This window comes from Bufo bufo, chromosome 3 (assembly GCF_905171765.1).
Source record: "Bufo bufo chromosome 3, aBufBuf1.1, whole genome shotgun sequence".
NCBI lineage: Eukaryota > Metazoa > Chordata > Amphibia > Anura > Bufonidae > Bufo > Bufo bufo.
In genome coordinates this window covers 644078879-644131046 of record NC_053391.1, presented here as the reverse complement: position 1 = coordinate 644131046, position 52168 = coordinate 644078879, and the positions used below count along the sequence as shown (strand labels likewise).

Sequence of the window (52168 nt, the reverse complement as noted above, 5' to 3'; positions counted from 1 at the left end):
ACTCCGGTCCGGTATTTGACCTCACCTGGCTGGAAACCAGCCCAGCCGCACATGCTGGGAGGAAAATACCTGGCTTGCCAGACACAACCCCTCACTGTGTCACATTCTCCCCCCCCCCCCTTTGTTCAACCCTGAGGGGGTGGATGCACGCCAGACAATGCACCCGGGACAGGGCATCCGTGTTTTCCTGCAACCAGCCTGCTCTGTGTTCTACCGAGAACTTAAAGTTCTGCAGAAACAAAAAACATCTGGTGACCCAGGCATTCCTGTCTTTGGCCTGGCTCATCCACTTGAGAGGGGAGTGGTCGGTCACCAGGCAGAACTTTCTCCCCAACAAATAGTAGCGGAGAGACTGGAGTGCCCACTTGTTAGCCAGGCACTCTCTCTCACTATACTGTACCTGGTTTCGGCTGGGGTGAGCTTGCGGCTTAGGAAGACAACGGGATGCTCCTCCCCGTTGACTTCCTGAGACAGTACAGCACCGAGGCCTACTTCGGAGGCATCAGTTTGTACCACGAACTCCCTCTTGAAGTCGGGCGTCACCAAAACTGGTGACCCACACAGGGCCAACTTCAAAGTAGCAAAAGCCTCTTCCACCCGATTATCCCAGTGAACCATCACAGATTTTCGTCCCTTCAAGAGCCCTGTCAAGGGCGCGACTAGAGTAGCAAAGTGGTGAACAAACTCATGTAATAGCCCACCATCCCAGGAATTACTTTATTTGCCAAGTGGTGACAGGTCGGGGGCCAATTCCGTATAGCCTCTATTTTGTTCACTTGGGGTTTGATGACTCCGCGCCCAATGACATACCCCAGGTACTAAGTCCTTCTAACCCTATTGCTCATTTTTTTGGGGTTAGCGGTTAGGCTTTTCGAAGGGAGTCCACTACAGCCTGCACTTTGGGTAGGTGACTTTCCCCAGTCGGTACTGTGGATGACAATATCATCCAGGTAAGCTGAAGCGTACCGACGATGTGGACGAAGCACAATGTCATTAGTCGCTGAAAAGTGGCGGGGGCGCCATGCAGACCAAAGGGTAAGACCTTATATTGATACAGCCCCTTCAGCGTGATGAAGGCAGTTTTCTCTTTGGCAGCCTCCGTTAAGGCCACCTGCCCTGTACCCTTTCGTGAGGCTGTCCTAACCTCTCGATGAGCTCATCCACCTGGGGCATGGGATATGCATCGAATTTGGAAACCTCGTCAAGCTTTCGAAAGTCCGTTACAAACCGCAACGTCCGGTCTGGCTTGGGTATCAATACTATAGGACTTGCCCACTCACTTTTTGACTCCTCAATGATGTCTAGCTGCAACATTAGCTGCACCTCCTCCGATATGGCTTGTTACCGAGCCTCGGGCACCCGGTATAGTTTTAACCAGACATTTGCCTGAGGCTCAGTGACAATGTCATGCTGGATTATGGAAGTGTGTCCAGGGAGGTCCGAGAACACATCCTGTTTAGAGGAGAGGCTGTCAGCAATTTTTACTGTGGCAGCAGCCTCTCTTGCATCAGACAGAGGGGCCCCGGACCTCTTCTCCTAGAAAACCCCGGCCGCGGGCTGTCTTCTGTACAGGTTTCCCTATCTTTCCACGGTTTTGAGTAAATTCACATGGTAAACCTGCTCCGGCTTTCGCCGCCCTGGCTAGTGTACCTTGTACTTTACATCTCCAATTTTCTCGAGTACCTCGTAGGGCCCCTGCCACCTAGCCAGGAACTTACTGTCCACGGTCGGCACCAGAACCTAAAACCCGATCACACCGGGTTTAAAGATCCGGACCCGAGTCTGCCGATTTATATACCCAACTCTGGGCTCGCTGAGCTCGTCTATATGCTCCCTGACAAGAGGCAACACTGTTTATTATCCGATCTTGCTGGGTAACGTACTCAATGACACTTTTATGCGGAGTGGGTTGTTGTCCCCATCGCCTCTTTGGCAACGTCAAAGAGACCGCGAGGGTGTCTGCCATATAGCAGTTTGAAGGGCGAGAACCCAGTAGAGGCCTGGGGTACCTCTCGCACTGCGAACATGAGATGGGGCAAAAAGGAGGTCCCAGCCTTCCCATCTTTAGACAACTACCTTTTTCAACGTATTTTTTAATGTTTGGTTAAAAAACCGTTTCTACCAAACCGTCCGTTTGTGGATGGTAAACGGACGTCCGATAGCTGTTTTATGTGCAGCAACTTACAGAGTTCCCTCATCACCTTGGACATAAAAGGGGTCCCTTGGTCGGTCAGAACCTCTTTAGGGTAGTCCTACTAGGGAAAACATCTCCATTAACTCCTTAGCTAGGAGTTTGACCGAGGGTATGTTGCAGTGGCACCCGCCTCCGGGTACTGAGTGGTGTAGTCTAGAATCACTAAGATGTGTTGATGCCCTCTGGCGGACTTCAGTACTGGGCGTATGAGGTCCATAGCTATTCGTCAAACGGTACTTCGATAATCGGGAGAGGTACTAGGGGACTACGGAAATGTGGCTGGGGGGCTAGTTATCTGGCAGGTCGGGCAAGACTTACAAAACACTTCCACTTCTTTGAATATGCTGGGCCTGTAAATACCGCTGTAGAATACGATCCTTAGTTTTCTGCAGCCCAGGTGACCCCGAGAACGTGTTGGTGGGCTAGATCTAACACAAGCTTGTGATAAGCCTTGGGGACCACCAACTGTTCAATAGGCTCACCCCCGTAGTTGGTTTACCCGATACAACATATCCTGATGAACCACAAAACGGGGAAACACTGACTCTGCCCCAGGTTGTGGTTCACCATCTACTATTAAAGAGGACCTTTCACCAGGATACATGTATTGAAATAGTTCTATTACCTTACAGGGCGGCCCCCAGTGATGTCTTTCCGCTTTTTTCGTCCGCTGTGGTCCCCGTTTGTTTTGGCGCCTCATATGCTAATGAGGCGATTCAGTTCAACTAGACGGGGGATTTGAATTTGTCCTGGGCGCGTTATCTTCTCCCTGACTGCGAGCGCATCCAATCAGAGCGCCCCACTCTTAGCCAGGGAGAAGGAGCTCAAGTTCTCGCAAGAATCGCAGCTCCTTCTCCCGCGAGAACTTTGAGCTCCTTCTCCCTGGCTAAGAGCGGGGTGGCTCTGATTGGATGCGCTCGCAGCCAGGGAGAAAATTAACCGCGCTCAGGACTAATTCAAGGGGGTCCTTTTGAAAAAAAATCCGGAAAGCCATCACTGGGAGCCGCACTGTTAGGTAATATAACTATTTTAATTACATGTTTCCTGGTGAAAGGTCCTCTTTAACAAATTTTCCCATGCACGGCATAGAGTTGGGTCCCACCGTTAGGCGGGGTACCAAAATTATCCCCGGAGACATTGAGGTCTGCCAATTCAGGACCCGGCGGCAAGTCCTCCACGTCTCCCACAATCACACTTAGCGGGGTTGTCTCCCCCTATTCCACCGAAGTGGCGGTCACCCCTACCCCTGGCCCTTCGGTCTCAGGTTCCCAGGGTTCTGGTCTCCCCCCTGGGCCACTCTGCTAGGGTTACCCCTGTCTCATGGGTATCAGTCACTCTCATAGTAGGCCACAGTGCCGCGAAGTTTCTCCCTATTATAAGTTCGTAGTGTAAATTTGGGGTAACTGCCACTTCGTGAGTCCATCTGCCAGCCCCTGTGGTTAAAGACACCAGGGCGGTGGGATAGTCCTTTAAGTCTCCATGGATGTATATGACCCTGACTTTCCGGCCAGTATACTCCGCTGACTATACCAGGGGAGCCCTTACTAGGGACACCAGACTCCCTGAGTCCAGCAGAGCCTCCGCTGGAGTGTCTCCTACCTCCACCTGGCACAGGTGGTTTAAAGTTTTTGGGGTACCTGCTGCACACAGCTTCCTGGCATATAGCGACTGACGGTAGCCATAGTTAGTATCCATGGGTTCCACCTGATGGGGACAGTCAGCTCTTACATCGCCCGGTTCCTGACACCGCCAGCAGACTATCGGAGCCAGGTCCGTAGAGGGTACACCCGGGGTGGGTTTGATTGGTACAAGCCGGGTCTGGGATGGAGATTTACAGGGTTTGACTGCCCCCCTCCCAAAAGAACCCCCTGTAACAGTAGTAGTAGTAGTAGTAGTAGCCTCGTAGCCCTCCACCAGGTCCACCATTTCTACGGTGTTGCCAGGTTGCAAGTGGAAATACACCCGCTGGGAATCGGATGCCAGGAATGGAGCGACGACTTCAGCCCACTGGTCACGGGGTAGCTTTTCTCTGATGGCCACTTTCTCGTACATCGCAAGGTAGGTTTCGATGTCGTCTGTGAGGGTCATCTTAGGAATCGCGGCACAGACTGCTTTTCGGGCATCGTGGACGCTCGGGGTTGCTCCTGTCTGCAAAGCCATCACGTGTTGTAGCAGCAACTGGTTAGTCTCCTGCTGCTGTTTATTAGCCTCGCGTTGCTGCAGGTTTGTCTCTCGCTGCTGCAGATTAGCCTCCATGAGGGCCTTCACAACAGCCTCCATTTTGTCGTGGGACACTGGTTGTAATACAGCTGGTTTAATGTACGACATACAACCATGCCTCACTGCTTTTTGCCCGCATCCTCCACCAATTGTGGGTTTCGCTCTGGTAGATAGGGTAAGCAGGCGCAATACAGAGGCAAAATACAAGTTCTTAACTCAAATGTCAGTGTTTATTCACACTTGAGGCAATTGCACAAAACAGCACGTAACTTTGCGGTCTTGGTGTTAATTCACACACAATGGAAAGTTCATATAACAGAAGTCACCTTGCTGGCATTTCTGCCTCCATTAGTCCACTGCGTGCGGCTCTCAGCCCTCCAGCATGGCACAAAGCCTCAAATCCCCAAAACAGAGACCTCTCTGCTGAACCCAGCTGCCTATTTAAGGACAGCCAGATGCTGCCAAAACCCAGACCGTCCCCTCAACTTTAGTCCGGTATTTGACCTCACCTGGCTGGAAACCAGCCCAGCCGCACATGCTGGGAGGAAAATACCTGCCTTGTCAGACACAACCCCTCACTGTGTCACAAATATATATAGAGAGAGAGAGGTTTTTATACAGTTTATATTAAATGTATTTATGGAGTGAAAGACAGTTGCTGATTTTATGGTACAATTGATCATATCATAGAGGTAGAAACACCTGTTCATGGTAGAGGCATTCAATGTTTGGGGTGGGGAGGGGTTCATAAATGTAAGAAGATAAAAAGCATTAACAGAATGGAAGTCTGCGTATGTGAAATACTCACACTTTCCATAGTCCATCCATGGAGGGAGACAGTAGACCCACTTGTAATCAGTCCAGTTTTCTAGGCAGTTGTAAGGGGAATGCTCATATTTCCATCAGCTCATGTATGATGTAATGATTTATGGAAGTGTCTGCCGGCTGGAGGTGCACATGGACTGAAGATTGCACTTCAACGAAAACTAAGGACAATTTCATGATGCTTGTCAGTGTAAGATGTAATGGATTCTTTCAGCAGGTAGACAATTCATCTCTTGCATGTTGTCCACTCAGTCAGCATTACAAAATATACCGTTGATGGTAACCTTCCCAGTCTGCTAGAGTAAGATGATTCGGTGAGGTCTCTTACAGCCATTGAGAATGTTGCTATGCAATGTCTAAAAAGCTTACTTTTCGCAAAGACTAATCATTAGTACAGTGGGCTTCAGCTTGGAGCACCAATGAAAGTTCATAGAAGACATGATGTGATGATTTGATGTGGAGGAACTCAAGTGGCTTGTCCTGCTCTCATCTTGAGTAAACATCTGTGGAACACTAGTTGCAATCCAGACCTTCAAAGACCAGTCAAAATAAGTGCCTGCGCTCACTGCAGGGACATGACATGGTGCCCTTGACGGAAAAGTGTGCCCCCCCCCCCCCCCCCCCAAGCCAATAAAAATCTGTTGAAATGGCGTTGTGATTGGGTCATTGGTGGATAAGAGGCTTAAGGTAACAACATTGGTGGTATATGCAAGTGAATTTCTGAGTCAAGTACTTGATGCCCAGTGGTTTACTCACTTCTTCAGGCTCCACTGCTGCCAGTCAGTGATCCACAGCTAGGCTGGCAGGATCTGAATGTGCAGGTCTGTTATACGGTCAGACAGATTTGAGTGGCGCCATCAGGTTCTGAGATTCCGAGAAGAGGTCCGATAAGCATCGTCCAAAGTTTTTGCAACATGTGATTGAAATTTATACATGTCCCCAAAAACTACTAACCCACCCGGTTCCAAAGACTTGCAGTGCATATATCTTTCAGAACACACCAAAATTAATAAATATCCCAGAATGAACCCTAAAATGCAGTCTCAGACCCTGAAATAAATACAGACCACAGTGTAAGTACAGACCACGTAATAAACAAAGTCTACCCCCCTTCCCAACAAGCTCATATAGGTGTGACGAATGGTTGGTTGTCCACATAATTTTGGCCATATATTGTTAATATATGGGAAACCAATGATAAATACTTGCCTTCAGCGAGGTTATACCTATGTGGTCCACCGTAATTTGAGGATCAACTGTGTCTGTTTGCAAGCCGCAGCTGCTGCTTGCCTGTTACATGTACGTTCCGGGCAGCAGTTTCCACCTGGGACCCTGGATGAAGAATTAGGTGCACAGATATCAGTGAGTCATTCTTTATACAGATTCCCAGGTGGGTTATGACTAGGGCTGGAGAGGCCTGCTAGAAAACATCCATGAGTCCTGTGATCAGGAGACACCATGTAACTGTGGAATGGGCGTCTTCATGCTGGCAAATCAATGGGTGTCTCAGATCAGAAGCTTTCTGCTGCCCAGGTGTGGTCCATTTCTCCTGTCCAGTTTAGAAATTGAAATCTGAAGACGGATCACTTGGAGAAGTCTACTTTGCGAGATGAAACCTATGAGCAGATGTAAGCTTCACGAGTCTTATGTGCCCTCGTATGAATTCTACATACCTTCGCACATGAACGATAAATGTTAAACCTTACTTGTAAAATGTTATGTACAGGAAATGATTAGTTACTAGACAGAATTTATTGGGTTAGTTTACCTTTTCCATGGCAGAGGATTCATTTAAAGTGCCCTGTTTTCAATTTACGGCTTAGTAATGTTTTGCATATGCTTCTCAATGCAATGGAAACTCTGGTAGAGTTGGCAGAATGTCCTATAGTAAGTGCCCCTCCTCTAATATAAAATGTGGTCAGATCGTGTAAACAGCCAAATCCTGACATTACACACCTGCTGCGTTCCATTCAGATCACACGGTTATAAATCACGACCACCAAGGTTCACATCTTAACATTTATTATGGACGACAGAGAAAATTATTCTTGGGTGTACCAGAAAAACAGAAAACGATTGGTTAAAACAGCTCTCCAAACACCAGGGTACAGGACCTCCATCACTTAACAGGGATGACGAGTAGCTACAAAAGACATCTCTTGCTTTGGAAGACCTGATGCGTTTGAATTTCAACGGGTGCCATGCATTGCTTGATTTCACCGGCGGTGGCACTGTAGAGAAAATTAGCACTTACCTCTGGATCTACCCACAGATTACAGCTGATCACTAGATGTTCATAATGGTAAGGCTACATTCACACGACCGTATGTGTTTTGCAGTCCGCAAAACACTGATCCTCAAAAAATATAGATTACGTCCTTTTTTTGGCATCCGTATTGCATCCGTTTTTTTTGCAGATCTATTGCAACAATGCCTATCCTTGTCAGCAAAATGGAGAAGAATAGGACATGCTCTATATTTTTTGCGGGGCTACAGAACAGACATACTGATGCGGACAGGACACGGTGTGCTGTCCGCATTTTTTGCTGACCCATTGAAATGAATGGGTCCTCATCCAATCCGCAAAAAAATGGAACGGATGCGGAAACAAAATACGTTCATGTGAATGTACCCTAATGGTGCACACGATTATTTGCCTGTGTTCCTACCAGGGAAAAACTTTAAAGGGGTTTTCCAGGGGCTAGGCGATTTTGAATTTTCCTTTTTCTAAATGACAGAATGGGTTGACAATAAAAAAAAAGAGGCATTACTCACCTCACTGATCCATCTCCACTTCCTGATTCCTACTCAATACAGAAAATGGTTGGAGATGCCCACTCAGTCACTGGCTCAGGTGGGTCACTATTGATACCGGTGATTGAGCGGGCATCTGCTATTTCCTCTGTGTTAAGACGAGAGCAGGAAGTGGAGAGGAGCAGAGACCAGTGCAGAGTCGGAATGGCAGTGGCGGGGGATCAGTGATGTGTGTAATGCTTTTATTCTTTTTTTTTTAACTATTCTGTCCAGCTTTAAAAGAAAAAATATTCTCCTCTGGGAAAACCACTAACTAACGACATGTGTTTGTATTACTGTAATTGGGTGAACAATACAGAATCATGCATAGCATATATTACAGATGTGTACATAGTAGGCCTCATTTATGAAGACAGATGCATGACTGTAAAGGCCACAACCTCTTTTCCAGCACATAATAGCAGGAGAGTGGTTTAATAAATATGGGGCTCATGCTGGACTCCGTGAGCTGGGCACAGCCTGCAGCCCACAACATGACTCAGTATTATGCTCAATGTGATGACATGCAGCTACCTTCACAGTCCTTCAGCTTGTTAGTCCTCTCCAGCCCACCATACCATAACCTGACTAGTTATTTTGTTAGACAGATTTCAAAACGTGTTCTTAGTCACTGGTTGATGTCACTTCTAGTAGCAGTAAAGGGTTTGTGTACAGTAAGTAGGACAGTAGGAACGTCCATGACTAGCTGATCAAAGGGTGTCTGGCCATGGAGATCGGCTGTAATCTGTGCGCAAACCTACTGTAGCAGCAAGTGTTCAGTTTCCCTACAGCACCACCACAGGAGAAAAGCAGAATACACAGGGACCATTAAATGAAAAGGATGTCCATGTAATGCTAGCACGTACTGGGTCGTCTTTATTTAGAGAATCTCTTTGTAGCCACTCTTCACTCTTGTTAATAGGTAAAGGGTTCTAAATTTGAAAATGAAAATGTTGAATGATATAAACTTCTCCCAAACATCCAAGATCCAGTCGGACAGTTCTGGATTTTGGGCGATGACCTGAGAATGCTGTTGCACGTCATGATTTGAGCTGCATCCTCAATTATCTATCCGGTGAATAGGGGATAACATGTTCTAACTGGAATACCCCTTTGACTACTGTGTAGAGGACACTAAAGGGACATACTTGGAAAATACAGATGACGTCCGTGTGCATTCCGTATTTTGCGGAACTGAACAGCTGCCCCCTAATAGAACAGTACTATCCTTGTCCGCGGACAATAATAGGACATGTTCTATTTTTTGCGGAATGGAAATGAATGGTTCCGCATACGGTCCGCAAAAAAAAAATGGAACGGACACAGAAAGAAAATACATTCGTGTGCATGAGCCCTTATGGATGGGAGTACAATTTAGCTTTTTTTTTTCCTTCAAGGCATATCATAAGATGTTTGCACAATAAAAAAAAATGATAAGGGGGTCGCTAGCAGAATCGGGGAACCTCTGTGTCTGTACATGGCTTTACACACCATGTGCACTGACTGCTGTCCAAAACTGCTAATTCAGTCAGCACAGCCCCCCAGCCTGTTTGTGTAAAGTAGCCTGTAGTCTAGGGCATCTTTCCAGCCCTATTCCAGTGAGAGTGTGAGGCCAGGAGCGGGTGGAAGATCTGCCTGTGTCCATCTGCTGCCAGCTGCTCTCTTTTGTACATAGCACCCCCGTCGCCAGGCTACCCCCATCATCTGCAACCTGTGCTCCCTGTACATCTCCCCCATCTCCCTTCCCTAGGATCATACTGTACATTATATTGCATAACTTGTGTTCTCCCTCCCATTCTGCTGTCTGTCTCATTCTGTAGACCCTCATATCCCTCAGCTGCATTAGGTCTCCCTCCCTCCCTCCTCTCAGTCCAGCTGAGGAACATATTATACCCCCCCCCCCCCCCCCCTGCCTCCTCCCCCTCTTTGGTCATCTATCTTGTGTCATCCTCAGACTTGAGCTTCAGATATTCAAGATGCAGCCAAGGAACCAGGTAAGAAGAGGGGAGGAGATGGAGGTGTGTGAGAAGAGGAAGGAGGGTCTGTACCCCTGTTCATTGTACGGCCAGTAGTGAAGAGGTTAACAAAACAGGAGGGTCTGTCTGGAGACAGTGGGCTTCTTTGTACGAGAGGATGACTTGGTCACGGGGAGCAGAACATTCATGCCTGTATTTAGCTGGTGGATTTTAGGGGGTTATTCGTGGTGGGAGGTGGAATTATTTTTGATGTTAGCATTTCTGCATATTCTGGAAAGATTACTTCGCTCTAGTCTTTGCCTAGTTCTGCAGAAGCTACGTTATATTCTCAGGGGTAGGTTTGAGGTTTTCTAAGAACAGGCTTTTCTACCGGTCTTAGCAAAAAGTCCATTGGGGTAAGAGGCACCAAATTTGTAAGGCTTTACGGCGACCGCAAGACGCAGAAAAGTAGTTTGACACAAAAATATGTGCATGTAACTTGCTGCTTGACTACTTTACAATTGTGATTTGGCTGTGAAAATACAACCAAGTTGCAGGCAAAGTCGCGTGTCGCTCGCAACTTCTATTAAAGCCAATAGTAGAAAAGTTGCGACATGCAATACAAAATCCAACATGTCTGGATTTTTTGCAACTTTTGTGTCACATTGCAACACTATTGGCAATCATTAGAACAAATGTCGCGTGATTTTCTTGTCACCCGACACATGGCGATGTGTAGCTGTACCCTAAACGTATCTCATCTTTGAGCTGTCCATGCACCGAAACTGAAATCTACACCAGCTATTGGCTGATGCAGATTTCACGTATGATTTACTCCTGTGTACTGATGTGTTGGTCTGAGGTGGGCCTTTTTTGTTTTCCAAAAAGTAGCAAATTTTGTGTAAAATGACAATTCCACAATTTTGTACAACAGAAAACTGCCATACAGGGTTGATAAATTCCCACCGTGGTGTCCATCAGGCCCTGCCTGGTTGATTGCCTCACATGCGGTACATAGTACGACACTATAGAGGTATATTCACATTTGTTGCAGAATTTAACTCCAGGCATGTGAACGCGCTTGTTTCTGCTGCAGGTGTGGATTTCTACAAGTGCCATTGAGATGACCAGGAGAGTCGCAGACATTTCTGGAACAAATCTGCTGCATGTGAATATACTCTTATACATAGCAGCTGACAAATTTCGGTCAGACCTAATACCTAGTCTAGTTTCACATATGCGGCACGAGATCCGGCAGAGAACAGCCTGCCAGAGCTCTCTGGATCCGCATTGCCTGATGGTTCCTGAATGCCCACCAGCCCCATTAACTATAATGGGGTCCAGCAGAGATCCAGCCGCTACCCGGCAAATATAACTGGATTTTTGCCAGAGAAAAACTGTTACATGCATACTGGGCATTCCGGTAAAATCCATCAATGCTGGATCCAGAGAGCTCCGGCAGGAACATCGTGCCGGAACTACTAAAGGCAGTGTAAAACTAACCTTAGAGATGAGGGAATCGATTCGTCTCATCAGCAGGACTTCTTCCCCTGTGGGGGCTGTCCCTGCGGATGAAGAAGCGTCCACCTGCCGCTAGAGTTTAGCCTGACCCTGACAATTTCCAACTTGTGCCGCTACTCCCATTAGCAGGGCATGAGCACAGGCTCAGCTTCAGAGTAGATTATCAAATATTCTGGATTATCACACACTTTTATAAATCTCACTAGTAAATGCCAAGATACTTCAGAAAGTTTGTGATAACATGTTAACATGTAAAGTAAAACGACTACGACTCTTCTTCGTCCTCTGGTCCTGTGAAGCTGCACATTATATTACAGTGCTGTTTTGGGGAAAAAGTGACAGATTAATCCAGCAATATTCCAGAAAAATGTGATAAAGGAAGTTTGTTATGTTGTCATTCTTTACTCATTTACTATGTATGAGTGGATGATTGCAGCATTTCTTTGCTTCGATGTTCCCTCTTGGGCAGGGCAAGGTCTGTTTGTTTACTGCCAGTGACGTACCGGGCTTCACATCAGTATGCTAGGCGGAGACTTCCACCTAGCAGTGAGCCCGTAGATGTCACCGGCACAAATGGGCAGTCTGTAGCTCTACCCTAAGTTGTTTTAGAGGCGGCTACCACTAGCACCCCTTTAACTGAATATGGCTCCAAAGTGAAGGATCATTTTAATTACTTTGTGCAGGTTAACCCGTAGAGGACCCGCGCCGTACATGTATGGCGCAGCTGAACGGGAGGCGCATGGTATGCTGGGTTCTGGGGCAGGATCGCGGGGGAACCGGAGCGCGATGGCTGCTTTTACCTGCAGGCATCCATGTCGGGTAAGAGCAGCATCGCGTATTTCCGCCACCCTGCAGCTCCAAGCGCTGCGATTGTCAATGAAGACCGGCACATCGCAGCATCGGAAGCAGCATGGGGCTGCGGGGGAGGCCAGGGGGGTCATGTGGAGGTGACCGGTGCTGAACTAGTCAGGTTGGACCCCAGTAAATTTGAGTCAATTCGTAAATTCCTACACTACAATGACAATGCACAGTGCCCACCCCATAACGACCCGACATTTGACCGTCTGTTCATGGTTAGGCCTGTCCTTGACCACTTTAACACCAGGTTTGCTGAGGTGTCCAACCCAGATAAAAATGTCTGTTTAGATGAGTCCCTATTACTTTTCAAAGTGAGGGTTAGATTCCACCAGTACTTGCCTAGCAAACGGGCAAGGTATGGCATTAAGATTTACAAACTTTGTGAGAGTGGCTCCAGGTACACCCACAAGTTCCGCATTTCCGAAGGGAAAGATTCCCAGATAGAACCCCCAGGATGCCCCCCGTCCAGCTCCCCTGCTCCTGTACGTGGTACCACAACCACTACCCCCAAACCAGTTTGCAACTTGGACTACAACAGGCACATGGGAGGGGTTGATCTTTCAGATCAAGTTCTGAAGCCCTACAGTGCCACATGAAAAACAAAAGTGCGGTACAAAAAGCTGGCCGTACACATTGTACAGACGACAAAGTTTTACCACTTTATATCTCTGATTTAGTCCGCATAGCTTACATATCCACTTTTCACCAACCACTACATATTCATTTCCATGAAACACCTGTTAGGTCAAAAGTTCCCTTTCCACCCCTAAAATGTTTGTACGGGGGTGCACTGTCTAAAACAGGGTCACTTCTTGGGGTTTTTAATTTCTGGGGACCTCAGGAATTTTTTAAATGCGACATGGCACCTAAAATCCATGTCTGCCAATTCAGGCCTGCCAGCAAAATCCATATTTTGCTGTTTGCCTGCTGTGCGCCCATACAGCAGGCTGCAAGCGCATATGGGGTGTTTCCTGAATGGGGGGGAAATGGGGAACACATACTGGGGTGCATTTTCTCCTTTAACCCTATGTGAAAGGGAAAAATTGGGGCTGCTAGTAATTTTTTATTTTCACAAATGTATGCTTTGAAATCCTTTAACAAGTGTTTCTGCCTTCTGTGAGGCACCTGTTTGCTGAAAAGTACCCTTTCCACCACTTAAAATGTTCGTACGGGGATGCACTGTCCAAAACAGGGTCACTTCTTGGTGTTTTTTAAAATTTCTGGGGACCTCAGGATTTTTTTAAATGCGACATGGCATCTAAAATCCATGTCTGCCAATTCAGGCCAGCCAAATTCATATTTAGCTGTTTGCCTGCTGTGCGCCCATACAGCAGGCTACAAGCACATATGGGGTGTTTCCTGAATGGGGAGAAAATGGGGAACACATACTGGGGTGCATTATCTCCTTTAACCCCTTGTAAAAGTGAAAAATTGAGGTCTGCAAGTAATTTTTCATTTTCACAAATGTGTGCTTTAAAATCCTATAACAAGTGTTTCTGCCTTCTGTGAGACACCTGTTTGCTGAAAAGTACCCTTTTCAACAATTAAAATGTTTGTACGGGGGTGCTCTTTCCAAAATGGGGTCACTTCTTGGGGGTTTTATTTCTGGAAACCTCAGGAATATTTTAAATGCGACATGGCACCTAAGGGCTCTTTCACACCTGCGTTCTTTTCTTCCGGCATAGAGTTCCGTCGTCGGGGCTCTATGCCGGAAGAATCCTGATCAGGATTATCCTAATGCATTCTGAATGGAGAGTAATCCGTTCAGGATGCATCAGGATGTCTTCAGTTCCGGTACGGAACGTTTGTTGGCCGGAGAAAATACCGCAGCATGCTGCGCTTTTTGCTCCGGCCAAAAATCCGGAACACTTGCCGCAAGGCCGGATCCGGAATTAAAGCCCATTGGAAGGCATTGATCCGGATCCGGCCTTAAGATAAACGTCGTTTCGGCGCATTGCCGGAGCCGACATTTAGCTTTTTCTGAGTGGTTACCATGGCTGCCGGGACGCTAAAGTCCTGGCAGCCATGGTAAAGTGTAGTGGGGAGCGGGGGAGCAGTATACTTACCGTCCGTGCGGCTCCCCGGGCGCTCCAGAGTGACGTCAGGGCGCCCCAAGCGCATGGATCACGTGATCCATGTGATCACGTCATCCATGCGCATGGGGCGCTCTGATGTCATTCTGGAGCGCCCCGGGAGCCGCACGGACTGTAAGTATACTGCTCCCCCGCTCCCCACTACTACTATGGCAACCAGGACTTTAATAGCGTCCTGGGTGCCATAGTAACACTGAAAGCATTTGGAAGACGGTTCCGTCTTCAAATGCTTTCAGTACACTTGCGTTTTTCCGGATCCGGCAGGCACCTCCGGCAACGGAAGTGCATGCCGGATCCCAACAACGCAAGTGTGAAAGAGGCCTAAAATCCATGTCTGTCAATTCAGGTCAGCAAAATCCATATTTTGCTGTTTGACTCTAGAGCCCTGCTGTGCGCCATACATCATTTTTTGAGCCCATATGGTGTGTTGCCATATTCAGGGGAAATGGGGAACAAAATGTGGGGTTACCCTTTGGAAAAGTGAAAACTGTGGGTGTAAAGCAACTTTTTCTATAAAAAAATCATATTTTTCATTTTCACTACCAAGTGTTTCCTAATTCTTGGAAACACCTTTGAGGTCAAAGTGCTCACTACACACCTAGAAAGATTCCTTGAGGGGTGTAGTTTCCAAAATGGGGTCACTTTTTGGGGGTTTCCACTGTAGTGCTACCTCAGGGTGTCTTTATATGTGACATAGCTCCCAATTGCCATTCCAGCTAAATCCGCTATCCTAAAGCCATATGGTGCTCCTTCCACTCTTAGGCCTGCTATGCGCCCATACATCATTTTTTTAGCACATATGGGGTGTTGCCGTATTCGGGTGGAAATGGGAAAGAGAATGTGGGGTGCATTTTATCCTGTTATCCTTTGGGAAAGTGAAAAATGTGGGTGTAAAGCAACTTTTTCTAGAAAAAAAATGCCTTTTTTTTTTTTACTGCCAAGTGTTTCGTAATTCTAGGAAACACCTTTGAGGCCAAAGTGCTCACTACACACCTTGAAAGATTCCTTGAGGGGTATAGTTTCCAAGATGGGGGTCACATTTTGGGGATTTCCACTGAAGGGCCTCCTCAGGGTGTCTTTATATGCGACATAGCTCCCAATTACCATTCCAGCTAAATCCGCTCTTCAAAAGCCATATGGTGCTCCTTCCACTCTGAAGCCTGATGTGCGCCCATACATAAATTTTTGGGCACATATGAGGTGTTGCCGTATTCGGGGGGAAATGGCAAACAAAAGGTGTGGTGCTTTTTGTCCTGTTATCCTTTGGGAAAGTGAAAAATGTGGGTGCAAAGCAACTGTTTCTAGAAAAAAAAATGCAATTTTTCATTTTCACTGCCAAGTGTTTCCTAATTCTAGAAAACACCTTTGAGGTCAAAGTGCTCACTACACACCTTGAAAAATTCCTTGAGGGGTGTAGTTTGCAAAATGGGGTCACTTTTTTGGGGGTTTCCACTGTAGGGCCACCTTAGGGTGTCTTCATATACGACATAGTTCCCAATTACCATTCCAGCTACTGTATTTTTTGCCCTATAAGATGCACCGGCCCATAAGACGCACCTAGGTTTTTGAGGAGTAAAATAAGAAAAAAAATATTTTAAACCAAAATGTGTGCTTTTGGTGGGTTTTGAACTAATGGTGGTCTGTGGAAGACACTGTTATGGAGGGGATCTGTGGATGCCGCACTGTTATGGGGGATCTGTGGATGAAACTGTTATGGGGGCATCTGTGGATGGCACTGTTATGGGGATCTGTGGATGACACTGTAACGGGGGGTATCTGTGGATGACTGCTATGGGGGGATCTGTGGATGACACATATATAGCATCTTATGCTATATATGTGTCATCCACAGATTCTCCCTATAACAGTGTCCCTGTGTAAATAGTGAATGACCCTCAATACAGGGGGTGGGGGCCGGCAACTGGTGTTGGAATGTCAGCGGGGCTCGGTGCAGTCACTGTATTCTATTACACCGGGCCCCGCTCACTGTAGTATTCATATGTAACGTGTAGGCATGGAAGCTTTGTTAAACTATAGAAATCCTCTGCAGCAGTAGCGAAATCCACGTAGTACTCACTTGAAACTCCCATAGCAGGCAGGCCGGGTGGCAGCGTAACATCACTCACTACGTCACGCGCGTGCTCCTCTCACTTTATGAATAAGGCAGGCGGAGCAGGCGCGTGACGTAGGGAGGGACATTATGCTGGCCTGCCTGCTACAGTAGTTTCAAGTCAGTACTATGTGGATTTCACTACTGCTGCAGAGGATTTCTATAGTTTAACAAAGCTCCCATGCCTACACGTTACATATAAATACTACAGTGAGCGGGGCTGGTGTAAGAGAATACAGTGACTGCACCGGGCCCCGCTGCCATTCCAATATCAGTTGCCGGCCCCCAGCCCCTCCTCCCACCCCGCTTATACATCGCCGGCCGCGCTGTGCAGCATCGCGGCCAGCGGTGTATCAGTGCTAAATGGCAGCATTCGCCCCATAAGACGCAATGCCATTCCCCCCCCACACTTTTGGGGGGGAAAAGTGCGTCTTATAGGGTGAAAAATATGGTAAATCCATTCTCCAAAAGCCATATAGTTATCTTTTGGTAAAGTGAAAAATATGGGTGTAAAGCAACTTTTTCTAGAAAAAAAAATCAATTTTTCATTTTTACTGCCAAGTGTTTCCTATTTCTAGGAAACACCTTTGAGGTCAAAGTGCTCACTACACACCTAGAAAGATTCCTTGAGGGGTGTAGTTTCCAAAATAGAGTCACTTTTTGGGGGTTTCCACTGTAGGGCTGCCTCAGGTTGTCTTTATATGCGACATAGCTCCCAATTACCATTCCAGCTAAATCCGCTCTCCAAAAGCCATATGGTGTTCCTTCCACTCTGAAGCCTGCTGTGTGCCCATACATAATTTTTTGAGCACATATGGGGTGTTGCCGTATTTAGGGGTTAATGGGGAACAAAATGTGGGTGTGGGGTGCATTTTGTCCTTTTATCCTTTGGGTAATTGAAAATTGTGGGTGTAAAGCAACTTTTTCTCGAAAAAAATGCAATTTTTCATTTTCACTGCCAAGTGTTTCCTAATTCTAGGAAACACCTTTGAGGTCAAAGTGTTCACTACACACCTTGAAAGATTCCTTGAGGGGTGTAGTTTCCAAAATGGGGTCACTTTTTGGGGGTTTCCACTGTAGGGCCACCTCAGGGTGTCTTTAGGCTACTTTCACACTAGCGTTGTTTTAATCCGGCGTTCAATTCCGACACCGAAACTGCCCGCCGGATCCGGAAAAACGTGTGAAAACGGACTACATTTTAATCCTGATCAGGATTTTGATCACAATGAAAAAATGCATTGGAAAAAACGGATCCGCCATTTATGGACTTTAACTTTTTTATTTTCACATTTTTCGGGTTTAACATGCAAAAGCCGGATCCGGTTTGACTGAACACACAGCGCCAGATCCGGCGTTAATGCAAGTCAATGGGAAAAAGACCGGATCCGGCGTTCAGTCAAAGTGTTCAGGATTTTTGGCCAGAGGTAAAAATACAGCATGCTACGTTTTTCTGAAAAGCCTGATCAGTCAAAAAGACTAAACTGAAGACATCCTGATGCATCCTGAAGGACGGACTCTCCATTCAGAATGCATGAGGATAAAACTGATCAGTTCTTTTCCGGATTTGAGCCCCTAGGACGGAACTCAGCGCCGGAAAAGAAAAACGCTAGTGTGAAAGTACCCTTATATTTGACATAGCTCCCAATTACTATTCCAGCTAAATCCACTATCCTAAAGCCATATGTGCTCCTTCCACTCTGAAGCCTGCTGTGCGCCTATACATCATGTTTTGAGCACATATGGGGTGTTTATGTAAACTCCAGAATCAGGGTAATAGATTTTGAGTTTTGTTTGGCTGTTAACCCTTGATGTGTTGCAGGAAAAATGGATTGAAATTTAAAATCTGCCCAAAAAATTAAATTTGGAAATTTAATTCCCATTATTCGTTATTTCTCGTGGGACACCTAAAGGGTTTACAAAGTTTGTAAAATCAAATTTAAATAGCTTGAGGGGTGTAGTTTCTAAAATGGGGTGATTTATGGGTGGTGTCTAATATGTTAGCCCCACAAAGGAATTCATAACTTAACTGGTCATTAAAAAATTGGGTTTTTGAAATTTTCTGAAACATTTTAAGATTTGCTTCTAAACTTAAACGTCCAAAAAAAGTAAAATGTCATTTTCAAAATGATCCAAACATGAAGTAGACATATGAGGAATGTAAAGTAATAACTATTTTTGGAGGTATTACTATCTGTTTTAAAAGTAGAGAAATAGAAATTTGGAAATTTAATAATTTTTATTTGTAAATTTGGTATTTTTTATAAATAAAAATGAAATATTTTGATTCAAATTTACCACTGTCCTGAAGTACAATATATGAAGAGAAAACAATTTCAGAATGTCTTGTATAAGTAAAAGCGTTTTAAAGTTATCACCACATAAATTGACACGTCAGATTTACTAAAAATGGCCTGGTCCTTATCGTGAAAAATTGCAGGGTCTTGAAGGGGTTAAAGGGTTTCGGGGTTCATAATATGTATGGGCTGTCAGATCGATAGGAGGTTTGTCGCTGGGCACCCCAACTGTTTTAAAGGGCCAAAGCACTAGTGCAAATGCTGCGGCCTCTGCATTGATTACTTGCACATTGTCTTCTTAGTAGTAGCATTGCAGGGTACTGCAGCCGTGACATGTTCCACCCCTTCAAACAGCTGATCGGCGGGAGTGGTGAGTGTCAGGCCCCCACTGATCTGATATTGATAGCCTATCCTGAGGATAGGTCATCAATATTTCGAACCCGGAAACCCCATTGAATACAATGTTTAACATAAAAAATACAATAAGAAAAATCAACAATCATTTCGTCATGGCCCCTATGAGACTAATTTTGAAGGACTACTTATGAATATTTTCACCCCTGTCCACAGGTCTTTTTGGCACAAGCCGTTCTGATGTTGCTCCTCGCACTACTAACTGTCAGCTGTGAGGGGTCTAAACCAGTAAAGCGAGCACCACCAAAGACCAAGGCCTGTGCTGACCGCCAGGAGGAGGTGTTGGAGCAGATGTATGGACACCTGGCTGCTGGTATGCTTAGCGCCTATCACCACACACTGCAGCTTCAGCCACTTGAGAAGGAGAACATCAGCTGCCCAGCTGGGACCCGAGGTAGAGCTCCGGCAGACGGCAAGCAGCGGCTACCGGTCAATATCCACAGCATATCCCCATGGGCATACAGGTGACTTCAGATACTTTTATGGATGTCTGTATCTGGTATTGGGAGTGGATTCCTCTGTAAAATCTATTGCTCACACTGAAACCATGATCTCTTTAAAATCTAGGGTAAATTGTTAATCCATATTGTCTGTGGGGTTGCAGCGGCCCGCTGAGGAGTGCATGGAGGATGGGAGTAGTGGTTGTGGCCAGGGGACTTGTTGTAGCACTCCCAGATCACAGTCCCAATCTCCCCTCTGGCTCTCCCTGGGGTTACACATTGACTGGAGAGCGCACCCTTTCTTCCCTCGGGGCGCACCCTGGGTTTGGGCTGCTTCCTTGATGTTAGATGTTCGCCTGGGTGCAATGTCCAGCAAATGGTGGAGTCAGTAACCAGGCCCATTGGTGTAAATAAATAAGTCTCTGTTTACTAAAGTGCAGAATGGGAGTAGTAATATATCCAACCAGTTCCAAGTAGATCACAGTGCAATTCCTCCCCAATAGAAATGTGTGGACAGCAGCAATGATGGAGGTTGTAGTACTCCTTCACCCTGTCTTTTTTAACAACCTTAAGCATGCAATGAAGTTCTTTGAAATGTTTCTGCAATTTCCCAGGCTGAAGGGTGCAGATTTAAAGGGGTTGTCAGCTTTTTTCTACTGATGACCTATCCTCGGGATAAGGCCTCATGCACATGGCCGTTGCCCGGCTGTGGCCGTATTGCGGCCCTCACCGTAACATGTTCTATTTTTTTACAGTGTGGACGGATCACCGACCCATTCAAGTTGATTGCGTCAAATTGCAGTCCCCAATGCACGGACGGCTGCACAACGGCCGTGTGCATGAGGCCTAATTAACCAATATCAGATCGGCATGAGTCCGACTCCTGGCACCCCCGCCGATCAGCTTCTCTTCATTGTTTACCTGCTCGCTGTCGCAACCGCAGCAGTGTAATTACAACTGTGGCGTCTCATGTTCACTTAAATAGACGAGGGCCTTCCCATAGAAGTGAATGGGGACGTCATAGTTATAATTACTACAGTGCTAACCAGAGGAACTGAGGATAGGTCATCAATAGAAAAAAGCGGACAACACCTTTAAGACACAGCTGGCCAAACCATGCCCAAGTTTGGAAAGGTGTGCTAGCAATTTCCCCTCTCCCTGCAGCAAAGTCTTTGTCTGCGTTAAACATCCACAATGCCTTGCTGTCTGACTCCAATGCACAGCCTTGCAGATTCTGGACCTTCTAACTTCTTCTCTCTAGAGTAGTTTTGATATTAGCTTCCTTGGCTGTAGATTGTTTCAGAGATGAAGGCTCTCTGAGCTTGGGCCTAGCTCGGAGTATCTTGCACATGTAGGTCCTCTCTGTAACACAACTACACTCTCTACTCACTAACCAAGGGGCAGACCTATGTGCATCTCCTAGCAACTGAAGGGAATGAGCCAAGGTATTAACCCTAAACTGTCCATAAATGCATAAATAACTGGCCATAAATCACAACATTTCACTTAGCGAAAAAAATGAATGAATAAATAAATAAAAATTACAACAGTTTACCCTTTGCAGTGACATTCTGTAATAATACAGTGATCCCCCGGTGCTTAAAATCCTCCATTTCTTTGCTACAGCCTTGACATTCTGATGCCCAGCATATCATGCTTGCTGAAAACCGGATGCTCCCCCTGTAAGGATCTAATGTGTATGAAAGGCTTTGCTTGCAGTCTGTGTGGTTAGATGATGACCCATTACATAGGCTTAGGGTTTATGCACGCGAATGTGTGCGTCCCATGCCAGTGCTGCGGAACACTATCTGCACTGACCATGTGCCCGCCGTTTGCGAATGCAGACCCTTTCTCTTGAATGGTATTTTGAGGATTGCGGACCCATTCAAGTGTTGGTGGGCATCTTACACCATTTTTCATCTATCCTAATATTGATCACATATTATTGGTTAGGAACTACCAATACTTAAAGAGGGTTTCAATGTATTTTTTTTAAATCTAACCGTCAGACATTGGGACTTGTGGAGAATTCCATACTGGCCTGGTCCCCAGTGTTTGGTTCCAGCTCCTGGGCTATCTTAACTGGACTTCCGATCCCCAAGTTCCTGCTGAGATGAGGTCACATGTACCCCTGCAGCCAATGACTGGCCTCAGTGATTACGTGTCCTCACGTCATTGGCTGCAGCAGCACACATGACCCTGTATGTGCAGGAAATTGACAGATGAGGACCAAAAGTCCAGTGAAGAGAAACAGAAAGCCAAAACCTGAGTAACAGGTACCAGGTGACTACAATTTTCTCAACAGGTCCCAATGTGTGGGAGTTAGAACCACTTTATCTGATGATGGACATTTATGGTGTACCTCTCTAACATACATTCTGTGGAGATTTTCTGAGCAGGAGTAGTGTGAATATAAACTTTTATTCAGCTAGGTTCTCCTCCTGCAAGTGCCCGGGAGGTGGAGCTTCATTGTGAAGTGATTTCTGCATTGAGCTGCTTCACAGGCCCTTCCTTCTGCTGTGAGTGACAGTTGTAGCATCCAATCAGGAGAGCACTACAGCTGTCTCTCAGAGCAGAGGAGAGGCTTCTCCTTGGGCACTTGCAGGAGCAGAATCTGGCAGAATAAAACTTTAAAGGGTTTCCCGAGAGTTTTTTTACTGATGACCTGTCCTCTGGATAAGTCATCAGTATCTGATCGGTGGGGACCGACACCCGAAACCCCCAGCGATCAGCTGTTTGAGAAGGCACGGATGCGGCCTTCTCCCTGCTCACCAAGAACAGTGCTGTACATTGTATAGCGGCTGTGCTTGGTATTGCACTCAGCCCTATTCAGCCCGTGGTTCCTAGGCCACGTGACCTATTGTCACTTGGCCAAGGAAAAGTTGTGAGAAGGCCATGGCACTTAAAGGAGTGCCGGTACCTTCTCAAACAGCTGATCGGCGAGGCTCCTGGGTGTTGGACCCCCACCGATCAGATACTGATGACCTGTGCAGAGATGTAGCACAGGGGAATATCCTTTGGTGTTATAAGCCCTATTCTTTGTAATTAAGTTATCCCCTAGCCACAGTATAGGTTATTACCATTAGATCAGTATTGAGGTCCTACCGTTGAGACCCCCCACCAATCACGAGAAAGGGGACCCCTACCCCTAGGCGCCCCTGAGATGAACAGAGCAGGTCGAGCATGCACACAGCCGCTCCATTCATCTATATGGGATTTCCGGAGACAGGTGAGTACAGTGCTCAGCTATTTCTGGAACTCCCATAAAGATGAAAGGAGAGGCAGTTTGCATTCCCGACCTGACGCTCTTTTCCTTTTGGGGGGCTCCGAGGGGTATGGGGTCCCCATTCTTGTTATTGGTGGGCGTCCCAGCGGTAAGACCCCCACTGATCTAATAGTTATTAGTGTTGGGCTACGCAGCCAATAAACATCCAGGGAAGTACTGGCACTCACTGTAAGGCCTCTTTCACACGGGCGTTCCGGATTTGCTCCAGATGAGTCGTGTGTGCATTGCAGTAAAACCGCGCGATTAGTCACGCAATTGCAGTCAGTTTTGACTGCGATTGCGTTACGATGTTCAGTTTTTTCCGCGAGTGCAATGCGTTTTGCACGCGCCTGAGAAAAAACTGAATGTGGTACCCAGACCCGAACCCGGACTTCTTCACTGAAGTTCGGGTTTGGGTTAAGTGTTCTATTCATTTTATTATTTTCCCTTATAACATGGTTATAAAGGAAAATAATAGCATTCTTAATACAGAATGCTTACTAAAATGTGGCTTGAGGGGTTAAAAAATAACTCACCCCATCAACTTGTTCGCGCAGTCGGCATCGTCTTCTTTCTTCATCTTTCAGGACCTGCAAAAGGACCTTTGATGACGTAATCTATCCTTCTATTTTCATTCAGCAGAACCTGCGCTGACGTCACCGCGCTCACCACATGGTGAGTGCGATTACGTCATCAAGGTCCTTTTGCAGGACCTGAAAGATGAAGAAAGAAGACGACGCCGACTGCACGAACAAGAGGATGAGGTGAGTAAATTTATTTTTATTTCTTAACCCCTCAAGCAACATTTTAGTAAGCATTCTGTATTAAGAATGCTATTATTTTCCTTTATAACCATGTTATAAGGGAAAATAATACAGTAAATTGACTTTTATCAATTTACTAACATCATCTCCTAGCAACCATGCGTGAAAATCGCATTGCATCCGCACATGCTTGCGGATGCAATGCGATTTTCACGCATCCCATTCATTTCTATGGGGCCTGCGTTGCGTGGAAAATGCAGAATATACAGTCAGGTTCATAAATATTGGGACATCGACACAATTCTAACATTTTTGGCTCTATACCCCACCACAATGGATTTGAAATGAAACGAACAAGATGTGCTTTAACTGCAGACTGTCAGCTTTAATTTGAGGGTATTTACATCCAAATCAGGTGAACGGTGCAGGAATTACAACAGTTTGCATATGTGCCTCCCACTTGTTACGGGACCAAAAGTAATGGGACAATTGGCTTCTCGGCTGTTCCATGGCCAGGTCTGTGTTATTCCCTCATTATCCCAATTACAATGAGCAGATAAAAGGTCCAGAGTTCATTTCAAGTCTGCTATTTGCATTTGGAATCTGTTGCTGTCAACTGTCAAGATGAGATCCAAAGAGCTGTCACTATCAGTGAAGCAAGCCATCATTAGGCTGAAAAAACACAACAAACCCATCAGAGAGATAGCAAAAACATTAGGCCTGGCCAAAACAACTGTTTGGAACATTCTTAAAAAGAAGGAACACACCGGTGAGCTCAGCAACACCAAAAGACCCGGAAGACCACGGAAAACAACTGTGGTGGATGGCCGAAGAATTATTTCCCTGGTGAAGAAAACACCCTTCGCAACAGTTGGCCAGATCAAGAACACTCTCCAGGAGGTAGGTGTATGTGTGTCAAAGTCAGCAATCAAGAGAAGACTTCACCAGAGTGAATACAGAGGGTTCACCACAAGATGTAAACCATTGGTGAGCCTCAAAAACAGGAAGGCCAGATTAGAGTTTGCCAAACGACATCTAAAAAGGCCTTCACTGTTCTGGAACAACATCCTATGGACAGATGAGACCAAGATCAACTTGTACCAGAGAGTATGGAGAAGGAAAGGAACTGCTCATGATCCTAAGCATACCACCTCATCAGTGAAGCATGGTGGTGGTAGTGTCATGGCGTGGGCATGTATAGCTGCCAATGGAACTGGTTCTCTTGTATTTATTGATGATGTGACTGCTGACAAAAGCAGCAGGATGAATTCTGAAGTGTTTCGGGCAATATTATCTGCTCATATTCAGCCAAATGCTTCAGAACTCATTGGACGGCGCTTCACAGTGCAGATGGACAATGACCCAAAGCATACTGCAAAAGCAACCAAAGAGTTTTTTAAGGGAAAGAAGTGGAATGTTATGCAATGGCCAAGTCAATCACCTGACCTGAATCCGATTGAGCATGCATTTCACTTGCTGAAGAAAAAACTGAAGGGAAAATGCCCCAAGAACAAGCAGGAACTGAAGACAGTTGCAGTAGAGGCCTGGCAGAGCATCACCAGGGATGAAACCCAGCGTCTGGTGATGTCTACGCGTTCCAGACTTCAGGCTGTAATTGACTGCAAAGGATTTGCAACCAAGTATTAAAAAGTGAAAGTTTGATTTATAATTATTATTATGTCCTATTACTTTTGGTTCCTTAACAAGTGGGAGGCACATATGCAAACTGTTGTAATTCTGACAACGTTCACCTGATTTGCATGTAAATACCCTCAAATTAAAGCTGACAGTCTGCAGGTAAAGCACATCTTGTTTGTTTCATTTCAAATCCATTGTGGTGGTGTATGGAGCCAAAAATTTTTGAATTGTGTCGATGTCCCAATATTTATGGACCTGACTGTATATCATGCTGCAATTTTCACGCAACGCACAAGTGATGCGTGAAAATCACCGCTCATCTGAACAGCCTCATTGAAGTGAATGGGTCCGGATTCAGTGCGGGTGCAATGCGTTCACCTCACGCATTGCACCCGCGCGGAATTCTTGCCCATGTGAAAGGGGCCTAATGCCATAGCCATGTTGGTTACTGGCATTACAGTGATTGGCTGGCCGGAATGCGTCATCGGGTGCTATATAGCACCCGATGACACGTGGTTCGGCTCAGTCTTAGTCAGGGAGAGCTGCAGCATAAGGGACAGATAGTGTAGGGACAGGGCCGATGCAAGGATTTTTGCCAACACAAGCGAAGCTACATTTTGGCGCCCCCCCTCGCTGCTCATCTGGCCCTGGTCCCATCTGCAGCAGCTGGCTTCTCCTCTGTGTGGTTCTGGTATCTTCTCTCAGCTTCAGACAATCGCTGGTTTGACGCACCGGCCCATAAAACTAGGTTTTAGAGGAGGATAATAAGCCAAAAATATTTTCTATTGCACCTCAGGTTAGACCAGCAATCAAACTCCCAGTGTTAATCAGACCTCAGATCAGCCCCCCAGTGCCTCAGATCAGCCCCCCAAGTCAGCCATCATGCCCCCATGTCAGCCATCAGCCCCCCATGACAGCCATCAGCCCCCATGTCAGCCATCGTGCCCCCATGTCAGCCATCGTGCCCCCATGTCAGCCATCGTGCCCCCATGTCAGCCATCGTGCCCCCATGTCAGCCATCGTGCCCCCATGTCAGCCATCGTGCCCCCATGTCAGCCATCTTGCCCCCATGTTAGCTATCGTGCCCCCATGTTAGCCATCGTGCCCCCATGTTAGCCATCAGCCCCCATGTTAGCCGTCATGCCCCCCATGTTAGCCGTCATGCCCCCCATGTCAGCCGTCATGCCCCCCATGTCAGCCGTCATGCCCCCCATGTCAGCCATCATGCCCCCCATGTCAGCCATCATGCCCCCCATGTCAGCCATCTTGCCCCCCATGTCAGCCATCATGCCCCCCATGTCATCCATCATGCCCCCCATGTCAGCCATCATGCCCCCCATGTCAGCCATCATGCCCCCCATGTCAGCCATCATGCCCCCCATGTCAGCCATCATGCCCCCCATGTCAGCCATCATGCCCCCCATGTCAGCCATCATGCCCCCCATGTCAGCCATTATGCCCCCCATGTCAGCCATCATGGTCCCCATGTCAGCCATCATGCCCCCATGTCAGCCATCAGCGCATATATAAAAAAAATTAATAACTTACCTCTCCTGCTCCTGGACGCCGCCGCTCCTCACCACCAGCGCTCTCGCTCTTCTTCCTGGTTCTCGGCCGTTAGCTGTGAAGGATGCGCACAGTGAGGTCACATGGTGCGCAGCCCTTTACAGCAGACAGCCGAGCGGAGGACTAGGAAGCAGTGAGTACAGATCCTTCACTGCTTCCCGGTCCTCCGGTACTAATGAAGCGCTTCCAAAATGGAAGCGCTTCATTAGAATTCGCCCCATAAGGCCCAGGGGTGAAAAATACAGGGTATTTAAAAAAAAAAAAAGTTTCATTTTTCCATCCCCCCGTCTCTGCGCCCTAAGGCAGCTGCTTGGTCTGCCACGGGCCCTATGTAGGGACAGGAATAGTTTTATTTTTTTTCAGGCAGGGTTTACTGTTGAAAGGTTAGAGACCCAAAAGTCCTTTTAAAGGGAATTTGTCACCTAGTTTGAGCATATTAAGCTGTTACCATTGCAATGTTCAAAAAACTACCTTCTTTCCAGCAAGGGTCTTCTTTCTTTTTTTCATGTTGTCATTTACATTAAAAAAAGCGATTTTTCGGTTATGCTAATGAACCTTCAAGGTGCCCAGAGGGGCGTTATTCCTCTCCTCTAAAGCCCAGTAACGCCCCCTGCAGTGCCAAGCCCGCCTTTATTTCAAGCCCAGCACGCCTCCTCATAAATAAATTTCCTCCCCCAGCCGAGCTGAACGGCGCCGCTCCTCCGCTACGTCATATAATTTATTCAACATACGAACCTTGCTTCATCCTTTCTTGTGCATGAAATCTCACGCAGCCGCAGTATCGCCGACTGCCTGCGTCTGTCCAATCCTACGCCTCCTGAGGGCAACAGCCTCAATAGTGTCACTGGCCATACGCCAAGCCCAGTGACGTAATCAGAGCGCTGTTGCCTCAGGAGCCGTAGGATCAGACAGGCTCAGGCGCGGAGAAACTGTGCCTGCTGCAAGAGCACAAGAAACACACTCATCCACGATACCTAGATTCATGTCCCAGTTTGCAGGGCGGCGCAGGACACCACTCTTGAAGTCACACCAGTGCGACCAGGTGGTCGGTTGGATTGCAGATAATGCTTCCAGTTGGTTAAGCCGCACCCTGTCTTCCACAAAGTCCAGTCTCAGTAGCCAAGAGTCTGGTCAACAGAATCCTCACCCTGAGTCTTGGCAAACAAGTGATCCCAGACTCGGATATTCCGAGGAGCTCTTTTCTGCGCCATTCCTTGATTTGGGCCTCTCGCCAAGCCCGCTTGAAGAGGGACATGAGGAGATTTTGTGCACTGATTCCACAGTCAGAAGAAGATAACGGTGGGGAACGGCAATTAGTGTTTCACAAGGTGGATGATGATGATGAGACACAGTTGACAATAAGTCGACGGCAATTAGTGTCTCAAAAGGTTGATGATGAGGATGAGACACAGTTGTCAATATGAGGTTCTTGTTAGGTCAACAAGTCAGGAGGATGACCAGAGTGAGGAAGTGGAAGAGGAGGTGGTGGATGATAAAATCACTGACCCAATCTGGGAAGGCGGCAAGCCGAGCGAGGACAGCAGTACAGAGGGGGAGGGATTTGCAGCACCGCAACAGACTGGAAGAGGCAATGGGGTGGCAAAAGGGAGAAGGCGGGCCACGCCAAACAGGCCCTCAACTGTTCCCTGGAGCACCCCCTTGCGGCAATCTCCCTTACCAAGGGGTAGGTGTTTCCGCAGTCTGGCGTTTGTTTGAGGAAAGTGCGGACGATAAAAGAATTGTCATTTGCAACCTGTGCCGTACCAAAATGAGCTGGGGCGTGAACACTAGCAACCTCACCACCACCAGCATGATCCACCACATGGCATCAAAGCACCCTAATAGGTGGGCCAAATGCCTGGGTCCACAATCAGTTGTCTGCGAGTCACACCACTGCCTCCTCTTCCCGTGTTACGTGCTGGCCAATCTCCTGTCCAAGACGTAGGCCCAGATGCCTTCCGCCCTGCACCTAGACCTTTGCAAGCACTATCAGCTAGCACATCCACTTCTGTGTCCCAGCGCAGCGTACAGATGTCCATACCCCAGGCCTTTGAACCACCCACCCACAGGCCATAGCACTAAATGCACACATTTCCAAATTGCTGGCCCTGGAAATGTTGCCATTTAGGCTTGTGGACACTAAGGCTTTCCGCAGCCTGATGGCGGTGGCCGTCCCTCGTTACTCAGTCCCCAGCCTCCACTATTTTTCCCGGTGTGCCATCCCTGCCTTACACCAGCATGTGTCCCATAACATCACCCGTGCCCTGACCAACGCAGTTATTGGGAAGGTCCACTTAACGACTGACACATGGACAAGTGCTTTTGCCCAGGGACACTACATTTCCCTGATGGCACACTGGGTAAACGTTGTGGAGGCCGGGAGCGAGTTGTACCCTGGGATGGCACAGGTGCTACGGATTGCGGGCCCTACTTCCATCAGGATTTCCGCCACCACCTACATTAGTGGCTGCAATCCCCCCTTCTCCTCCTCCACTTCCACCTCTGAATTCTCATCTTGCAGCACCAGTCAGCCATCAGTCAGTAGCTAGAAGCAGTATACTGTAGCACTGCAGCGGGGAAGCAGCAACAGGCCGAGCTGAAACTAATTTGCTTAGGCGACAAACAGCACACCGCTGCAGAGCTGTAGCAGGGTATAAGGGATCAGACTGAGCTGTGGCTCTCCCCACTCAACCTACAACCAGGCATGGTTGTGTCTGATAATGTCCGTAACTTGGTGGCGGTTTTGGTGCTCGGCAAGCTCACACACATCCCATGCCTAGACCATGTGTTCAACTTAGTGGTTCAGCGGTTTCTCAAAAGCTACCCCAATTTGCCTGAGCTACTGGTGAAGGTGCGCCGAGTGTGTGCCCATTTCCGAAAGTCATCTACAGCTGCCACCTGTCTGGCAACGCTGCAGCAGCGCTTACAATTGCCAGCTCACGGACTGTTGTGCGACATAAGCACGCGCTGAAACTCTATGTTCCATATGTTGGCCAGGCTTTGTGAGCAGCAGAGGGCAGTAGTGGAATACCAGCTGCAACATGGTCGTCGCCTTTCCAGTCAGCTTCTGCTCTTCACAAGCGACGAGTGGGCATGGATGATCAACACTAATAGTTATCCCCTATCTTGTGGGTAGAGGATAACTTGTAACAACCGGAATACCCCTTTAATGCAACAACAACTTCAGCTAAAACAATAAGGTTGTTGGGCCGCTGCGGTCCCCCATCACTAGGATGAAGGAGTACATACTGCATTTTCTCTGAACAGGACTGTAGAAAACTACAGGGCTGCCTCATTCAAGTGGATGGGATGGTGCTACAATACCAGATGCAGGGTCAAGATCCAGCAGCGCTGTGTCTGCTAAGAATCCAAAGGTGCCTCTCCTTTCTAGTGGTTTATAGAATCCCAGCAATTGTAGAGATATATCATCACTTGCTTACCTTTTAAGGGAGACTCTGCCTTTGACTATCATGTTATTTTTAAGTCTATTCAGTGCTGATTAATTTCCTAATATATATTTACAGCGGTTGGAGTGCATTTTTCATGAAATCTCCTGCATAGACATAGAAAAGATAAAATGCTGGCCACAGTCGGTCACCACTAGAGGGAGCTTCCTGAATACAGTCTTCTCATTGAGTTCTATGTATAACCATTGGCAGTACACTCCCTCTAGTGGTGGCTGCAGGCACTCAGTCAGTAGGTTATCTTTTCAATTCATTTCAATGCCGGAGTATCAGAAAAACAAAGCTCTGACCATGAAGGTATGTTAGAAGAAAATTGAACCTATTTAGATGGACATTCACTTTAAAGTTGTACGTTCCAGACATGAAGTCTATTAAATAAGTCACAGATGTCCCGTTATACATTTGCAGACACAGGACTCACAGTATTGATTTTCTTCTAGAATAACATACAACCCCATGCGGTATCCCAAGTACATCCCAGAAGCATATTGTCTCTGCAAGGGTTGCCTGACTGGACCCTATGGAGAGGAAAACTTCAACTTCCGCTCTACTCCAGTCTACATGCCTACAGTCATCCTCCGTCGTACATCTTCATGCACTGGTGGTCGCTATGTTTATGTTGAGGACTACATCACTATCCCAGTCGGCTGCACTTGTGTACCGGATCCCGAGAAGGAGTCGGAGGCGGACACTGCAAATTCCAGTCTGGAGAAAGAGAAGTTCAAGGTTTCTATCAATAAAAGTGAGAAACCATCGTCCAACTGATTTACAGAGTATGGATCAGGACAAGGTTGGCTTTGGGAAGCCCTCATAATTTCTCTACAGGTACAATGGTGGTAGGATGTCCTAGAGTAAACACAAATCTTGACGGATGAGAGGGTCCAGAGTTGTGCTGCACTGTAAAGCAGGGTTAGAGAAGAAATATATATTAAATGTTATGTAAATCTAGCTGCACTGGGGTGAGGACCATGATACTCAACAATCAGTCAGGGATGGATGGTAAGTGTCTACTATGGACACTAGTGACAGTCGCTTACAATTCCCAATAGTCCAGATGGGGAGAAACACAGTTAAGTGCACAACTCAAGTGCAGAAACTCATTACACTTACCCATCAGCAAAATGCTAAACCAAGAGATACTACGGTCACAACGTCAGATCAAGGCGGCATAACTACCTTAAATGCTAAATATTGTATGTCTATAAAGTAATTTTAAAAAAAATATTCTTGATTGAATATTTCCTAGCGTTTTGTATATACAGCACCTACACAGAACTATGCATCTCCATGGCAACAGACTACAAACAAACTCTGTGGTCTGATCTCGCAGTTCTAATCACCTCTGTTCCCTATTTTTTTTCTACATTACATAGGTTAGCAAGTAGACTCTAGAGGACAGTTGAGAAAATAAACTCAGACTACAACTGGATTGTTTGTAGTCTGTTACCATGGAGACACATAGATGTGCGTAAACACTGTACACATACACAAAACAGTATACTATTTGTATGACAAAGGTGTAAATATATCATTTAAACCTGCCCTACTGAACAGGCAGATGGTAACGGTCACTTCCTACTGAGCGGGTTCACCTGCAACCTACTAACAGCGTAGGACACGATAGAGGTGCCATTTAGGGATGAGCGAATCGACTTCAGGTGAAACATCCGAAGTCAATTCACATAAAACTTCGTTCTAATACTGTACAGTATTAGAGTGTATTGGCTTCGATGAGCCGAAGTTATTGCTTTGCGAAGTCTCGCTAGACTTCGCTCAATAACTTCATAAATTAATTTGTACTGTAAAAAAACATTTCCCGAACTCGGGTTCGGTTCCAAGTGGTACCTTGGAACCGAACCCGAGTTCGGGAAATTGTTTTTTACAGTACAAATTAATTTATGAAGTTATTATGTGAAGTCTTGCGAGACTTCGCAAAGCAATAACTTCGGCTCATCGAAGCCAATACACTCTAATACTGTACAGTATTAGAACGAAGTTTTATGTGAATTGACTTCGGATGTTTCATCCGAAGTCGATTCGCTCATCCCTAGTGACATTACATGGCTGTCGGTTCTCGGTTCTAGAAAATATTGCAGGAGCTTTATATGCAGAGTGCTTCCATTTATACCCTGCCTAGAATTTAAAGAAATTGTCAACCAAGTAGAAAGTTTGAAAAGTGATTCACATATATCTGCACCATTTTCTAATACATTTATATTTATGAGTTATTATAAATACAATTATAGATGTAACCTAATATCTATATATTAAAGACTAGAGACATTTTTCTTATGATTGCATTTTACTCTTTTTTTTTTTTATTGATCTTGATTAAAAATTATCAGCAGTTTTTGTGATACATGGGGTTTAAAATCAGTCCATTGGCAGAGTATCACTTCTCAGTCCTGTTATGACTCATGTGATACTTTATCTCTGATCTCCCAACCTTATAAACACTCATTATAGGTAAACTCTGATAAGAATATGTGTTTATGATGTCTAATAATAATAATCTTTATTTCTATAGCGCCAACATATTCCGCAGCACTTTACACTTCATGAGTTCATGTACAGTCATAAATAACAAAGCAACATGTCAATAATCACAAAAGGAATGAGGGCCCTGCTCGCAAGAGCTTACAATCTATGAGGAGATAGGGGTGACACTTGTTTTGTGCAATGGTTCGGCCATGTTGGGGAAAATAGGGGAGATATAAAGCTGCATGAGCCGTCACCACCCAATATATCTGTAGTGCTTCTGGGTGCAAGGGTGCGGTGGAGGATCAGGTTCAGGAACTGATGATAGATGGGCTATATATGGAGATCAGGGGATGTGATAGGCCACCCTAAAAAGATGTGTTTTTAGGGAGCGCCTAAAACGGTGTAAATTGTGATTTAACATCATTTCTTGGGGTAGGGAATTCCAGAGAACTGATGCAGCTCGGGCAAAATGTTGAAGCTGGGAGTGAGAGGTTTGGATTATGGCGGAATGTCAGACGTAAATAATTTACAGGGCGAAGAACGCGGGAAGGGTGGTGGGAAGAGATGTAGGGGGGTGCAGCACTGTGGAGAGCTTTGTGGGGGAGGACGGGCAGTTTAAATTGGATTCTATACTGTATGGGCAACCAGTTGCAATGACTGGCACAGGACGGAGGCATCGATGTAGCGGGTAGACAGGTGACCCTGGGTGCTGCATTAAGGATAGATTGGAGAGGGGAATGTCTGGTGAGGGGGAGGCCAAATAATAGTGAGTTACAGTAATGGATGCGGGAATGGATCAGGGTGACGATGAGAGATTTTGTTGTTTCCATAGTGAGAAAGGGGAGGATGAGGTGCAGTCAACATGAGCGGGCGAGAGACTGAATATAGGGGGTGAAGGAGAGATCAGTGCCGTGAGAAGGGATACTCTACAAATAGACTGATTTTTAACCCCATGTATCACAAACCAATTGAAAAAAATTACTTTTAGACTAAAAATTTGCCCAGAAGGTGTCCATAGCCTTTAACACCGACCACTGCAGCTAACAGCTGATCAGTCAGTAGAGATGGACAATTGCACATTTTTTTGTGGATAAAAGAGTCATTTTACTAATGTTATTTCCTAAAGTATTGATTTTATTGCTTTATCTCAATGGAGAATATTATCCCTGTATGGGATTATAGGGTTAACAGTACAGAAGCTCCACCTTCTGGTCTATACAGTTATAGCTCAACTTTCTGTGACTTTTCTTGCTCTACTCATTTGTTTCAGTATTGCAACACAACTTTATGTCCAAATTGTGGCAGCAGCGCGTCTGGCTACAATAATCCCATTTTCATGGGGTTCAGCTGGTAGCTGAACATGGTGCCCACCATGCCTCCATGATGTCCCCCTGTGCTAATGGATAGTCTGACTACTTTTAGAGAGCCTTTGAAGTTTGGTTTGGGCTTCAGCTGCATACTTCCTAAGGGCTCATGCACACGGCTGTGGCCGTATTGCGGCCTGCAACACACTGGCACCAGCCGTGTGCATCCCGCATGACGGACCCATTCACTTGAATTGGTCCGCTATCCGAGAGATGCTGAACGGAGGCACGGATCGGAAGCACTACAGTGCATGCACTACTTTTTTGTGGTGCGAAACGTCTGATGTGGATCGCGGACCCCATTCAAGTGAATGGGTCCACGACCGCATGCGGCTGCCCCACGGTCGGTGCCCTTGCATTGCGGACAGCAAACGGTCGTGTGCATGAGCCCTAAGGGAGAGGTTTTCATATGCGGCTGAAACAGCCCTAAAAATGACAGATCTGTAAATGTTTCCTCTTAAAGGGGTTGTCCGGGTTCAGAGCTGAACCAGTACATACCTCCATTTTCACCCCGGCAGCCCCCCTGACTTGAGCTTTGGAGCAGTTCATGCTCCGATGCTCTCCTTTGCTCTGCGCTAAATCGCGCAGGGCAAAGGCATTTTTCGGAGATCCGGTGACGTACCGGGGCTCTCCATGGGGCTGCCAGGAAGCCCGGTGATGTCACCAGCACTGATGGGCGGGATTTAGCGCTGCCCTAGCCAGTAAAATGGCTAGGGCAGCGCTAAAGCCCGCCCATCAGAGCCGGTGACGTCACCGAACACACTGCCGGGCGGAAGTTTCCGCCCGGCAGTGTGTTATTGAAAACAAAAGAGACCATGCCCTGCGCGACTTAGCGCAGGGCAAGGGAGCGCACCGGAGCATGAGATGCTTCTATGCTAACATCAGGGGGGCTGCCTGGGTGAAAATAAAGGTATGTCCGGGTTCAGCTCTGAACCCGGACAACCCCTTTAATACATAAATGGGTTTAGAGGTTGGCTGAGCTTAAATACTCTGCTCTACTGTTAGAAAAGTCTTTACAGGCATGCTATTATCATTCTCTTCATACACGGGTAAAAATGAAAATGGTTATAATTTTAAGAGGGTCGAGAAATGTATTTTCATATTTACATTTTTAACATGATATTTGGACAAATAAATGTATTATTGGTCACTGTGTTCAGTCTTTATTTGGTGCAGCGCCCAGAATAATTTCAACATCTCAAATTCAGACACGGTACCCAATGAGTCAAATGTGACCGCATACGAATGTTTGTATATCACTCTGTCTCGGGCAGGTGGACACTTCCTTGAAGACTGCTGAGTGATGAGTGCTCCTGTGCATAGACAGGCTTTGGATGAGCAGCCTGCAGTTCTTTGATAGCCCAGGAGGAGGCAGTATGATCTGACTGCATTGCTCATTCCAAGGAAAATGTTTTCATTTCTCTTATTTCAGAATAAAAGCTACAGACAATCTAATAGACTTTTTTTTTTTTTGCTGTCATCATGGTTGCCGTTTAGGCCAAGACCTAGGCCACATTCTAGATGTGCAAGTAACAAGTAAAAACTGTGCATCAGTCCAATAACTCTTTATTTGGAGACATTAATTTATATGATATAAATCATAACAGAAAAATATATTTTACTGGACAATGATTTTTTATTATAACATTATATCATCACATCAGTTATATAGAGGGGAGCAGCAGAGCGGTCATGATATTGCTCCATATACAGTATTATGAGAGATATACCGTGGCCATAAAGGGGTTGTCCCATGAAAACATTCAGCGGCTTTCAGACCAGCACCTGGATCTGAATACTTTTGTAATTACTTGTAATTAAAGATTTACCATAGTCACAGAGTTATTCAATAAAATGTATCTGTATAGCGCCACCTGCTGTTTGCTCTTTTCCTTGTTTCTCTGTCCACCTTGCTGAATTGGACACACATGCTCAGTTCCATCCTTCAACTGCCTCCTGAGCTGTGATAGGGAGAGAGATGCATCTGAAAGGAAACAATCCCAGAGCTGTGATAGGGAGAGAGATGCATCAGAAAGGACACCCCCTCCACGCTGAGCTGCATCTGAAAGGAAACAATCCCAGAGCTGTGATTGGGATTGTTTTCTTCCAGATGCATCTCTCTCCCTATCACAGCTCTGGGATTGTTTCCTTTCAGATGCAGCTCAGCGTGGAGGGGGTGTCCTTTCTGATGCATCTCTCTCCCTATCACAGCTCTGGGATTGTTTCCTTCCAGATGCATCTCTCCTCTCCCTGAGCTGTGATAGGGAGAGGAGCTGGAAGGAAACAATCCCAGAGCTGCAGCTGTCAGCTTGATATAAATCTAGCACAGCAATTGGAGCAATGAATGGGGAGATCTCTGGACCCATGTGAGGTACAGGGCTGGTTCTAGCTTTGTTAGAAAGAGGTTGTCATGTACTATGTTTATTTATTTTATGCACTTATATAGCGCTACTATATTCCGCAGCGCTTTACAGACATTAGCATCACACTGTCCCCAATGGGGCTCATAATCTAAGGTCCCTATCAGTATGTCTTTGGGGGAGGAAAGCGGAGGAAACCCACGCAAACACGGGGAGAACATACAAACTCCATGCGGATGTTGTCCCTGGTCGGATTCGAATGATGTCTGATTTTCATTTTTTACATCAATCATGGGACAACCCCTTTAAAGCTGTTGTCTGAGATTAGAAACTAGGTCTATTTTTGTAATCCCAGAAACAGCGCCGCTCATGGAACACATCTGATACTGCAGTTGGGCCACAATCACTTACATGAAACTGAGCTGCAATACCAGACCCTACCTATGGACAAGAGTGGTGCTGTTTCTGGGGGGGGTGTCTCACAAACCCAATTGCATACAACCATTTTAACATAAGGAATGAAAAACTGATTTTAAACATGAGATTTTATTCATCGGTAAAGAACATGCTGTACAGATGGAGCAACGCTTAGTTGCTAAATATCCACTGTACCTATGGAGCAGAGTTCACAGTATTCAGGGGTCTCATTTAATAAGACTTTCTCAACAAGCCGCATATGAAGACTTCTTGGGGACGTATTCCTGTGCAGGCTGCAGATACCGGAGAGGGAAAGGCTCCTGATGAAACAAATCTACATTCCCATAAAATGGTGATCTGTGAGAGTCGCTAGGGCCCCAGTCACACTGCGCGTAGGATCCAGTCCTCGGGGGTTACTGCTGCTGGTCCCAGTACTGGATCCAGTTCTACAGGACCAGACACAGGTATGAGATGCCAGGTATTCAGGATGCTGCATCAAGACCTATTTCATAGTTGGCAAAACATCTGAACTCGTTGGCAAGTGAGCGGTTGTGCTTTGGAAGAAATGCACACATCTTCAGTCCAAGGATCTGAGTCACTAAGTCTTCCATCACCGCACCTGAACCCCAAGAAATCATAAAGGTGCGTCAGATGTCATTCTATAAGGAGACCAGGTCTTCCTCAATCTATCTGCATCATTTATACTTACCCAGTGCTCTGTGACACTATCCAAAAATGTGTCCCTTATCCCCTTTCCCGTCACACATCACAACTTCATTTGTATAGATTTACCTATGACACTGGCTGACCTGTTACATGTGCACTTGGCAGCTGACGGCGTCTGTGTTGGACCCATGTTCATGTGTTCCCGTAATGCTGAGAAAAACAAAGTTTTACTATATGCAAATGAGCCTCTAGGAGCAACGGGGGCGTTACCATTACACCTAGAGGCTCAGCTCTCTCTGCACTTTGACAGGGCCAGATGTGATGACGTTTTCACTGCCCGGTCCTGTCAATCAAAATGGAGAGGGAGCCGCAGTTGCAGATAATGCTGAGCCTCTAGGTGTAATGGTAACGCCCCCGTTGCTCCTAGAGGTTGATTTGCATATAATCAAACATCATTTTTCTCAGCAATGCGGACACATATGAACATGGGACCAACACAGATGCTTTAAGCTGCCAAGTGCACATGTAACGGGTCAGCTGGTGTCATAAGGACAAAACTGCTGACAGATGCCCTTTAGGTAAAGACAATCAGTAATTTATATTGCAATGTCTCAGAGGACAAATTCAGTACAATCTCAGCACTGCTACATTTGCACACCCTCTAACATCTCGGAAACACACAATGCATAGCACAACACTGACTATATGGATTATATCTTCCACTAATGTTATATTCACGATATAAAAGAATATGAGGTACTTAGCAGATATTTTGATTAAAATACATGTGCCCACCCACCCTGGCAAGGTGATCTCTTATAGATTGGACCCTACTCTAAAAGGACACGGACACCTTTCCTTGGGCCTAGACCTCCAAATGAACTTGGAGAACGTAGTCCAGCTCTATAACGCTTTAATTAAAACAGCCTTAAGCAGATTCGTTTTTGCATTGTACATGTGAGATGTGGCTGCCCCCATTTTTTGCGTGCCCCCTATCCATCCATCTGACCGAGGCTGTTTTTAATTAAAGCAGAATACAGCAGGATCCCACTTTTCCTAAGGGCCAAAGAAAGGGGAGTCATTTTAGTGCAGGATCCCATCTAGAAGAGGTCACTTTTGTACCTCCTTCATGTACATAGTGACTGCAGTACGCTTTCTAATCCATAAATTCTCAGCGTGGATCTATTGTGCGTGCTTTTCCGTTTCCGTCCTTCACGCTATTCTGATCATTACGTACCCGTGCACAGCAGGACTTTCCCTTTGGACAAGAATTCTATGGTCTGCGCTGTTTTCTGCAGACATTCTTCAGACAGGTACGGGGGGTCCGCGAATACTACATCAAAGCTGTGCTGCTGCAGCCTCTCTGGGAGGTCCAATGGGTTATTGTAGTCATAGAAGATGAACTCATCTCCATACACCGAAAAGCGCCTGTCGTATTCCAGCAAGCACACAGTCACGTCATCTCCGACCAGCCCTTTAAGCTTCTGATAGACGCTGGGAGCACTCAAACAAGCGATCCTGAAGGGAAAAAAAAATCAGCAGCTGACAATAACATACCGGTGACAACAGCACAGAAGGTAAGTACACACATAAGGTCAGAAGATATGCACACAACCCCACCTCCTTAGAATTTGTGACAGCCCTCTCCATTAGGGCTCATTTACACAACTGTATAAATGGGTCCGCATCTGTTCCGCAATTTTGCGGAACGGGTGCGGACCCATTCATTTCAATGGGGCCGCAAAAGATGCGGACACCTCACCTAGGTTTTTCTTGCGTTTTAACCTGTAGGATACCAGCGCCGTAACTGTACTGGGGACTGAGACTTAAATCCCAGCGCCGTACTATCACAAGTCTATGGACAGCTTAATATCGAAGGATTAGTCCCGTCATATTCCCCTGTCTGATCTGACATTGGGCATGGAGAGAGGCACCTGAGACGGGAAGTCTGTCTGAGGTTCAGCAAGTATTATGTATAGGGTCCATTAAAGGGGTTGTGTCACGAAATATATTCTACATTTTTCACACCAGCACCTGGATCTGAGTACTTTTGTAATTGCATGTAATTAAACACTTTGTATAGCCAGTGAGATATTCAATAAAATGTACAGTACAGACCAAAAGTTTGGACACACATTCTCATTCAAAGAGTTTTCTTTATTTTCATGACTATGAAGGCATCAAAACTATGAATTAACACATGTGGAATTATATACATAACAAACAAGTGTGAAACAACTGAAATATGTCATATTCTAGGTTCTTCAAAGTAGCCACCTTTTGCTTTGATTACTGCTTTGCACACTCTTGGCATTCTCTTGATGAGCTTCAAGAGGTAGTCCCCTGAAATGGTCTTCCACCAGTCTTAAAGGAGTTCCCAGAGATGCTTAGCACTTGTTGGCCCTTTTGCCTTCACTCTGCGGTCCAGCTCACCCCAAACCATCTCGATTGGGTTCAGGTCTGGTGACTGTGGAGGCCAGGTCATCTGGCGCAGCACCCCATCACTCTCCTTCATGGTCAAATAGCCCTTACTTTCAAAGTTTTCCCAATTTTTCGGCTGACTGACTGACCTTCATTTCTTAAAGTAATGATGGCCACTCGTTTTTCTTTACTTAGCTGCTTTTTTCTTGCCATAATACCAATTCTAACAGTCTATTCAGTAGGACTATTAGTTGTGTATCCACCTGACTTCTCCTTAACGCAACTGATGGTCCCAACCCCATTTATAAGGCAAGAAATCCCACTTATTAAACCTGACAGGGCACACCTGTGAAGTGAAAACCATTTCAGGGGACTACCTCTTGAAGCTCATCAAGAGAATGCCAAGAGTGTGCAAAGCAGTAATCAAAGCAAAAGGTGGCTACTTTGAAGAACCTAGAATATGACATATTTTCAGTTGTTTCACACTTGTTTGTTATGTATATAATTCCACATGTGTTAATTCATAGTTTTGATGCCTTCAGTGTGAATCTACAATTTTCATAGTCATGAAAATAAAGAAAACTCTTTGAATGAGAAGGTGTGTCCAAACTTTTGGTCTGTACTGTATCTGTATAGCGCCACCTGCTGTTTGTTTTTTTCCTTATTTTTTTGTCCATCTCACTGGTCGAACGTGTTCAGTTTAAATTATCAACTGCCACCAGCCATATGTTCTGTTGGAAGCTGTGACAGTTACAGGGAGAGAGCTGCCGCAGAAAGGACACGCCCCATGAGATAATCTAACACAGGGGTCAGCAACCTCCGGCACTCCAGGTGTTGGGAAACTACATCTCCCATCATGCACACTTGCTTGGCTTCTCTCTAAACTCCCACACAAGTGGAAAGAGCATGCTGGGAGTTGTAGTTTCACAACAGCTGGAGTGCCGAAGGTTGCTGACCCCTGATCTAGCAGAGCAATTGGAGCAGTGAATGTGGAGATCTCTGGATCTATGTGAGGTACAGGGCTGGTTCTAGCTTTGGGAGAAAGGTATTGTCATGTACTCTTTGTGCCTGATGTCAGATTGGGTGGAGGAGAGGGGCTCCACAAACCCGTCTCAAGATGTGAGCAGCAATGGCAGGCCTTTAACAAGCTTCACCACAAAGGGAACTTACCTTCCGTTTTTCCCAGATGCCTCTACTGCCTCTTTAGCCAGGCTCAGCGCAGTGTCATCGCTGTACCAAAACTGGCTCAATTGCTAGTGATCAAAAAGACGGAAAAAAATATTATTACTGTGCAAGGGCTCCCCCTGAAGGTGGGGTATCGCAAATGCATCTTTATAACTCAATTGAGAGACTTAGCTGGCGAGGGCGGCTCTCCAAGATGGACACGCAGGAAATAACACGTACCACATCTGCTCATCAGAACTGGGTAATGTCGGGGTTAGGTTACTTTCACATCTGCGCTTTTCCTTTGCACTATTGAGATCAGTCATAGGGTCTCAGTACCGGAGGAGAACGTTTCCGTTTTGCCCCCATTCATTGTCAACGGGGACAAAACTGAACGGAATGGAACAGAATGTATTTCGTTCCGTTTGGTTCTGTTCCCATACCGGACAGAAAACCACTGCAAGCAGCGATTTTGAATGCGTCATGGGATGCGAAGAAAGACGCAAGTCAATGGTGGCGGATCCGTTTTCTCAGACACAAAAGAAAACTGATTCATCATGGCTTTTTTTTTTTAAATAATACAAACGGATCCGTTCATAACGGATGCAGACGGTTGTATTATCAGTAACGGAAGCGTTTTTGCTGATCCATGACGGAACCAGCAAAAACGCGGATGTGAAAGTAGCCTCATCCAGACACCACTGGACAGGAGTCCCTCAGAGTCCCTAAAGTAGAATTGTTTGCCCCACTACTCAGATGCTTGGTCAGGGTTGCCAACCAGAATTTTTCTTTGCTCTGGACAACTTAATCCAAAATCACGGACAGCTAACATTTTTTACAGACAAATTAGAAAACTATATTGAATGATAAAGATTATAAGTAATCCATGTCTATAGCTCAATGTACTGATAAGAACTCATTACCAGCCTTTACTGTGAGCTGCATAGTCATGATAATTACCACCAAAATCATCTAGTCAGGTACCACCAGCCCAAAAAAATGACAGAGACAGGAAGAAAAAGTTGCCTATCCAGAAATTTCTGGGGAGTTGGCAACCCTGTGCCCGGCCCTGCTGCTTGTTTTTTTTTTGCTCATCCCTCCTGGGCATTAAGGCCTCATGCACACAGCCGTATGTATTATGCGATCCGCAAAAAATACAGATAACGTCCGTGTGCATTCCGTATTTTGCAGAACAGAACAGCTAGCCCCTAATAGAACAGTCCTATCTTTGTCCGTAATGCAGACAATAATAGGACATGTTCTACTTTTTTGCGGCACGGAAATATGGAAACGGAATGCACACGGAGTAACTTACGTTTTTTTTGGCGGACCCACTGAAATGAAGGATTAGCTGCCAACCTCTTACCCAGTCTTCTTCAACAGCTCCAACCGTAAACTTGTCATAGCCCGATCCCGACTTCAGGGACTCCCGCTGCTGCTGCTCAGTGTAGAACTCCTGCAGCGCCGCCAACGTGTGGGCCGAGAGCTGAGGGACACCATCATCATCATCGCTGCCGTCCATCTCTCTGCTAGAAGTCTGAATGAGGAGACATCAGGTCAGTAACCAGCATTTACCGCAGGAATGATCTGGTCCACGGTCATCCATTCAATCTGTTTCTGGTAAAGCTGGGTGACAATTCATTTGTGTAGTGGTCGTCTTAAAGGCTATGTACACCTTCGAGGGGGGGGGGCATTTTACTCATTTTTTTTTTCAATTGGTCTTTATTAAAAATATTGAGCCGTTCTGTCTCAAGGGTTAACCATTTGTCTAGTTGTGTGAATACTTTTTACTTTCACTTAGTGCCGTCATCTAATAAACCTTATCTCTGAATTACTAAAAGGTCACAAAAACTTATTTAAGCCACATTCTTACTAGTAAGATAAGAACTGACCTATTTATAATGTCAGAGAGCAGAGCTAAGGAGCCGTCAGCTGAGCTGCCTGACGGAGCAGAGTGAAAATTCGGATCCTGCTGCTAGAGAAACTCAAGGCTGCACAGAGACAGGGGTTCAACATTTTTAATGAAGACCAATTGAATAAATTATTTTTAGTTCAAAATGTGTATGTAGCTTTTAAAGGGATATTCCAGTTAGTACTGGATCAGGGATAATGGTTAGATCGGTGAAATCCACCAAATCACAAGACTAGTGTTTGAATGGAGCGATGGTCAAGCATGTGCACCGTTCCATTCATCTCTATGGTTCTGCCAGAGATAGCGGCGTACAGGCTGTCGACCACTGACAGCCCCAGAGAGTTTGAATGGAGCGGACATGGGCACCATTGACCACTGATCCAATCAAATGGTGGATACAGGTGCCCCGTTCTCATGACCAGTACAGGTCCCAGCAGTCAGATAGGGGATACCTTATACCAACTGAAATACCCCTTTAAACCGGAAATGGTATATGTAATGGTGGCCATGTTGGCTGTCTCCCAGCTTTCCCAGGAACAGATGCCATTGAGGACAGAATAGGACGACTAATTTATTCCATCGCCACCTCTGACTGTCCACCCTTACGAGGGATCATGCCATGTTACAAGTGACCACCAGACTCGGAGGATGGGGAGAGTAGTTATTCAAGAAGCTGGATTCCACGTTCTGCAAAGAACGCACATTTAAGGAGATTCTCCCTCAATAAACTGGTTATCGAAGGGATGGAATTATTTGGAAAGGTGGGTGACAACCAAGATGGCCACCACGCTCTGAGCAGGTTGTCACCCAGCTTTTGTAATGTGCGGCCTCACTGTACAGCAATGTAGAGAGGTGAAAAGTTTTATAGCATGAGAGCCTATGGCGGCCATACTGTTCACCCAGCTTTCCCAGAATCAGGTGTAGCTTAAAACGTCTGAAATTAAAGTTTCAAACTTGACAGAAGAGTCTGACTGCATTCATTATGAACACGGCCATCCTCAGTGCAGAGCCGGGTAACCATGGCAACAGTGCCGTCCTGTAGCTCTAGCCATGCAGCCCAGTGACACACGTGCGCCCGGTGCGGGCCGCACGCTGATGACGTCATCACAACCCGCTGAGGCTTCAGGAAGTAATTCACCCGATAATATAATCATGTAATCATCAGTCTACAGGCGGACAACCAGCGACTACTGAGCCCCGCTCTCACCTGACTCACCGCAGCCCGGGCATCAAATGCCAGGGGTCCTGGAGAAAAACTACAGTTCCCATCATGCTTCGCTCTTCCGGTGCTCCACACACTGCCTACCCAGAAGTCAGTGCGCTGATTGGCGCGCTGACTAGTAGCTGACGAGAGTTGCCGGGCACGCCGCGTGGGGGCGCTCTAGTACTGGTTGCATTTGGAAGTTTTGCAATTGAGTCGTTTTTATTTGCCTGAAGTCTATGGGGTCCGGTGGCGGGCGGCACATTGGGGGGTCTTCAGCAGTCTGTTCTCTGCGGCAGATGTGATGCAGTGCATAAAACGTTTCGGTCAGTGTCTAAATAAAGGCTACTTTCACACTAGCGTTTTTCTTTTCCGGCACTGAGTTCCGTCACAGGGGCTCTATACCGGAAAAGAACTGATCAGGCATATCCCCATACCTTCTGAATGAAGAGTAAGGCCTCTTTTACACTTGCGTTGTTGGGATCCGGCATGCACTTCCGTTGCCGGAGGTGCCCACCGGATCCGGAAAAACGCAAGTGTACTGAAAGCATTTGAAGACGGAACCGTCTTCCAAATGCTTTCAGTGTTACTATGGCACCCAGGACGCTATTAAAGTCCTGGTTGCCATAGTAGTAGCGGGGAGCGGTATACTTACAGTCCGTGCGGCTCCCCGGGCGCTCCAGAATAACGTCAGAGCGCCCCATGCGCATGAATGACGTGATCCATGCGATCACGTGATCCATGCGCTTGGGGCGCCCTGACGTCACTCTGGAGCGCCCGGGGAGCCGCACGGACGGTAAGTATACTGCTCCCCCGCTCCCCGCTACACTTTACCATGGCTGCCAGGACTTTAGCGTCCCGGCAGCCATGGTAACCATTCTGAAAAAGCTAAATGTCGGCTCCGGCAATGCGCCGAAACGACGTTTAGCTTAAGGCCGGATCCGGATCAATGCCTTCCAATGGGCATTAATTCCGGATCCGGCCTTGCGGCAAGTGTTCTGGATTTTTGGCCGGAGCAAAAAGCGCAGCATGCTGCGGTATTTTCTCCGGCCAACAAACGTTCCGTCCCGGAACTGAAGACATCCTGATGCATCCTGAACGGATTTCTCTCCATTCAGAATGCATTAGGATAATCCTGATCAGGATTCTTCCGGCATAGAGCCCCGACGACGGAACTCTATGCCGGAAGACAAGAACGCAAGTGTGAAAGAGCCCTAAGGGCTCTTTCACACTTGCGTTGTCCGGATCCGGCGTGCACTCCATTTGCCGGAATTACACTCCGGATCCGGAAAAACGCAAGTGTACTGAAAGCATTTGAAGACGGAACCGTCTTCAAAATGCTTTCAGTGTTACTATGGCAGCCAGGACGCTATTAAAGTCCTGGTTGCCATAGTAGGAGCGGGGGAGCAGTATACTTACAGTCCGTGCGGCTCCCGGGGCGCTCCAGAATGACGTCAGGGCGCCCCATGCGCATGGATGACGTGATCCAATGCGATCACATGATCCATGCGCTTGGGGCGCCCTGACGTCACTCTGGAGCGCCCAGGGAGCCGCATGGACGGTAAGTATACTGCTCCCCCGCTACACTTTACCATGGCTGCCAGGACTTTAGCGTCCTGGAAGCCATGGTAACCATTCAGAAAAAGCTAAACGTTGGATCCGGCAATGCGCCGAAACGACGTTTAGCTTAAGGCCGGATCCGGATCAATGCCTTTCAATGGGCATTAATTCCGGATCCGGCATTGCGGCAAGTGTTCCGGATTTTTGGCCGGAGCAAAAAGCGCAGCATGCTGCGGTATTTTCTCCGGCCAACAAACGTTCCGTTCCGGAACTGAAGACATCCTGATGCATCCTGAACGGATTTCACTCCATTCAGAATGCATTAGGATAAAACTGATCAGGATTCTTCCGGCATAGAGCCCCGACGACGGAACTCTATGCCGGAAGAAAAGAACGCAGGTGTGAAAGAGGCCTAATCCGATCAGGATGCATCGTGATGTCTTCAGTTCAGTCATTTTGACGGATCAGGCAAAAGATTAAACCGTAGCATGCTACGGTTTTATCTCCGGCGAAAAAACCTGAAGACTTGCCTAAATGCTGGCATTTTTCCCCATAGGAATGTATTAGTGCCGGATCCGTCCTGCGCAGTCCGGTAAAAATGTGAAAAAAAGATATTTGACGGATCCGTCTGTCCGCATGACTTGCAATGCATTTGTGATCTGGATCCGTCTCACAAATGCTTTCAGTCACATCCAAATCGGCGGATCCGGCGGGCAGTCCGACGACGGAACTGCCCGCTGGATCACACTGCCACAAGTGTGAAAGTAGCCTAATCTGCATTTTTTATGCTACTTTCACACTGGCGTTTCACGTATCCATTTGAAACAGATCCGTCAATAAAATGTCTAAACGGACACAGACGGATCCATTTTTTCACGTTCGTTTACGTTTTTGCATCCGTTTTGGAATGAGTAGCAATTAGGTTCCCCCCTCTTCATGTATTCAGATCCCCAGGGTTGTCATGCTCCTAATTTCTCCGGGGCCATCTTGTTGAAATTCCAAGTCGGTCCGGTTTTAGCTTTGATCATGGACCACACCTTTCGGACTCTTGTACACGACTACATGCACTTAAAGATGTATAGTGTTCGTTAGCGGGCCATATGTCCCTGATCGTCATTGATCGTGCGTATGGGAGTACAGAACATCATGAAGTTGTCCATGTTGTGCCGCACACCGGGCTATTGTCCCGCACTCATATGATCTATTAGTGCAAGACTATATCCCCGCGGGCAGCGCGACTTGCACAGAATCAATGTACACTATGATGCTGTGTACTCTCGTGCGCACGATCAATGCCACTACAGGACATATGGCCTGCTCACGGACCGCATGTCTCTGGGGGCATACAGTCGGGTGCAAGAGGCCTTAAAGGGGTTTTCTCATCTCAGACAATGGGGGCATACCACTAGGATATGCCCACATTGTCTTATAGGTGCGGGTCCCACCGCTGGTACCCTCACATATATTGAGAACGGAGCCAATTAAGTGGATGAGGGCACACTGCGCCGCCGCCGCCCTCCATTCATTTCTATGGGAGAGGCGGCGATTAGCGCTTGGTAGTGGACGTACCACGGGAAATTTGTGGTCCTCCAGCAACAGTGCTCCCCGCTCCGTTCTCGATATCGGTGCGGGTCCTACCAATGGAACCCACACCTATCAGACAATGGGGGCATATTCAGCCCCCCCAATGCCAGCAGCCCCCACAGTTCCAGCCACAGACACCCCCGCAGTGCCAGCAGACCCCCCAGTTCCAGCCACCCCCCACCAGTGCCAGCAGCCTTCACACCCCAGTGCCAGCAGCCACCCCAACCCAGTGCCAGCAGCCCCCCCAACCCAGGGCCAGTAGCCTCCATAAAGGCAGCCCCCACCCCCAGTGCCAACAACCCCCACTGTTCCAGATACACCCCCCCTCCCCCCCCCGCAGTGCCAGCAGCCCCCCCGTGCCAGAAGCCCACACAGTTCCAGCCACACACACCCCCACAGTGCCAGCAGACCCCACAGTTCCAGCCACAAAAACCCCTGCAGTGCCATAAGACCCCACAGTTCCAGCCACAAACACACCCGCAGTGCCAGCAGACCCCACAGTTCCAGCCACAAACACCCCTGCAGTGCCAGCAGACCCCACAGTTCCAGCCACCCGCCACCAGTGCCAGCAGCCACCCCCAGAGCCAGTAGCCCCCATAAAGGCAGCCCCCACCCCCAGTGCCAGCAGCCCCCACTGTTCCAGACACACACACCCCTTCCCAAGTGCCAGCAGCCCCCCCTAGAGATAGATAGAAAGATAGACAAACAGACAAAACTTTATATACTTATCAGTCTTCATCAAGTCGATAATCCAAAATGGCCGACGATGAGGGGAGGGACAGGAAATGACTGGGCATGCCCAGAGACGTGAACGGTTTCTAACGGATCCGTGTCAAAGCGGAGCCAGGCCAAACGGATCCATCCCCATTGACTTCAATTGTGAGTCCGGACGGATCCGTTTGGCTCCGCATCGTCAGGAAGATACCAAAACGCTGCAAGCAACGTTATGGTGTCCGCCTCAAAAGCGGAACGGAGACCAAACTGATGCATTCTGAACAGATCCTTATCCGTTTTGAACAGTTTGTGAGATCCCTGAAACGGATCTCACAGACGGAATTCCAAACACAGGTGTGAAAGTAGCCTTACGGATCGCAAGTGGACCCATTCATTTCTATGCAGACAAGAATAGGCATTTTTTTTTTTCAACTGAGACTGCAAAATACAGATGATGTCCATGTCAGTCCGTGTCTGTATGGATGCCCTCAGGGTACTTTCACACTTGCGTTTTTATTTTCCGGTATTGAGTTCTGTCACAGGAGCTCAGTACCGGAAAAAAAACCGGATCCGTTTTATCCTAATCAGGGCTGTGGTGTCGGTAGATAAATGCTCAGACTCCGACTCCTCTGTATTTAATATGTGAGTGTATTTTATACATTCCTTGTAGGAAAGAAAGGCCACATACAGGTCATTACCACAGAACTACTGGCTAGGAAGCTGCTGCCTTCTCCTTTGTGTGCTGATCTTCTGCTGAAGATAAGGCAGTGGGGGATCCAGGACGGGGCATTTATTATAAAACATGATTTCCCTAGGAGAATCCCATAGTCATGTTTAAAGTTTAAGCTAACAATCTGTTTACAAGTTTTTATAGCCTTAGCTGAATGACAGCAGTTTTTCATGGTTTACAGCTTCAGTCTTGAGCTATTGACTATCCATTCCCGTCACTTATACAAGTGTCTCTAGTCCTGGAAAAAACATATTTACTTGATCAGTTATCAGTGAGAGGCGAGGTTAACCACGGGCGATGCGTTCCCTGTAACAGCGGAACACAACACTATGGAAAGTATAAGTATTGCAGCTCCTAATTGTGCGTTGCGTGCCATATAGTGAAGCACATGAAAAGCTTCTTCACGGTCACTTAACGTGTTCGTTTTGCGGTAACGTGACGCACTGCATGCATTGGCCTTTATTCTTACAGTAGAGAAGTACCGTATTTATCGCAAAAGTGGGGGAAAAATAGCAGTGCGTCTTATGGGGCGAATGCTGCGACCGTCCGGTGAATAGGCTGAGAGGGAGGAGGGGCTGGGGGCCGGCCTGTTTCTGTAATGGCAGCAGGGCCCGGTGCAGTCACTGTATTCTACTACACCGGGCCCCGCTCACTGTAGTATGCGGTAATCATATCTAACTTGTGGGTATTGTTAAAGTATTCCAGTCATCTTAAATCTAGCGCTGTACTACTTACTACTAACTTCTTGGCAGTCAGGAGGCCGGGTGGGCGCTCGTAGCGTAGCTCACTACGTCACCCGCCTGCTCCGCCCACTTTATGAATGAAGCAGGCACCGGGCCCCGCTGCCATTACAGAAACAGATGCCGGCCCCCATTCACTACACAGGGACACTGTTATGGGGGGTGATATGTGGATGACACATAAGATAAGATGCTATATATGTGTCATCCACAGATGCCCCCACAATGATCCCCCATAACAGTGCCACCCACAGATGCCCCCGTAACAGTGCCACCCACAGATGCCCCCATAACAGTGCCATCCACAGATGCCCCCATAACAGTGCCATCCACAGATGCCCCCATAACAGTGCCACCCACAGATGCCCCCATAACAGTGCCACCCACAGATGCCCCCATAACAGTGCCACCCACAGATGCCCCCCATAACAGTGCCATCCACAGATGCCCCCATAACAGTGCCATCCACAGATGCCCCCATAACAGTGCCATCCACAGATGCCCCCATAACAGTGCCATCCACAGATGCCCCCATAACAGTGCCATCCACAGATGCCCCCCTAACAGTGCCATCCACAGATGCCCCCATAACAGTGCCATCCACAGATGCCCCCATAAAATACGGTAATTAATTATAACTTTTGGTGAATTGGGACATTTAAACTTGCTTTTTTTTATTCCAATTTAAATCTAGTCGGAGTCGGTTCATTTTTTGCCGACTCCGACTCCAGGTACCCAAAATTGCCTCCGACTCCACAGCCCTGATCCTAATGCATTCTGAATGGAGAGAAAACCGTTCAGGATGCATCAGTTCAGTCCCTCTAAAGTTTTTCAGCCAGAGAAAATACCGCAGCATGCTGCAGTTTTATCTCCGGCCAAAAATCCGGAACACTTGTCGGAATGCCGGATCCGGGAATAATTTCCATTGAAGTGTATTAATGCTGGATCCGGCCCCAAGTTTGGATCTGTTTTTCCGGATGACAACCGGAAAGACGGATCCGGTATTAGAATGCATTTCTGAGACGGATCCGCATCCGTCTCACAAATGCATCCGTTTGCGTCAGGATTGCCACATCCGGCAGGCAGTTCCCGCGATGGAACTGCCTGCCGGAATCCTCTGCCGCTAGCGTGAAAGTACCCTAAAATGGGTTTTCTGAGATTTTGATTATTTTTGGTGGGGGCCCACACCCAGGACTCCCACTGATCAGCTGTTTGAAAAGGCACCAGCGCTACTGTGAGCGCCGCAGAGTTCTCCGTGCTTACCAAGCATAACGACGTACGTTGTATAGCGGCTGTGCTTGGTATTACGCTCATTGAAGTAAATGGAGCTGAGCACCATACCAAGCACAGCGACTATACAGTACAATCTACGGCCCTCACAGGAGCTCTGGTGCCTTCTCAAACAGCTGACTGGCACTGGTCCCGGGTGTCGGACCCCCACCTATCAGTTACTGCTGACCAGTCCTGAGGGTAGATCATCAGTATCAAAATCTCTGAAAACCCCTTTAAGAACCGCCTGACTTGGTCAGCATTTTTGCCCGTATGATGTGTCTTAGCACCTTTTTTTATAGTAAAATATGTGCTTTCTCGTGGCGTCACTTTCTCTGGAGAGCTGTATTGGGGGAAGCAATGATTAAAGGGAACCTGTCACTGGGATTTTGTGTATAGAGCTGAGGACATGGGTTGCTAGATGGCCGCTAGCACATCCGCAATACCCAGTCCCCATAGCTCTGTGTGCAAATGGATCAAATCTTTTTTTTACACAATAAAAGCACACAGAGCTATGGGGACTAGATATTGCGGATGTGCTAGCGGCGATCTAGCAACCCATGTCCTCACTTCTATACACAAAATCCCGGTGACAGGTTCCCTTTAAATAAATATCTGTATGCAATGTGTAATGACTCATTCAGGTGTTCTGTAAACATGTTGAACGCGAGGTAAAATAAATTAGGAATATTAGTTTCCTTTATATATTTTTCTGTGTTCACTTTCCACCCCAGGTTTTAGCTTTAAGAAACAGATGCCAAATACTGAGCGATCCACTGGTGTGGCTGCGGCCTGGTAGGAAGGCCCTGCGTGCAGCCACGATGACAGGGAGGACTTCAGTGCCGGCCCCCAGTCTCTGTGATAGACTGGCTACTGGTAAGGTCCTTAAACATAAAAATGGCCTCCATTAGGGTATATTCACACCCTGCATTTGTTACAGAATTTTCTGTGACAGTACCATTCATCTGAATAGGGCTCGCACAGATCCATGTGCTTTCTGCAGATGATGAAAAAATGCAAAAATTCCTGCAAGAGATCTGCCTTGTGAATACGCCCCAACAGTCTGAAGGCCCATTCACACCACCGTATCCTTTCTATGGACTGAAAAATGCGGATCCTCAGAACATGGATACTGGCCGTGTGCACAAAAAAAAAAACGGACAAGTATACG

At 46.9% G+C, this 52168-nt stretch overlaps 2 protein-coding genes across 3 annotated transcripts; one reads left to right on the top strand and one right to left on the bottom strand.

Annotated features, from left to right (window-relative positions):
- Positions 1–9707: 9707 nt before the first annotated feature.
- IL17D (interleukin 17D) lies at positions 9708–31498 on the top strand. Its single transcript, XM_040426220.1, has 3 exons — positions 9708–10026; positions 19434–19741; positions 30855–31498. The coding sequence occupies exons 1-3, from the start codon at positions 10009–10011 to the stop codon at positions 31177–31179; spliced, it is 651 nt and encodes a 216-aa protein (XP_040282154.1). The 5' UTR covers positions 9708–10008; the 3' UTR covers positions 31180–31498.
- A 5238-nt stretch (positions 31499–36736) lies between these two features.
- On the bottom strand, positions 36737–44510 carry EEF1AKMT1 (EEF1A lysine methyltransferase 1). 2 transcript variants are annotated; one of them, XM_040426217.1, is made up of 5 exons: positions 44407–44510; positions 42654–42824; positions 41294–41376; positions 38940–39220; positions 36737–37655 (listed from the first exon to the last, which is right to left on the bottom strand). In XM_040426217.1, exons 2-5 carry the CDS (start codon positions 42807–42809, stop codon positions 37519–37521), a joined length of 657 nt encoding a protein of 218 aa, XP_040282151.1. In that variant the 5' UTR covers positions 42810–42824; positions 44407–44510; the 3' UTR covers positions 36737–37518. The 2 variants fall into 2 exon arrangements, with proteins under 2 accessions (XP_040282151.1, XP_040282152.1); XM_040426218.1 differs by having other exon boundaries at positions 44416–44433.
- Between the last annotated feature and the right edge of the window lie 7658 nt (positions 44511–52168).

Bases quoted from the DNA above. Each gene is read 5' to 3' on its own strand.
- EEF1AKMT1 (XM_040426217.1), bottom strand. From the start codon at position 42,809: ATGGACGGCAGCGATGATGATGATGGTGTCCCTCAGCTCTCGGCCCAC. The intron at 41,377-42,653 runs GTAAGAGGTTGG...TTTGATCACTAG, and splicing joins GAGCTGTTGAAGAAGACTGG to CAATTGAGCCAGTTTTGGTA. The intron at 39,221-41,293 runs GTAAGTTCCCTT...TTTTCCCTTCAG, and splicing joins GCATCTGGGAAAAACGGAAG to GATCGCTTGTTTGAGTGCTC.
- IL17D (XM_040426220.1), top strand. The intron at 19,742-30,854 runs GTGACTTCAGAT...ATTTTCTTCTAG, and splicing joins ATATCCCCATGGGCATACAG to AATAACATACAACCCCATGC.